This window comes from Melopsittacus undulatus, chromosome 1 (assembly GCF_012275295.1).
Source record: "Melopsittacus undulatus isolate bMelUnd1 chromosome 1, bMelUnd1.mat.Z, whole genome shotgun sequence".
NCBI classification, from domain to species: Eukaryota; Metazoa; Chordata; class Aves; order Psittaciformes; family Psittaculidae; genus Melopsittacus; species Melopsittacus undulatus.
Window position 1 is genome coordinate 89139184 of NC_047527.1, and position 70660 is coordinate 89209843.

The 70660-nt window shown below is 40.9% G+C and overlaps 4 protein-coding genes across 5 annotated transcripts in view; 2 read left to right on the forward strand and 2 right to left on the reverse strand.

The window, feature by feature from the left end:
• The first annotated feature begins 10419 nt into the window (after nt 1–10419).
• GCNT2 (glucosaminyl (N-acetyl) transferase 2 (I blood group)) lies at nt 10420–16883 on the forward strand. Its single transcript, XM_034060339.1, has 3 exons — nt 10420–11374; nt 14895–14987; nt 16174–16883. The coding sequence occupies exons 1-3, from the start codon at nt 10420–10422 to the stop codon at nt 16362–16364; spliced, it is 1239 nt and encodes a 412-aa protein (XP_033916230.1). The 3' UTR covers nt 16365–16883.
• Nucleotides 16884–23631: 6748 nt separating this feature from the next.
• LOC117436322 (transmembrane protein 14C-like) lies at nt 23632–27086 on the forward strand. Its single transcript, XM_034064412.1, has 4 exons — nt 23632–23764; nt 24107–24208; nt 25792–25876; nt 26094–27086. Exons 1-4 carry the CDS (start codon nt 23689–23691, stop codon nt 26149–26151), a joined length of 321 nt encoding a protein of 106 aa, XP_033920303.1. The 5' UTR covers nt 23632–23688; the 3' UTR covers nt 26152–27086.
• Nucleotides 27087–29156: 2070 nt separating this feature from the next.
• MAK (male germ cell associated kinase) lies at nt 29157–58089 on the reverse strand. Of its 2 annotated transcripts, XM_031049728.2 has the most exons (14): nt 58003–58089; nt 52646–52984; nt 50943–50997; nt 49897–50018; nt 48770–48849; nt 46959–47091; nt 46699–46870; nt 43415–43582; nt 41360–41680; nt 40184–40374; nt 39517–39647; nt 37699–37830; nt 33274–33402; nt 29157–30630 (listed from the first exon to the last, which is right to left on the reverse strand). In XM_031049728.2, the coding sequence occupies exons 2-14, from the start codon at nt 52744–52746 to the stop codon at nt 30479–30481; spliced, it is 1887 nt and encodes a 628-aa protein (XP_030905588.2). In that variant the 5' UTR covers nt 52747–52984; nt 58003–58089; the 3' UTR covers nt 29157–30478. The 2 variants fall into 2 exon arrangements, with proteins under 2 accessions (XP_030905588.2, XP_030905589.2); XM_031049729.2 differs by lacking the exons at nt 48770–48849; nt 50943–50997; nt 52646–52984; nt 58003–58089 and having other exon boundaries at nt 49897–49980.
• Nucleotides 58090–66873: 8784 nt separating this feature from the next.
• GCM2 (glial cells missing transcription factor 2) overlaps nt 66874–70660 on the reverse strand; it is a 4793-nt gene continuing 1006 nt past the window's right edge. The window contains exons 2-5 of the mRNA XM_005149900.2: nt 70055–70307; nt 69524–69636; nt 67929–68054; nt 66874–67755 (exon numbers count right to left, since the gene is read on the reverse strand). Of these exons, the coding sequence (XP_005149957.2) occupies nt 66874–67755; nt 67929–68054; nt 69524–69636; nt 70055–70307 (1374 nt within the window). The remainder of the gene's footprint in view (nt 67756–67928; nt 68055–69523; nt 69637–70054; nt 70308–70660) is intronic.

Here is a 70660-nt window from a genome sequence, read left to right on the forward strand (position 1 = left end):
GTTTTCCGTAGATATACAGGTGTGCACAGGTATGCACATGCACACACACACACAAAGACATATATCCAAAGCTGATTTTCACGAAGACTAGATGAAAAATTTAATCAGATCATAACTGGTAAAAAAAGGCTGGTCTATCAAATAAGCTTACTTGCCCTTTTTGACCATTGAGGGAGAGGTGACTGAGCAGTGCAAGATGTGCTTTTCTGCTCTGTGCCCAAGCAGGAAGTAACTCAGAGGATCTAAGTTCAAATTGAACTCCTTAGACATTTCAGCTGTCAAACATTTTACCTGTAAAAATAGAGATGAAGAAAAGAGAAGGAATAAAGATTAAAATATGTAAGCATTGTAGGGAAAGTATTTTTTACAAATGTCCTGGGTTCAGCGGTAGTAGTCATTTTTCTCCTTCATAGTAGCTGGTGCAGTGCTGTGTTTTTGACTTTCCGCCTGAGAACAGTGCTGGTAACACACTGATGCTTTTAGTTGTTGCTAAGTAATGTTTACTCCTACCAAGGACTTTTTGAGTCTCATGCTCTGTCTGCCAGGGAGGAGGGGCATGGGAAACCGGGAGGAAACAGAGAAAGGACACCTTACCCAAACTAGCCAAAGAGATATTCCATACCACAGCATGTCATGCCCAGTATATAAACTGGGAGCAGTTACCCAGAAGGGCTAGATCATTGCTCAGGTTGGGCTGGGTATCGGTCAGTGGGTGGTAAGTGGTTGTACTCTCTTCCCTTGTTATTTCCCTTATCATCATTATTATTGGTGGCAGCAGTAATGGTTTGTGTACCTCAGCTAGTGGACTGTTCTTATCAACCTGTGGGAATTCCATTCTTTTGATTCTCCTTCACATCCCTCAGGAGCAAGGGGGGAAGAAGTGGGAGGGAGTGAGCAGCTGCATGGTTCTCAGTTACCATCTGGGCTTAAACCACGACAAGATGTTCTTTTTTCTAGGAGGAATTTTATTTTTCACAAATAGAATTCAATTGCTCCCTATCTATTATTCCACAGCCAGAAAACAATGTGAGTTCAGGCTAGAATCTGCTTCTAGTCTTCATATGCTTTTCTGTGGGCACACACATGCCATCTCTCACATAACACCTGCAAAAAAACCCCCATGTACTCATAACTACTGCCTAAACCCCACTGTGCAAGGTCAAGGATTTGTTTAGTGAAACAGAGCCAGTATTTTCATTCTCACCTTAGGTATTTACAATTAGTTTTGCTTTGTTCAAATGACTAGGAAAGGGTTAGAAGATGCATAGGACTTCTCCCCCATGCACACTGATGCTTTTAGAAGCATCTGGTAGGACTTTACTGCGCCCAGCTCCCTAGAGCTTCACAGCAGCCCAAAGCAGGGCTGTTAGGAATGGAAACAGGATAGATTTCTTCTCCTATCATTTTTAATTCTTTCTTTTCACCCCTCCCCTACTGAACTTCTGGGAAACAAAAGCAGGGAGCATTAACAGTGGGACAGAGCATGTGTACTTTAACCTAAGGAGTAGACTGTGGGTCCATTTTGCAAGGCCAAATTATCACTTAACTCTGTGAGAATAGTGTTTGCTCTTGTCATAACTATTTTACAACTAGCATACATGAGATGCACAAATGATTACTGTTTGAGATATTTATGGTATAATCATCATCATCAGATACTATTTGTAGTTAGATGACTTTTCCAAGAAGCTGGTTGTTGTGATCTTATTATAGTTTATTGCCTCAGAAGCAATAAACCTGGGACCAGATATGTTCTCCACAAACGGAAAGCTTTAGGTGGTTGCCAGTTGTACTGCACTGTGTAGCTTGCATAGGCTGCATATTTCATTGTATATTTCTATAATTATCACTGTATGCTTTTCAGTGTTGCACACTGGCATGACAATTTTTGTGCTTTTTCTCTTTACATTCAAAAGATGTAACATTTCTACAGCAGATATGTTTCCTTCTTCTTCCTTGTTTTCTCTGCCATTACATTAGTGTGTCTGGCCAAAAGTGGCCATGCAGCTCTCACAGATGTACTCAGGGGCTGCTATTGTCCACGATTTTGAATCCAAACTTGTAAACATAGCACAGGCTGTCACTCACCTGAATGTATCCAAGATAGATCCAGACTCTGGGATGAGAAGTCATCCCTCTCAATGCACAGGGTGTTAGACTGGGACTCAGGTGTTAGCTGGGACTCAGTTCCTGAATCTAACAAAACCTCTTATCCAAGTTTGACCAGGTCACTTCCTTTCAGTTTTTCAGGCACATCAAAGGCAGATAATGGGGTGAGGCAGTTGTCCAGCTGTTAGAACAAATAGTTGGAGGCCTCCAGGCAAGCAAAGAGATAATTTAAGGACCAGTTTGAATGGACAGTGTATCATGAAAAAACTAAACTAAACAGATTTGCTATTTTGGACTGTCACAATATTCTCAGTTCAGATAAAAGATTAAAAAAGACTGTTTGATTCCCAAATCTTAAAATAGCATGCTTATTACCCAGAGACATGCAATGAAGACCAAGATATACTTTTTTTTTTTAGCCCCCTAAAGCTAAAGTCTTTCAATTCCCATTCAGTTGGTTTTCAAATAAGTCTTAACTTTGGTATTTCTCTCAGACCACTTATCTCCCACATAAATTCTGTGTGACAGAAAATTCTTGAAAGTCGCTTTTCAGATAAGGAAGAGAAGCATGGGGAAAATAAGGGAAAGTATTTGCAAAGTATGTAGGCTTGAAGTGACTGGCCTTAGAATACTTTCCTCAGGTCTCACAAGAAGAAAGCAGCACCATCACAGTGCAGGTTAGTTGCCGCTCGCCAGGCCAGCAGCATAGCCACTGGGCCACCTTTCCCCTCCCTGTTTACATAGAAACATAGAAAGTAGGCTCTGGTTGCTGTGGGAGAGATGTGTATCCAAAGTTAATGATATTTAGTCCTTCAGGGTAGTTTTTACTGGATCCTCTTCCAAGCCAAACTCCTGTCCCCACTTTCATGTGGCAAAGTCACAGCATATGCTTGACTTGGGATGTAGGCAGTCCTAAATGATAATCCCTCAGAGTACACACCAATATGTACACTGACATACACATATGCTGGTCCATTAGTAACTTACACATTGTTCAGTGGCAAAATAAAGGTCAGAGGAAGTAAGGTTTCCCTGCTCTTGCAGGGCGGTTGGACTAGATGATCTTTTGAGGTCCCTTCCAACTCTTGGGATTCTGTGATTCTGTAATTCTTATCCAGAAACACCAACAGGTTCTCAGAAGGGAGATCGGTCCTATTATTTCCCTTTCACAGAAGCAGGCAGAAAATGATGAAATTATATTCCTAGTGTCTTAAACTAGATCATGGGCAAAGCCAGTACTGGAGCACTGATACTTAACTCACACTCTAACACATTGGATTAAACTATTTTATCTTCAGAATTGGCTCACTTGCAGAATAACAGGGCATGGTTGCACTGTCACCTTTGCATCAGTCCCATTTCTTTACTAAGGGTGTGGGTGCACAAGCCAGCTGAGCGCTAAAAGCTCTTTGTTCCCAAAATAAGAAATTTTCTCCTTATCACTTCCTACCTCCTCCTGCCTACCAGACATGTGCTAGGAGCTTTGCCAGTTTAAGTCACCTGATCCTCAGAAAAACAATGTACTTTCCTCAGTCTGTGAATGTAATTGGCTTGGTGAAGAATCTGGTCAGCGCTGAAGTAAAGCATGAATTAAAGCTGGGGGTGAACATGCAGATGTGAGAAATGGGAGAGGAAAATGAGAAGGAGAGGAGGAACAGGAGCCAGACCTTCCCGTTTCAGTGCTGGTGAGCCATGAGCCTGGCTTACACCACTTTCTACAATGCTGCCTGCATACAGGCATTTTTTAACACCTGAGCTTGGAAAGGTAGAGCAGAAATATTTAAAGGCATTGTGTATACTTAGTTGCTATCAACAGTTTCTGTACAATTTCCATCCTAGTGCAGATGAGATGTATTTGGGAAATACAACACTGCTAGTTGAACATATTTTTGTTATTGCATTTAAGACAAACTTCTAGGAAATGATGATATCAAGATACAAACTTTACAGTTCTATGGGTTATATCACCTTTACAAACTTTGTTTAAAACTCACATGCTCAAGTCTTTGCTCTAAAGCTGTTACCTATAGGAAGTTCTCTCACATTGATTCCAATGAAACAAATCATAGGTTTGCTCTAATCTGCAAGCTTATACTATGCACACCCTCCAACTGACAAGTAATCTATAAGGAAATATTCAAGAGTGCATCCTCAAAGCCAAAACAAATATGTTAAGATGGCCAGCCCATAGTCTGGAGAACAAATGTCATTTGTGTGCCACAGGTAGCTTACTGCAACACCCTGTAAAAATGGCAGCAGTTTCCACTTCAGCCTTTCTGTTAGGTGCTGCTGGCACCAGGTTCTGGATTAATATCAGCCTGGAAAGCATAAAAGAGATTATTTGTAAGCAGTCCTGCCCTGAATCACTTCACAGTGCTGTAAGTGACTGCTGGCAGGGCTGAAGGGGCTTGGTGGTTATGGGAATGACAAGCCAGGGTGTTCAGGGACAGGGAATAAATCACCAGAGATCAGCAGTATGTGTTTAGGTAAGAAGCTAATCTCCCAGAGTACTTCAACCACCATCCTCATCCCTTCTCTCAAACCTATGGTTGAATGAACTTGTGCATATGCAAAATAAGTTTCTTTCCTAGTCTCCTGCACTTGTTTTCCAAGTTTCTTGTTCAGGTTTCATATTTAGGAATTTCTCCCAAATTCAGGTGTGCGAGAATGTTGTTTTATCCAGACCCTTTACAGAGTCCCTCTTGACAGCTTCTTAGCAAGTTGGCCTCTGTCTGGTCTGCCCTGTTACAAAGAGACAAGAATTGTTACCGCAGCCTGAGAAACATACCCAAGGTGTTGTCTCTTACCTGCTTTACCAGGGTATGTGCAACAACTGCTACTGTTCTGGTTGGGACAGACGTGTTTTAACAATTATCATCTTTAGCTTCAAAAGTTAACTAGCATTCATGGAGATGCCATACCACTGAAGAAGCAAGTGAAGTGTTAGCTATTTAGTCATGAAAAGGCGCTGGCAGCGCATCCTCTTCTCCACAGGGCTTCTGCCCAGAGCCAGCCCTGAAGCGCATTTCACTAGCAAATGTGAAGGTTTTCTCCACTCACAGTGAGTTGCTACATTTGCGGCTACAGCTGGATTTAGAAGTGAACAGCAGGCAAGACTCAAGAAACTCAGTGAGGAAGCAGAGAAATTTGGAAACAACTCTTCTGAAAGCACACTGAATGGGCACAGTGGAATGTTGTATTGTAATATCCAAACTGGTCAAATGCTAACAAGTAGTCTAGGCATAACAAGAAACCCAGCCATAACCAGGAGAAATAGGGTTTTGCACCTCCATTCTAAACCTTTTGGGGAAGGATTATTCCCAGTAGGGTGCTGCTCTCCCAGGGTTCATTGTATGGCTCCATAGAAATCACATCAGCACAACTTAGGGTCCTGTGCAGAGCCATGAACAAGAGAAGCAAGAACTTCAGGAATATGCTTCATGTGGCATTGTCACTGAGGGAAATGCTAAGGAATCACCACCACACAAGTAGCTGGTGTGTCTCCAGAAAGCACTATGTTGCTGCACAGACAGAGCATGGCATTCTGGAGGCAGGCTTTGCACAGGCAAGGTTGCTTTGCTGATTGTGGTTACACAATTAATGTTGTAGTTGGGAGCAGAGATTTGCTTCTGCAGTCCTTTCCATCCAACTGTTCTTTCCTATGGCACACTAATTTTATTCAGATAATGATCTTAGTGTGTGAGGGCTGGATTCCTTCTCTGGTGGAAGCAAATCAGAAGATGTACATTAGCGCACATGTAGTGCACTACAGCAGCTAAGGGTAACACAGGAATCCCAACTGAGGAACAGCCCCACCACTGCCAAGCATGGTACTGGTCCTAGAGTGCACACCAGCAAGTAGGTGCCAGTAGAAGGCTTCAAATTATAAAGAGCTTATGTTGCATAAGTAGCTAGGTGATGTCTGCTTCAACATTCTTTCCTTGTTCTCTGTTTCTTACCAGTTCCTCCATGCTGAACTTCACCTCTTTTTCAGTGCTCTGCTTTTCTATTGCCTTCCTTCCCTGGTGGTAAGTGAAAAAGATTGCAGGTCCTGGCACTCATCCAGGATCCTTGTTCCTGGATACCCCCAAAAATCCCTGCATGAGAACATTCACATCCATGCACACTGCTTTTTCTGTCATCCCAAGTCCAGCACCGAAAACTCCACCCAACTACCCATGTCTCCAACCATGGCATACAGCAGGGAAGTGTGGTGATACATTTGGCTCCTGGGACAACAGCCTTGGTTTTGCGGAGATGCAATGAGTATTGCCAGTCCTAATATAGGAGCTGTTAAATCATTAGCAATCCCCTCAGGATTCCAGCTGCAAGAGAAAGTCTGCATGTAACAACTCGCTGTTACAAAAATCCCTCACTCATTGCCTGCCCTGTAAGAGTGCTCACTTATGTTCTGGCAACTGAGCAAGGCTGCAGACACATCCTGGCATGCTAGAGCAACCTTTCTAAGCTTCCATAGAAAGACCCTAGCATGAGATTTCTTTCTCTCCCTCAAAATGCTGTGATGTAGCAATGGTGCCATGGTCAGCAATTCGTTGCTCCCTGTCACTGCAGAGTGCAACAGCAAGTTTGTGGTGGTTTTACCTTACACAAAGTGCAAGGTGATTATCAGCTATGCAGCCATTAGCCACAGTAACACACCTCTCTTCCCTGCTCTGATTCTGGTTGGCACAAAATTCATCCAGTTACTCATGGACAGGACGGTCCCACCTCTGGGATGTGCCTTAATCATGCACATCCCTCTCATATACAGAGATCATGAGTGGTGCTTGGCAATCATTTGGTGTAAGGGAAGCTGTGGATTTGCAGAGAAAGTGCCAGGACATAAGCACTTTTATTCCTGGTTTCTGGAAGAAGCCTGCAGAATGCTGATCAGCTATGGGTCATCTGTCCCAGAGGAAGGGAAGGGGAAAGGAGCATAAGCTGTACAAGCCTGCAAACCCAGACAATTCTCTGGTCTGAATGGGCAGATCACAGGGCCTCCAGCAGCTTCCTGTCAAGTATGGGGGACTGGGAACATCAGCAAACTCAACCTGGTATATTTGAGTGAATTTTTTTGCTCTTGTTACAGCTAACATGACAGAAATTGGGACTCCATGGAAGATGATGTTGCATTCTGGCTTGTTCTTACTTTTCCAAGGATTCACCTAGCTGTATGCTAACCACAGTTTTAAGTGATTTTGATATAGTTACATATTGTGTCTAAGTGCAAAGGGTCAGACTCACCTCAGCTCTCTCCAAGCAGCATGAAGGTTGTGAATGTATTCACTTATTTTGTCAGTGATGGGTAATTTGTTTGTGAGTGTTAAACCACCCCCAAACTTTGAAAGTCTATCTGCACCATCCTGATGGCAATTCCTCATTTGGGAACTGAGTGATAGACAGAAAAATAAGGAAGACAGTTGCAGTATGTCTCAGGTATAGCAGGCATGTGGTGGACAATACTGTGAGTCAACCTAGTATTCTCTTAAGAGAGATGGGAGCTGTCTTTGTTAAAATTTCACTGCAGTTTATCTGAAGAAGTAGCTTTACATCCAAACAAGAGCTGGTGGCTCTCAAGGAACATCTTTCTCATCCCTTGGATGTAGGTGTGAGATAAAAGAGTACTACTAGCAAATTCTGAGCAGCACTGCTAGAATGCTAATCAATCACATTAGCCAATTCCTTATTTTTACATTTTTATAAAGCCATTTGCTTGTACAAACAGACCTGTGTGTTTTCCAGACAATTTAGTTTGCACTGAGCTTCTCACTACAGCAACTTCACAATTCAGAACTGCTTCGATACCTCTCCATCCCACTGTTGTTTGTAGGCAGCCTCTTGGACAGCCTTCTCTGCAATGCAAGCATCATACTAATAAGCACTACAGTAATTCTATCCTGCCTATTAAAATTGTTCCTTTTCCTTAGCTTAGTGCCCACCTTTCAAAAGACAGACAGTGACGCAGAAGCTTTTTGATGATTCCAGACAATGATGCAGGTTGAATAAGCCATCTTCTAGAAAAGATGTATTTTGTACCTATGTCTGCAGTGTTACTCATATTACTAATCCTTATTGTCTTGATCATATTTTCCATTATTTTAATGAGTCTTCCTTATTGAGCAAGAACTTCTCATAGGAATAAGGCATTAAAAAAAAAAGGATTTTCCTGTGACTGAGTCTCATGCCCACAAAGGTGGTGTAATCTCACAATCAAAACCTGCTTAAGGGAAGGTGTTGTAACACCATCCCATCAATCACAAAGCCACTATCTTCATGGCAGAATTTCCTGAAAAATAACTTTTGTCCTCTATCTACCATTCAGACAGTTCATAGTTCATCCGGAAAAAAAACACCTTAAAGTTGGGCTTGGTCTCTGTGCAATCTGCAGTCATTGGAATTCAAGTACTGCTTTCATTAGGAAAAATACTTTGCTTCACAACCAGTTGTTTGCTTCCCAGTAATACACTACTTAGTGATGATGGGATAAGGAAGAGTATGTCTTCAGGAAGTCTTTTTGAAAAGCCTGTAATAGCTAATAAATGGGCTTGTGCTCTTTTGCTTGATTCTCCTTTATCTTTAAAACTACCAGATACTGGAGTAATAGGCTACAAGCAGCACAACTCCTACAAGAAGAGAATCAGATGACAGCAATTTAAGGAAGAATTTTTCTTTCTAACTTCTGGCATCAGGTGATGTCTGTCACTGCTCATGCATGTAACCAACTAAATGTCAGTCCAGTTGCAATAACAGAGACTTTTCTTGATGTTCCCAGATACTGAGTTGACAACAGCCCTTGTATTTGTTTAGGGGGGGAACTCCCGTCAGGCCACCCGAACCTGTCCCCTCCTTTCACCTACAAGCAAGTTCATCTGACCACACCTAAAGATACATTGTACTTGCTGAGATACAAACCCTCCTGCCAGCACCCTGCCTGAGCAGCCGGGGTGGAAGTTGCCAGAATCATGCCTGAATGGGTGCTGGGGTGGGCACTGGTGTTTCCTGCACAGCAACTCTTCTGTCTCTGTCCTTGGTGCCCAGCATGTCCCCACAGGCCCAGCTCACTCCTGCTCTGGAAGTAGATGTTTCCTGATCAGCCCTGTAGATTTCAGCTGCTTTGATGCAGGACTACCCTGCCAAAGACACTAGTTTATGGATCACTAACAATTTAGGAAAACCTCCTTTAAAACACATCATCAAATGAAGGTACTAGAACTGAGACTCTTTCATTACTATCCATCAGACAATTCAAGACATGAGGTGAAGTTTAGCCTTCTTATGACTGTCAACAGCCTGATGGCATTGCCTTAATTCAGATGGCTGCCTTGAAAGAAGTAGTTTTAAATAACTTCCCCTCTCTCCCCCCCAAGTTTTGTTTCCTTCTCTCCAGGTTCTTAGGTTTGCTTTAAAGTCTGATAATCTTGAGTTTATATTAGTTAACCCTTTATCCCTCCATGGACATACTTTTGCGTTCACATACCCCACTGAAACAAAAATGTATGGCATCAAAATACAGCATTAAGCCTCTGTACATTTTTAAGGAGGAGTGATGGGTTTTTTTTTCTCCACTGATTCAATCTTATCTTGAAAGAAAATCTCTTCTTTTGAGGACTCCCCCATATCTTTACCAGCCACCTCCCTCCCATGAACAGGTGGGAGAACTTGTCTCACAGGACAAGCAAGAAGACAGATAAACCATGATTTCGGAGCAAATCGTTCTTGCATGCTGCCTTATAAGCCCAGTCAGAGAAATTCTTGTTGCCGTACAGGTTTAAGAGGTGATTGTTTCTGTCCTATCTGCATTTGCTCATCAGCTTCTCTCTATCCTCCTAACACTGACAGCTTAATTCCTTGACTGCAGTTCTGCAAGACGACAACTGAAAACAAAACAAATCAAAGCAAACCTAATTTACTGTTGGAGAACCTGGAAGGGACTAAAATAGGTTGGACGTAGCTGGGAGGGAAGCCCTGTTCCATGAGTGGGACTTCATACACACCGAGGAGTGTTGCAAGCATGGTGGCCACCACCAGAAGGTAGGGACGACCCATGGGGCGCATGTCCTCTTGCCCCCAGCAGTGGCCTGAGGGCTGTGTTTGGAAATGCCATGAAGGCAGCAGGTGTTGGGAGCACCCTTGGGTGCTGGGACAGCTGCAGGCAGCGGCAAGACTGCCCTTCCCAGGGGAGGGAGGTGTCTTGTGGCAGTGCTTTTGACAGGTCAGCCTTGCGCTTGTGTCCCCTCACTGTGGGATTGCTGGGAGCTGTGGCCAGGCTAAGGGTGGCCTGAGGCCACCCCTATGGGCTCCCCTGAGGCCATGGCTCCGAAGCAGGTGTGCAGCACACTGCTGGCCAGGCAGGGCTCTCACCTGAGCGGCAGGCAGCTGCAGCCAGTGCCACAGGCAGCCTGCTGTGGTACATTACATATGTCCTGCAGCCAAAAATCCCTTTGGAGGCTGAACTGCTCAGTGAATTCAACTTTAGCAGAAGCCTGCAAAGCACTGGTTGAAGACAAAGTGCCCTTTATGAAGGAAAATGCTTTAGAAACTTCATCCAGAGAATCCAGTTGCATGGAGTACATCACCCAGAACCACTACATCACCCGCACCCTCTCAGCTGAAGAGGCTGCCTTCCCCATTGCCTATGTTATGACCCTGCACAAGGAGTTTGAGACCTTTGAGCAGCTCTTCAGGGCAGTGTACATGCCCCAGAACATCTACTGCATCCACGTGGATGCCAAGGCACCGGCCCACTTCCATCAGGCAGTGAGGTACCTGTTGGACTGCTTCCCCAACGCCTTCCTCGCCTCCCGGGCAGAGCGGGTGGTCTATGGTGGCATCTCCCGCCTGCGGGCTGACCTCCACTGCATGAGAGACCTGCTGGCCTCAGCCGTGCCCTGGCGCTACCTGCTCAACACCTGTGGCCAGGACTTCCCCTTGAAGACCAACCGGGAGATTGTCCGGCTGCTGAAGGGCCTTGGGGGCAAGAATGTCACCCCTGGGGTGCTGCCTCCCCCCCACATCACCTCCTGCACCAGATACGTGCACAGAGAGGGGGCCAGACACAATGCCTTGGGGCAGGTCTTTCCCCTGCTGCACAAGGCACCCCCTCCCCACAACCTGACCATCTACTTTGGCTCTGTGTATGTGGCCGTCACCCGTCCCTTCGTGGAGTTCGTGCTGCAGGACCAGCATGTCATCGATCTGCTGGCATGGTCTGAGGACACCTACAGCCCTGATGAGCACTTCTGGGTGACGCTCAACAGGATCCTAGGTAGGACATCAGGCCTGGGAGTGTGCTACCATGACGCCTACCACACAGTACTTGCTGCCACTTGTCCATCACATAGTGCCAGCTCTCCTGTGGTGGCCACCATGGCTCATCTCTCCATGAAGGTGTTTCCAGCTCTTGGTGGCTCTTGGTGGTGCCCACCAGCAGATTTTTCACCAGCCCTATTGTTTCACACAGAAAAACTGCCCAGCAGGTGAGATCCCTTGTTTGCAGTGCTAGTGGCAAGTGAGGAAGGCATGCTGTGCCTCCTTGAGTTTGATGGCATGGACATTCATCCACCTGGCTGAGCTGTCTCCTGGAAGACTAGCACCCATGAGTGGGTAAGGGGCATCCTAGGAGTGATGGGCATTACAGTGTGACGGATTCGAAGATGCTGCTGAATGCCTTCCTACTTAGCAGCAGCTGCTGTGCCTCATGAAGTCCCAGGAGTGCAGCATGGCATCCCCTTGGCTTACACACTCTTTGGCCATACTGTCTCACTTGTCCCACCTGCATTTCCTTATATCATCTTGCTTTTCCAAAAGCCACCAAAGGGGGTTGTGAATTTCCAGGTGCATGCATACACTTGATGGACTGCACAACTTCACTTATAGAGCTGAGGGTATGCACTTGCCCACTTTTACGTGGCCCACTACATATGGCCCTGCATAATTCCCAAACATAAACACATGGCCCCAAAGGCCAGCAAAAGTTATGGTTGATTTCAATCAGATCTTGCAGAATAATACTCCAGCATTTCAGGCAGATATCTGAAGTACAAACTCCTGTGCACCAGCCTATAAAATGCAGGAGAAAAGCTTGAATCACTTTGTTGCACAGAAGTGTAAAGAAATTGTCCCCTTCAATAGAGAGAGATGCCAAGGAGGAAGCATAGGGTGCTTCAGGGGACTGCTGGAGACTAGCCTGTTGGCAGCTAGGTTTTAACTGACGTGTTGATTTGATTCTGTAATCACAAGGTGAGGACTTTGAAGGTCAAGGCAAATCAGGCAGCCTTTTATGCTGTAAGATTCCCAGCCCAATGTCAGTTTATGTTCAGTGTGTGTTACAGAAATTCCGACGCAGTGGCTCGTTTTGTGTGAGCTGCTTATGCTTGTCTTCATAATATCTGGTAGCAGTGCAAGGAGGAAAGGGAGTGGGCTGCCTCTTGGAGCCAACACACGCAAATCAGCTCTCACTGGAATTGCAATGGCAAAAAAAACCCAGGAAGAACTTAGAGGAGAAACAGGTTGTGTTGCTTTTGTTCTATGAAGAGCTCCGGTGTTTTTTCTGCTTCCAAGCTTCTGCTAACAAGGGAAGACATGAAACTAAAGGCTCTGGAGGAGCTGTCCTGTCTTTCCAGTGACTTATGGCTGTCTTCATATCCAAGCAGTGCAGTTCTGCTGGTGGCTATTTCTAAGACTTGGTGGTGGCAAACTCGTTTCTAGGACAGTGCTCAGTATGGCTGCCTATGGCTTTTCCTCACTCCCTGTTTTCAAGGACAAGAACAAAACTCTATTAACCAAGACAGAGTGGGAAATGAGAGCTGAATAAAAGGAGGGTGAGCAACTCATGCTAAAGGTTATATTATCTTTCACATCACCATCACTTCTGAGACAAACTATACAAACAGGACCCCAGAACAGCTTTTGAATCTGAAGTCAGTTGCTCAAACAAATGTTTAAAAAAATGTGGAAAATCCATTTTTTTTTTCTCCAGTGCTGAGCTGTACCTTCCCCCACTCTTGAATTAACTTACAAAAATGCCTAGATTGCTCTATCTGGGAGATGATGAATAATGTGAAGTCAGTAATTTTGTATTGCTGGAAGGCAGTGCCTTCCAGTGTTTCTGTGGATGTCCTGGGGTCATTCCTGTTTTGTCAGTCATCTTGCTGCTTCTCCACTGTGTCAGCATGTTTCAAGTCTTTCTGCACACCACATTTACTGCCATCTGTTATGAACAGGTTTTTAATTGAGGATGGTAATGCACATCCCAGGCCATTCAAAGTGTCTCTCCCCTACCATCACTTCCTCTTTTTGTCTTTTATGAAGTGTTATCTTTAGCTTAATGCTTTCTACAGAAAAATAACATTTTCTGAATTTTCCCCATGACAAACCCACACTTTTTTGGCATGTTATTTTACTTGATAACAGACTGATATACAGAGAGGGAGAAATAAAATAGTAAGTTCTGGTTACAGCTGCCACATATCTCTGTGTATGGCAAAGTGCTATGGTGGTTCTGCTGTTAGATCACATGGTCTTTTTGCATCTGTTATAGAAGTTGTGACTTGGTGATTGCAACCAACCATCCTTATTTACCAAGAACAAGCTGTTTCTGAAAACACAGAGCAAAGCAAGCAAACAGAAAAAATCTCTGATGCTCAACCTTTCTCCTATCCAATTTCTCAAAAAAACCCCAATCTCTCCTGACATTACACAGTGCCTTCATTACACATGCCTTCGTTTGTCCTTCAGTGTGTTTCTCTTCAAGCTCACAAGCAAAATAGTTGTTGGGTTACGGTAACTGTGGAGGTACTGTACTTGTTGCCATCTAGGAAAGGAATAGAAATAGCACTAAATATCTACAAAACCTTGCTTTGCTTTTACCTTTATTTTTTAGAAAACCTCAGGTTAGGATGATGACACTCAGCTACCATTTCAGCTCTGAGGGCTTTTTGCATGTCACCAGCTGAAAATGTGCTTTATAGAACTGCTGCAAATCACCCCATTTAAGATTGTGGTTAACCAGCAAAATAAATAGCCTATATTAATCCATGCTTTATATGAAGTTATAAAATCAGGAAGATTGGATAATTAGCCTTAAAGAGATAGGTCAGAACTGGAAATTAAAATGTTAAATGTTTATTTTGGCTAAAATCGCATTTGAAGGGCTTAGGATCCCTGTCTTTGCACAGGTACCACAACTCCAATGCAGTGCTATTATGCATTTTGTACAAGCTCTACAAGGTTTTGTTCCCATCTCATTGTGATGGAAATGGTTGTCTTTTCAGTACATAGAGTATGCTGGGTTTGGCTGGAAAAGAGTTATATTTCTTCATAGTAGCTAGGATAGGTCTATGTTTTGGGTCTGTGCTAGAAACAATATTGATAATTCAGGGATGCTTTTCTCGTTGCTGAGCAGTGCTACACAGAGTCTATATTCATGTGAAACTATTACGTGTCGGTAGCCTACTGTTCAAATAGCACCTGGAGAGCACTGCTGATTGGGAAGGTAGAAGGTTAACATGAGTGATTGTACACACGTGCAATATCCTACTGAGGCTGTTGCAAAAGTGGAATCTTATTTCTGAAGTGGAGTATTTAGGTCTCTTGGGCTGACATCTTACTTATATCAGAAAAGCTGCTTTCTGTGAAGAAGCTTGACAAAAAGGTTAGCAGCCAGGCATGTGCTGATGCATATTTTTAAGTATTTCTGTGGAGAAAGGTCGTAGAGAGTGGACATAAGCCTGAATACACAGATGTTAAAAGGACTAATTGTCTGATACTCTGTTATCTAATTGCAGGTGTCCCAGGCTCCATGCCCAACGCATCATGGGAAGGTGACTTGAAAGCAGTGAAGTGGATTGATATGGAAGAGGCACATGGAGGTTGTCATGGTAATGTGTACATATTTCTCCATCACTTCTTCCTGTTCATATAGGGAAAATCACTCAACTTTTGTTCTTGTACTCCTACAGCCTCTAACCATAATGTGAGATAGTCTTTAGACATTACTTCATTGGAGAGAAGAAATTAAAAAGAAGTCACCTCCTTCATAGCCCATATGTGAATGATAGCAGCTACGTAAACAGTGAGAAAGCTGGAATATTTTCTCCATCAGGAATTTTATAGAAAATATCAGCCTTGGAAATGGAGATATTTGGCAGTGCTTAAGGCTCACGAGTTAGATGACTATTTTCTTGAAGACCTTGGGGGAATTTTCTCATAAGTGGATGGGAATAGTCCGGATGTACATTCCCCACTGGGACCCAGATATGTTAGATCCAGCAGCAGTGTGCAGAGCAGATGTCCGATGTGAACCTGGACAAATCCCAGCTCTTAGCTGGGTACTGATGCTTGCTAGAGCCACAGCTGACAAGGAACCTAAGGAGCTGCTGGCTTATGATTACAGTTGTTTTGAGTTTTCCTATGTCATGTTACTTTATGACATGACATTGACAATAGATAATCTGTGGTATAGCACAATTAAATTTTCACTCTCTGGTTTGTACACTGCACACTGCTACTACGACTTCTGACATATCCAAGTGGAACAAAAAAGGGAATACCAAAATGCTAACAATACTAAAATTTGCTAACAATGCAAATTTTATTTCAAGAATTCTTAATCTATAACATACTTATTGAGGAGAAAAGTTTTTACAACTTTAGTCAGATTCAGTTACAGCAGTTTCACATGGGCATAACTCCATTGAACTCAGTGAAATTACACCAATATCACTCAGAATTATGTACTGGAAAATCTAGTATGAGTAAAAGTATCAGTTTCTCTTCACTGACAGAAGTAAATTCCCCTTTGCTGTGTCTTAGTCTTGTCTGAAAGAGAGTCTGAATTAGTAATGACTCTCTTCTGATCTGTTTCCTTATTTTTCTCATTATTTATTCTGAAGTAATTTCCTTCATTTCATCCCATTGTTCATACTTACTCCCATTGCACATCCAAGAGACCTTTCAGCATATTTGTTGCATAGGAGATCATTTATAGTGGCTTTGCAGATAAAACTCTTCAAAATTATTTGGATTTTGATTCTGACATTGTTTTTTTCCTTTTTCTTTTGTCAGGCCATTATGTCAGAGGCATTTGTGTATATGGAACAGGTGACCTCAAGTGGCTTTTTAACTCCACCTGTATGTTCGCAAATAAGTTTGAGCTTAAAACATACCCCCTGACTGTGGAGTGCCTGGAGCTGAGACATCGGCAGAGAACCTTGTCGCAGAGTGAGGTTCAGGTGGAACCCAGTTGGTATTTTTAGCTAGCCACACCCCGAGCTACAACATCAATAAAAGTGGTCAAGGGAATAGCTGCAGCAGTCTTTATTTTTGCTGTGCCAGAAGCATAAAGTCAAGAGACAGGTTTCATTAGTATATTCTGTAGGTATAGCCCAGGTCAGCTTATCTCACACTGTCTGCAAGGCTCACCTTCCACTTAATGTCCAGAAGCTGAAGTGCAAGAGATACAAAAAGAGACACCAGAGCAAAGGTCCTCTTGCAGCCATAGGAGCTTTGACCTTTTGCCATTTTTAATGGGCTGTTTTCAGCCCAGATTTTTGTCTTGCTACACTGTCATTGCTATCTTTTTCTATAAAAATATAAACAGAGTCATGCATCCCCAGCATTTTTCCCATCTAAAAGACAAGTGTGCACATTTGGTATGCAAAACGGTAATCAGTCACAGACAACAAGGTCTTAAAAGCAGGAGCACAACTGCTGGCTATACATATAGATACCATTTTGTCAAATACACTGATATTTATTGCAGAGAACTGTCAGAAAAGTACTGGAAATGAAATAAAGATGCTGCACTTCCCATATCTTACCTGTTCTTCAAATATCTGTGGGGATGAGGTTTTTAAGAGAAAACAGCACCTTTTATTAGATCAGTGGGTGTGGTTAGAGAAATCAGATGGGCTTTCAGACACAGGAGCCATTCTCTGTCTGAAACATGGGGGGCTTGCACATTTGTCTTACTTGGCCAACTACCAGAACTGGGGAAGAAACCCAAACTCTCTACATGCAGATTTTGGCTCACCAGTGTCCTTAAATCGTCATGTGTAAGGACACAGAGGGAGAGATGGAAGGCAGGAAAGGAAGTAGCAGGATATTTTCAGGACTGAAAAGCAGTAACTGAACTTTGGCAATACGTCAGCAATTCTGTGTCATATTTGGACACGGCGTAAGCCTTCTTCTCAAGCTGTCTTCCTTTCATCTTCATACAATGGTTAATGCACATAACTTAACCTTGGGGTTCACTTCCTCACAGCCTTACTTTTATTCCCCAGCAACAGCCACTAGAGGGAGGCCACCAAATATCTGAGCAGAGTTTCCCTTCGAAGTCTACATAACCCTTTAAAGCACACAAAATCTCAGCAGACCAGCCATGCCACAAATACAAAAAATCAGTGCTTGGGAATGTTTTAACATGACAAACAGAAGATAAAAGTTATTGGTATTGGTTATGGTGTCCTAAAAAACAAAGCAAAGAAGTAAAACTATGAATGCTTCTTCCTGTAAGTGACGGTTGTATTTACATGGCATGTCAGCAGTCCTGTTGAGTGACAAAGCCAGCAGCATGAAGGCAGGATAAACTGGGATGCCTGAATGTAAGGAGAGAGTGTGCTGCCCTCCTGTCTTTCTTCTGAACAAGCAATCATGGCTCACAGCATACCTCTTGGATAACAGCAACTTTATGCTGTGTATATGGTGTACCATTGCTGATTTCAGGGTCTTTTAATAAACTGGATTGCAAACTGTAGCAGTTCGGAAATGGCAACGCATCATATTTAGATGTCCTGAAGCATGGCTGGTAACCTGCAGGGAAGGTTCTCAGCAAGCAGAATCTGCATCAGTCAGCTTCTTCTGCAACTATAGCCGCCAACACCTAATAATGCAGATCTCTGCAGAAAAGCATGAAGAATTTACTGCAGGAGTAGAACTTTAGTGAAAATCCTGTTCATTTTTTTGGGGGGGAGAAGGAAGAAGGAAAGGGCTTTGCTAACTTGCTGCTATGGTGGCAGCTGAAGAGGAATTAATTCTCCTAAAGAGTGAGTTTTAGGGTGTCCAACTCAAGAGAGGTCTGGAAGTAGCTCCTATTTGCTTTAACAAGATGAATTTCCCCCATATTGAAATATCCAAATAAGATAAAGGCATTCTCACAATTTTATGTGAATATTTAAAATAGCCAAGAGTGCAAACAAGATGATACTTCATTGTTCAGACTTCAAAGGTAAATGACAAAATATCACCCAACAACAGAAACAATATTCTTGGCAGTTTGAAGCTCTGGATATAAAAGGGTGTTGTACTCTGAGCCTGACCAGAGATACTTTAATTCTGGGTTATATTATCTGTTTAAGTAAGAATCCAGAAAAACATCACAGATTTCTGTCCAGCTGTGATTTAGGAGATCTGTTTTTTCAGGAATGCTACTCTAGATTATGTTTTTCTGTAAGTAAATGAATATGTTTTCATGGTGTGACTGATTTTTGGGTGCAATACCTGCCTCACTAGCCTACTCTTTTTTTTAAATAAAGACTATTACAGTTAATCACTGTAGAAGAGAGAAAATAACAATTTCTGGCAGCTGAGCTTCAGAAATGCATCTATACCAATGAGATCTATTGGTACTTTGGCCTAGCAATAAAAGATAGGGAAAGATGAAAAACTGGAGGAGGTGGCTGGTAGGGAGAACATTAAGGAGGATTAGACTCCTGCGTACAACGGTAACAACAGTGACTCCATTCAGCAACTGTGGTGCACCTCCACAGAGGGAGCTTGCGCTCTGAGTAACCCCTATCTGCCCCACCTTGTTTTCTACAATTATGGCAAGGCATTAAAACAGTAAACTCTTTCCCAGTGCTATTTGTAGCAAGTTCCTCCTTCCAAATCAGTTGGAACAGGGAAGCAAAGTTTTCAGTTCTGTTCAGACTCCCACTGACCAGGATAGGGCACACAAAGGACATGCTCTCTCTAACGGGATTTCCAAGCAAGTCAGACTTTCCACTGCAGACCCTGTGGCCACGTGTGCCCCAGAGCCGGCCGACATCAGCAGGAGCTGCAGTTTCAGTCTTATACAGTATTGGTGGCCACAGGTCTGCTGTTTGCTGTTGTAACTGGCAGGTTTCACACTGTTTCCCTTTCAGCTGAACACACCCAAATACTTCCAAAGATCCCCCACGCCTAGGAAGATGTGTAATCTGTGTGTGCCAGCAACACTGGAGGTGTGTGTAGCAGCCAAAAACGTCTGCCACAGGGTGCCCCATTGCAGCAACTGTACAAGTGTCTCTGGGAGCACAGTTGTGAGAGCAGCTTGAAGAAAAGTGAGATACAGCTCTGGGCCCCCTTGCGTTCACCTGCATTAACAACAACGCGAATGCTGCTCTAAGGCTCTGGTTTATATGCCTGAAATAAATTCCCTGGATGTTTTGAAGAGAAGGGAAGGCAAGTTCCAGGCCTACCTAGCCTATGGCTCGATGTTTGGCAGCAGGTATCCTTTTACCTTCATTTAAGCAATGGAAGTAATGTGGATGTATTTATGTTTTCAGTTTTACCTCTGCTATTACGCAACACCTTAGAAGCCATATAGTAGCCAGATAATATGGGTCCAATGCTTGATGCCCCTCACTCCAAATGAATAACAGAAATGGCATAGAAGAAAGGAAAGGTGACACTGACATTGCTGAAGGGAGCAAAAGCCAAACATGCCTTAATGGGTTTGTGGTCTGGTTTGGTTTTCCCTCTTGCAATATCCCACTCTTCTGTTAAAGTACACAGCCTTGTTCTGCAAACTGTGTGTCATGTAATTTGTGGGCACCACAGCTACTGAAAACCCACCATTTGGCACCCACAACTGCAGGATGGAAGCTTTGACTCACAGGAATAAATAACTGCATAGCCACAGGAGGGATAAAACTAAAGTAGCCAGTAGGACTGTCTTCTCACTGGTTTCTGAGCCAGTTGAAGGGCCAAGGACGCTGGTGGACCTAACTTCTGTGAGCTGTGAAGTCAGCAGTGACATCAGTTAACACCAAACAAGGAATGGAGTAGAAGCTGTGGGTACTGCAAACATGGGGGGTGGTGTCAAGATCTGCCCAATAGCACACACTGATTCCAAGGTCAAGACGCTGTTACGCCATAACAGTGCAGGAATACAGTAATGTCCTCAGCTTCCACTGGGAACCAGCCTGACAACATGCAAACATCTAATGAACAAAATGCCTTGACATGAGGCTTAAATAAAGAGTTCTTTACATTACTTCACAGCAGAGAGGCACTTTTGCTGGTCCTCTGCAAATAAATCCATTCTTAATAGATCTGCATGAAGACAGATTTTCATTGCTCCAGATTCACAGTGCAACACTACAGCTGCAGTTTTGTTTGCCATCTCCTTCCTCTCCCCATGCCAGAGAAGCCAGGGAAGAGTCAGAACTCTGCTAACAGGAGGGGGCCATTTAAGAAAGGTCTTCGCCTAGCAAATCTTCCAGGCTTATGGCTCATGACTACCAGCAGAAATTTTGCCATGGTGGTTGTTTGCTATGTGAGGAATGATAAAAAATTGGCTGGTGTGTGAATGTCATTTCTGGGAGGAGCACACAAAGAGGCTGGAAATTGGCCCAAGAAATAGGCAATCAAAGCAAAACAATGGCATTAAGTAGGTAACAGGTAAACCTTACTATCTAATCTGATCAAATATGTCAGACCAAAAGCAAAGGCCCTGCTTTAAACAAAGGAGGCTTTCTGGTTTTGATCAGCAAGTCATACAGACAGCCATTAGCGCTATACTGTCTAGATGCTTCAGGCCCCACCGCAAACCCTATGTGCTTAAACCAAACATTTGCATCCCATGTAATGGCACAAAAACGTAAATTGCCTCAACAGAAGGCAGGAAGCTTCATCAAATGTGGTCTTAGTGCTAGTCTTTTTCATGCACCCACTATTAAGGGCAGTCAAGGAGGTCTTCAGAGGAAATAGGAGCTCAGAGCAAGGGAGACCCAAGAACACAGAAGAGTACAACAGAAGAGCAAGAAAGCCTGAGGACAAAGGGTGGAGGTAGAAGGAAAACAAAGATGGGAAAAGGAAAACACAGCACATGAGAAAATGAACTGAGAATGTGAAAAGCTGATAAGTTGAATTGAATAAAAATACTGTTTTGGTAAATGTCATTTGTTCATTGTAATCCTTCTTTTCCAGATAACCTGGGGCAAACTCTAGTTTGCCAGAGAGCTCATAAAACTGCAATAAGCAGCCCCTTCTGGTTCTGTCTTGCTTGTTTAGTGAAAACCTGACAACCATATTAGATTTCTTTTGGACAGAATATGTTTGTCCTAGTCTCTTAAGTGTTCATTTACAACAGAACAAAGTTCTAGCCTGAACACTTCTTCTTTAGAGTCTTTTATGGAGGCAAGAGTGGAAGACAGTTCATTGCTTTTGATCGACAAGTCATTTGTGTTGTTTTGTGGGCAGGCCTTGAAACTCACCAAGTTTGATAAAACTTTGGGTACATATTAATGAACAAGCTCTGCCAGGGATCAGAAGGCAATTTGATTCTTGTGTCAGGCAGGCCTCCTGGAAAACACATAAGAGATCTTTTCACAAGCACAAACCCCAGTGCACAGTTCTTAAAGAACAGCTGGGAAAGAAGGAGTGAGAGATGAGCTGAGAAATGTGCACCAATTTCACAGAGCTTGTGTCACACAGTTATTGACCAGCTGAGGTTGGAAGGGACACCTCTGGAGACCAGCAAGTCCAACTGCCCTTTCTCAAAGCACAGTCAACTTGCTCAGGGCTGTGTCCAGTTGGGTGCTGAATATCTCTACGGATGGAGGTGTCACAGCCTGCCTGAGTGCTTCTTCCACTGGTTGGTCATCTTCACAACACAAAGTATTCTACTTATGTTTAAAAGAAATTTCCTGTATTTCAGCTTGTGCCCATTCATTGCCCTTCGTCCTGTCACTGGGTACCACTGAGAAGATTCTGGCTCCATCTGCTTTACTGTGCTCCATCAGATACTCCTACACATTGCTAAGGTGCCTGCCTCTGAGCCTCCACTCCTCCAGGCTAAAACAGTCCCAGCTCTCTCAGCCACTTCTTGTATAAAAGATCCTCTAAACCCCTAATCATCTTCATAGCCCTTTGCTGGACCTGCTTCGGTATATCCCTGTCTGCCTTGCTCTTGAGAGCCTAGAACTGGACCCAGCACTTCAGCTGTGTCTCACCACTGAGAAGATTGGAGGGATCACCTCTCTCAACCTGCCTATTGCAACCTAGGGTGCCATCTACCTTCTTTGCTACAAGGACATGTTGCTGCCTCATGGGCAACTTCCTGAGACACCTTGGGATGCCCAAGGCCTTTCCTGCAAAGCTGCTCTGCAATGATCAGTCCCAAGCACCTCTGCAGCCCTAGCCCCAGCCAGGGAGAGCTGCACCCTCTCTCAGGAGCTGGGACTGTATCCCATACAGTGCTGGGGCAGCTGCTCTACTTCGTGCTGGGGATTGTGCCCTGTAGCACATCACAACTGTCACCCAGCATGTGCACTGTGTCCTCAGCAGAGTTTCTGGGGAAGCCAGATGCCTTATTTTGACATCTGTATTGGGCTTACGTGGCAAAGTTGTGGTGATGGGAGGGTTGCAGGGATGCCATCTGTGAGATGACACCAGGAGCTGCCCTCATGTTGGGCAGAGCCAGCTCCAGCTGGCTCCAAGGCGGATGCACTGTTGGCTGAGCCCATCAATGATGGTGGCAGTGCCTCTGGGATAACATTTTTAAGGAGGGAAAAAAGAAAACTGCACAAGAGCGACTGCGGCTAGAGAAAGCAGTGAGGCTATGTGAGAGAAACAGCTCTGCAAGCACCAAGGTCAGTGAAGGAGGAGAGGAGATGCTCCAGCACCAGAGCAGAGATTTCCCTGCAGCCCATGGTGAGGCAGGCTGTGCCCCTGCAGCCCATGGGGGTCCATATTGGAGCAGATCCACCTGCAGATCCATGGAGGACCCCACGCTGGAACAGGGGGATGCCTGAGGGAGGCTATGACCTATGGGAAGCCCGTGCTGGAGCAGGCTCCTGGCAGGACCATGGAGGGAGAAGCCCTCGAGGTGCAGGTTTGCGGCAGGACTGGTGACCCCGCGGGAGACCCACGCTGGAGCAGTTCGTGAAGAACTGCAGCCCATGGGAAGGACTCATGCTGGGGCAGGGGAAGAGTGTGAGGAGGCAGGAGTAGCGGAGAAGACGCTTTATGGGCTGACGGCCACCCCATTGCCACCCATCGGGAGCCCGGCGCGATGTAGAACCCCGGGAGAAGTGGAGGAGGCGGTTTTATTTTGCTCTATTGCAGGCTCTGCCCGTGTAACCGGTACCCGGTGATGGCAGAGTTTTGCTCCCGGGGAACTGCAGCACTGGGACTCTCCGCAGCTCCCGCACCCAGCACCGTTACCGGCTGCAGCCCGGTCCAGGCCTCTCCCCGTGTGCCCGTCACGACCGGCGGGCGGGATCTCCGGGGGAGGCGGCGCCGGGGCGGCGGGGAGGGCGGCCCAAGGTCGGAGCGAGGGGCGGCGGGGGGAGGCCGGGCGCTGCCGGCTGCCCGCAGATGGAGTACGACTGGCTGGGCTTCGGATACGCGGCGCTGGTGGCGGCGGGCGGCGTCGTCGGATACGCCAAGGCAGGTAGGTGCCGGTGCCTGTGGGGCGGGGGGAGTCCGGGTCCTGCCCGCAGGCAGGCTCCGCTCCGGCCGGCCCCCGGGCGGCGGGTGTTCGAGCGCTGCTGGCTGGAGGAAGGGCTGTGTCATTGCTGGGCGGACCGCAGGCCCCTGCGTGCCGCCCGGCGAGCTGTCGGGGTGTCGGCCCTGCCCTGGGGGCCCCGCGGGAGGCTCCGGCAGAGAGCCGGGGGTGACCCCGTTAAGCAGGGCTGAGGCCTTGTTGCATAGACACGGTGCTCGGCCGAGGCCTGCCAAGACCAGCTGTATGCATGTTCTTTTACTAACTGCTTTATCTGTCATTTTATTAAAGGCAGCGTCCCTTCTCTAGCTGCTGGTCTTCTCTTCGGTGGCTTAGCAGGGCTAGGAGCTTACCAGCAGTCCAAAGATCCAAAGAATGTGTGGCTTTCCCTTGGTAAGTGTGCTCGGCACCTGAGTGCTAAGCATGGTTGGTAGCAATGGGGATAGTAACCTGCTTTCTACCACGTTTCAGCTGATCTGTGCCCTTTTATTTGTACAAATGTTTGAAGTGGTGGCAGGGCCTCCTGCCCACAGCCAGGAGATATTTGTGTAAGAGCATGGTATCTGGGTCTAAAACCTAGGTTGTCCTTGAAGCCAGAGTTGGTGAGAAATACGTGTCTCCTCTGCCAGATCAGGTACTGTTTAAACTAATGTAGGCACAGGAAACATGTGGAAAATGGTTGTGAAACAGTATTTGTAGCCTGTGGTCATGGAATCAGTGTTTTTTCAGTAGTGACAGCACTGTGACAAGCTGAGTGTGGCTTCATGTGGGTGGTTTGCAGAAGTATCTCAGAAGAGCAGAGCATGTTTAAGGCATCATATACTGTGGAAGAAGCAGTCTGGAGTATGTAAAAGGAAGGAGGGAAGGATCTATTCTGCTAGAAGTGGTGTGTTGGCTTGCAGTTAACCCTTCAGGTGAAGGATAAAATGACAGTGGAAAGCATTACGAAGTACTGGAAGAGGTCAGGTGGACCTCGGGGACTTCCATCACTGCAGGACTTTAATACCTGGTTAAACCAGTATCTGTCAGGAACTCTCTCCCACTCTGGCAATCTGTAGGAATGGCTGTGCATCTCCAGTACAAGTGTCAGCAGTGTCACAGCAGAAAGATGAGCAGCTTCTGTGTATCCTGATGCAGTGCATGTAGTGCTTTCAAGCAGACCTCTTGAAATCAGTGTTATGTCCCATTCTAGCACAACTCTTTATTCATCCATCCCATCTCAGCCCTGCTGTGATGTGCACTGTGGCTTCCACTGAGCTTTAGGTAGAACTATGGAAAAAGAACGTTGCCAGGATGTCTTTAGAATGTTTTTTGCCCTGATGCAAACAAATGCAAAGCTTTGGAAAGGATATATGACACCTCTACCTGCCTTTCTTCCTCGAAGAAACAAGGACCCTGTAACTTTATGTGAATATTTATGGTGGTTTTTTTTTCCAGATTTGGAGATTAAATAATTCGGGGTAATGTTTAAAATGTTAGTTGCTCTTTCAGTTTGATCCCTGGATGGCTTTTTGTTTGCTAATTTCTAGTTGTAGTGCTATGTTCCAGACCAGAATGTCACAGAGAAATGGGAACTGTAGTAATGTTTGCCTCCCACAGAGTGAACTTAGTCACCATCCCAGTTTTCTGGCAGTTCTGAGCCTCTCTGTATTCAAGGAAATAACCATTCTTCTGCAATTAAGGAGAAAGTGGGGGAGAGTTAGTGATCTGCCCAGAGGATTGGAGGGTAGACAGTAGCTTCAGCCCTGATGAGGTCTGGAGGCTTCTGCTGAGCAGCGGAGCATACTGATGCTGCTGAGAAGCTTGCAACAGCTCTGCTGTTCAACACCAACAAGTAAAATGTTTGCATACGCTTCCCTAGGGAGAGGGGACATTCCTATCTGTGGACATAAGCCTGTTGGGCTGGTGCTGCTGAATGTCCAAGTGTTGCAGCACTGCACTGGTATTTCTGTTCTGACTGGGCTTCTTTTCAACAGTGGCATCTGGGACCTTGTCTGCCGTTATGGGAATGAGATTTTACAACTCCAGAAAACCAATGCCTGGGATAGTTGCTGGTGCCAGGTAGTCACCTCTCTTGTTCTTGCCTGTATCTTTGAATAAACATTTTGTTTGACTCATTTGTGGATTATATCGCTTTAAAAATTCTATGTGGTGAAAATGAAATCTTCTGTGGGAGTTCTGCTAAATGACATCATGTCAATGTTTTCTTGTTTTTTACGGGATTTTTTGCCTCCACCACCTTTACTTTTTCTATTTACTTAATTATTCTATTCAACAGTTTACTGATGGTTGGACGGCTTGGACTGCAGCTCATGGAAAAGCCTCTTAAGCCATAAGTCTACATCAAGTCACTTGAAGATATGTGATTAAGAAGCCTGAAAATGCAACTGCCTAAACGTGCTACACGAAAGGCACTGCTACCTGTACACTGTACTTTTTATATCCTAACATGTGGGTTGTGTTTTTAAAGGGCAAGCATTCAGAACCCTTGTTGTTTTCCAAACTAGTATTTGTCTTAACATTTTTCTGCACTTTGAAGCAAGAAAATATGATTATAGCATTAGTTAGCCTCTGGTCCTGCAGCTTACTGTAGGCAAAGATCTCTCAGCACTTGCACAAAGACAGTTGCAGGATTGAAACTTAAATGTACTTATCTGGATGTACCATTCTAAAATAATCTGTACCTCTAAATCAATGGGTGCAGAGGTGCCAGTTTATCACTAGTAACTAACATAACAAATGTGTTCATTGAGTTACTTCTCCCTTTCTGTGCCGGTTCATCCAGTCATGATGTTTGTCAGCCAGGGACTTTGTTCTTCCAGCACTGTGTGTTAGAACTAGGTCCCACAAAACACAATCATGGAGCAAGCTGTCAATGCAACAAATGCAAACCTGTTACTTGCGATTACTTGTAAACAAAAGTGCTCTGCTAAATGTGATTTGTTTCATTTTTACAATTACTATTCATAAACCAGAAAATATGCTTTATTAGATAATGCTGAATTGCTAGCACAGCTCTTGCATTTAATGAGCATTAGAATGTTATTCTAAATAAACCAACAAATTATTATTACAAGCTTTTGTATTCTACACAATTATTTATGTGCATTGGTACACTTCGGTACCTTTTCTGCAGGGTGTCTGTGTTTGCAAACATGAATTATATAAATAATCTCTATTCCATTCCCTGAATTTGGTGACTTGTAAATATAAAAATCCCATGAACTGGAGGGCAGATGTAGAGAATAAAAATGTGCAGACCACATGCTCAGACAAGTGTTCTATTAAAGTTGTTTTGGTTCCTACGTTGTTTTCTTTCTGGGAGGAATCCTCTAGTTTAGATTTGAAAACTTCTCTATGAAAGTTTATTTAAAGACTGAAGTTGATCAGTCTTTGCCTTCAGTGGATTCCCCTGATGCCTGAAATCATTCTAAATATAAACCTGCCATACAGAAATAAGCCTGGACGCTGCATGTGGATGGTAATGTATCCCTTTTCTGATTTCATTTAACTTGCGTCCTTTTCTGCACAGGTTCTGAGCTTTGCTTTCTTCAGTCATTCTTTGTTGGTGGGAGAAATGGAAGCAGTGGGGTTGATGCATTAGATTGGTGAGCCTCTGGAGTTGCTCAGAGTTCTCTAGGTATCAGGCCAGTACCTTAGCAGGAGGGTAACATCTTGTGGGTTTCCTTCTTTCCTTCCCTGACACAGCAAAACAGGCTGGGCAGTGATCTGGTGCTACCAGGGCAGGAGGCACAGAGTTAGGCCTGTGGTGGTCATCAGGCTCTCCAAGCCAAGCAGTGGTTTGCCAAACAAGTGGCAGTGGTGAGGGAGGGCTGAGGTCAAGCTGTGGGTCTCAGCAGCCTGGTCCCAGGCCACACAACTTGGGTAAGCGCTGGCTTGAGCACAGGCAGTGAGATTTCTTGAGGAGAAACTACTTGCACACCTTTCTAGGGCATTCATCATCCTGAAGAGTTCAGCTTTGGGTGCTCACTTTAACCTCTTTCCTCTCTGCACAGAAACAAAGGGTGTGCAGGACTGCACATGATTTTGTTTGTAAATCAACCTTTCAAGTGCCTAATTCCAGGCCATGGACCCAGCATTGGTGGGCAGATGTCTGAAAATCTTTGCTGTATCTCAGAAAGCTTCATAAGCCAGACATTAACATTTAAGCCACTTCCCTAAACTACTGTATGGGTTACTTACCTTTTCATATTGCTTTTGAAAGAGTTTTTTTCTGTGGAAGTAAGGTGCAAACAAATACATCCGGAATAAATTGAGATTCAGCAGTTTTCTAATTCTATAATGCTGGTCTCTTATCAGGTAACTTCACATTTTGGCTGCAACTGTCCTTCAATGGAATAAAGACAACAGAAAGCAGGGAATTGGACTGATAAGCTTTTAAACTCTTAGACCAAACTCTTAAGACTTGCTGCTCTTTCATGAGTTTTGGAAATGGTAGCTTGAATTCAGAACAGCTGGTAGAACTCTTGTTACTGCTTTCCATGTTCAGGAGAAACAGTAGTAAACCAGGGAGGAGAAAAAAGCTTTACATATTTTTTACCCCCTTGGAAGTTTATCAGGATATATTTTAAATGTCTTAAGCATTCTATGGTGTTTCTGCACTAACAGTTTAACGTGTATCAATGAATCAGAGTTAAAACAACTATATAAAGCATATTTATTCTTACTACTGATTGTTCTTGCTGTTTGTGAGAATTTCTGAACACTTGTTATGCTTTGATTATAGACAAGTAAAGGCTGTTATGGTTTATGTCAAAGCTGTTCCATATGGTAAGGACAGCATGTTTCTTTTAGCTATGTTCAGTGCCATAATTAGTAGCTGTTTATTTTTTTGCTCTATGTAACTTACGGACGTGTGACCTATGGACATGGTATTAGTCAATTCCTTGACCAGACTGTGCTTTTAACTAAATCACAGCATCTTGTACTAGAGATAAGTGATTAATTTTTTGTGTTTGTTGTTTTTTTTAATTACAAAACCAGTGCATTTATGCCTGTGAATTTAAAGGTTGAGGCTGTCCTTCACTGCCACAGCCAGTTACAGGTATACTTTAGAGATAGCTTAAAATGCATTTAAACAGCATAGAGGCATCTGTTAATATTAAGGAAATGACAGATAGTTATGCCTAGACCAATAGCAATTGAATTAAACCGTCTAGTGCATTACTAAGCAGATATCCTTATCTAGTTCTTCCAGTACTGAAAGTGGCATTTTCTTTAGGTGCAATTTTCATAACAAAATAGTTGACTTTTTAATACAACTGGTTTAGATTAAATTGATGTCCAGGAAGTTAATGTAACCCATATATTATAACACATGTCAACAACAGGAATTTAAATTTTTATATGCAGTTACAAAAGCCATACAAATACATTTTTTACAACGCTTAAAACAGCTTTACATCTTTAAAGAATATACTCATTTTGTACTTTAAAATGGCAGGTTTAATGTAACTACTAGGCCTAAAGCATCTACTCTAAATGCAATTGCTAACAGAAGTAGCCTAGCCCTACGCCCTAAAAACAATTTATTGTACATTGCAAAGTCCTTTGCAGGATGTTATAAAGCTTTGCATGGAAGCCAGAGAAAGTACTGAATAAGCATACAGTGACGTATTGCATTATTAAAGTTTTGGTGTGCTTTCAGGTACCTGTTAGCTTCTAAGAGCTAAACCAGAAATCAGTGTTTTTGAACAGCCCAATATCCTCCCTCATGTAGCTTATTCGTATTGTTTGGTTGGATCACCCAATAAAGACATGTAGAAACAGGAGGTTACTGAGAATTCATGCCCTTTTGACTAAGTCACTTTTAAAATAACTGACAGACTGCAGTGGTTCAGGCTCCTTAAAATGTCACTGCAACACCCCCTTGACAGGACAGGCACCAATCTCCACAGATCTTTGACCAAAAATGGTAATAAGCTAATTATAACAGTAGAATCCAATTTTCAGGCTTCACTACTGCTTGGCGATGTAAGTCTAGCATCCAGTACTTGTTTAGCCGTTTTGCAGTATTGCTATATCATTCTATGGCCACATAAGGGCTAAGTTTTCAGATCTTCGTTGTGTAGTATTTATCAGTGGATTGTGTATATCCTACCACCAAGAGTTAAGTTCTCATTGTTATTATGAATATTTGCACATTACAGACCCTAAGTAACTCTTAAATACAGGTGAGCTCTGAAATCCTCGTGTGGTGCCCTTCACAAAGCCCAATCTGTGCTTTCACTCTGATCTTTCTGGTAAGGAACCAGCTGAATACCTGAAAGCACGGTGCTGCTCTGCTTTAGCCTGCTTCTTGCTGCTTGTTTATTTCAGACACATGCCAATAGTGGATGTTGAATTGGGTGAACGACCATAACAGTTGTTTTAAGAGTATGACGAGATCCATCTTTAGAAAGGTGTCAAGTAAAATCTACTTCTCTGTAGTTTTGGCAATATGTGTCATACAATACCTCAATAAATCCTACTTCACTGACACTAGTTTATGTGGTATTACGTGTATTATACAGGTAATAGAACTCAAGGTCTTTTTTTCCTTCTTTACTATTGTATAGTCTTAGGACAAGTTAGAGCAAATAGGCATTTCATGTTTCCAGTGCAGAACTGAACATAGTTGACATCTATACAGGATGGCATTTTCTATCTGTTTCCTCCATATTTGGCCATCCAGTCTGTTCTTCCATGTACTGGCTGAATTGGTGGGCGAGTTAAGATACTCAAATTTTTGGCTGCTGAATTGAAAGTAGGACCTGGTAACTGAGCACGAGCGGCTTTGGTTTTCCATGAATAATCTGAAAGGAACAAGAACTCAGAATTAATTATGACTCAAGAGCTATTTTACTCTTTTACAATTAAAGAGCTTGAAGACAATTTGTGCTCAAGGATGCTAACACAGCAGGATGCTTTGTTCTCTGACGTGCTGCCTATGCTTGTTTATAGATGACGTTAATGTTTTTTTATAATTTGTGTATCTTCTTAGTAATTCTCATCCAGTGGATACTTTTTTTGCACCAATCCCTTGAGAAAACATCGAGACTGAAATTCAGTGGAAAAACTGATGTGTATGTCTACAAGTCTGTATCTCCTGTTACAAAACCGCTACAGAATGGAAGCGTTCTTTCCTCTATCTCAAATATTTTAAAAAGCATGCAATTTGAATTTTGGTAAAATTATTAAGACCCAAACAGCCTAGACTGAAGGACAGCTTCTGGAGATCCTCTTGCTCCTTTTGAGATTTTATGCCTTTTACTTCCTTCTTCCTTAGCTAAGAACTCCTGGTGTACGTGGTGGTGAGTCCTATTCAGCTCCATTTCCTGTTTCTCTATTGATTTTGTCAGATCTGTCCAAGTCTATAGTTTGGTTTTTGTTTTGTTTGTTTTTTTTTTAAATCCCTTAATATCCTTTTAATATTGCCATCCACCTACTGTCAGGCACTGAGATGTGAAATACTGTATTCCCACCCTTCCTACTCAGATTTCCTGTTTCTGCATTTCAGATACATACCTGTACCCCAAGCTTCATGTGATTTAAGTAACTGTCCTGCTGCAGGGGTGGACAGCTCATAGTTTTCCTCATGTTCGTCACCAATTCTGCCCATTTTCCCAATCCCTTAAAGTCAGTCATTTGGGATCTCTCTTATCCAGACTCCTACTATATGTTACTATTGTTTCCTTAGCATTCCCAAAGTATATCCTGCCTTTTCCATTTCTACTTTTGTATTTTAGTCTTCTATTAGATACTACTATTTTTATTTTTAAATTTACCATGTTACAGATTTTCTTTTTCCTGCCTATGTATCGTTCTGTTTCTTATGGAAAAACACCTATTTTTTTGTGGTATTTTTCAACAGTGTCTTGAACCCATTAAGAAGCCAGGCAAGGATCAACATATGTAAAAGGAGGAATCTCAGGGAACTGAAATAGGGCGTCAGGTCTCTACCTCTTTGAAAATGAATACTGTTCCTTTTATTGTAGGCTGGCATTCCCTATCTTTCATCAACAAGTATGATTCCAGCCTACCCTCTCTTGGCAATAAAGGTCATTTTTCTTGGGTGTTAGCATTTTCCTCAAAGAAACTGATCTTCTGTGCTACATTAAATTATTTAAATTATGGCATTAAAAATTTAACAAATGAAGACAGAATAAAAACAATTGAGAGCATAACTTATTTCACTTTGGATAATACAAAGCAAAGGGTCACCAAAAATGTTAATGTTCAAATATTGACAGATAGGAGATAAAACCTGCCATTTGCTTCATCCTTATCTCTCTTCCCATGCAAGTATGCAGAGTTTAGGATAAATACGAGGGGGTTAAGCAATAGGATTCTTGCTCTTCTCCAGGACATGGAAGAGTCTCTTAATTGACCTACATCTGCCAGCCTTTCTGACCTTTACTACACATTTTCAATTTCTAATTACAGATTAACAGTGAATTTCTTTCCCTTTGGATCACTACATGTAATTCCTTTTCGTTCTTGCTATTCACAGCAGTCTAGAGATAGTTGCAGATTTTGTCCTCCTGTGAACTTACTGATCCACACACTGTGACAAATCAAAACTCTTGCTGTTGTGTTTCAGCTGTGAGTTGATAAGATAATGAAGTGCAGCTCTAGCCTTCCCTGACGGGCTTCTGATTGACTCAGAATATGAATACATCTACGCATATTTGATATATGCATGCCATCTCTTCCCCCACTCTCCTTTTCAGAGGTTACTTGCAAGTGTCTAAGGGGAACAGGTAACTAAAAAGAGCACATCAGCAAAAAGACAACATCAGGCAGGACCATATCAGATTGGTCTGCCATAGGCCCTTTAGTTAAACAATTCTGATTAGTTTAGGTGCTTGCTATTTCCTTGGAAGTAACTAGTGAAGTGTACTGTTGGGTTTGGAGAACGGGTCTAATTCTTCATTCACAACCCAGTTTCTCTTGCATCCTTGAGCACTTCTGCCCATCTCCTCTGGAAACATGCCAGGAAGGAAGGTGCTCAGAATGTCATCCATACCATAGAGGATCCAAGGTAACAGTTATGTTCAGAATGGATTTCACATTGTTTTTAACTAATTAATGAAACAGTCTTTTAATGTACAGTAACATACAGTTATGTCATAATGTATCATAACCATTAAGAACTGGTCATTTGCATTCTTGTTTGGCTTTTCCCTTGTATAATGTAGCAATATTGAAAGTTTGACTTCACAAAGCACTCTTGTGGTATTTCATGGGTACAAGAGAAGTGTCATCCCAGTATCCACAGACTTACATAGCCAGCAGAGTGTTAAGAGCGATTTATGGCCAAGAATTTTATTTACAAAACTTGAGGAAAATTTTACTAAGGGCTAATAAATCTAAATTTATAGGAATAACTTTAAGGAGCATGGGAAATGAACACTTCTCTTTGTCTTGGATACATGTGGAAAAAGTGTGTTTCTTACCTGATACAGGTGCACCAAGAGGAGCTAGCTGTATCCGTTGTCCTGCTGATCCAACTTCTTTTTTATGAAAGGAAGAGCTATATACTCCTGATGGGTTGTAAGCAGCACCACTTACAAAGCCAGGATTTCCTGTTGACATTACAGAGGTTTAATATTTTCACTTGTGTTCAGAAAACCTTGCCTACTTTTTAAAGTCACTTCAAAATATATTTGCAATACCACAAGATTTCCAAGCATGAATGTTCTTTAAAAGTTCCCTAGTACTTGTCTGTTGGAAAAACTGGAAAAAAAGTGTATGTAATTCTTTGCTTTGTGTATTAGTTAGACCTTTTACAGCATTTAAGAGGCTTGCTAAGCTGCAGATCCAGTACATCTGATCTGCAGTTCAGCGGGAATAAAGACAACAGAGCATGACAAACATCTCATTAAGCTTAGACCATGTAAAACATTTACACTGAGTTTTAGAGAAAGGTAGGATCTTACCTTTTGCTTATAGCTACTTGCTTTACTGAAAGCTGCTTTGAGCACTTTTATCTAGTGGTGTGGTTCTGTACTTAGTATTAAATCTGTGAACTACAAGGCCATGCACTGTAGTTTTAATTTGACCTTTATCAAGTATGAGCATTTTTATCATACTAGTACTCAGCATGGTTTCATTGGTAATTGCAGTAAAACACACAGTATCTGATCTAACAGCCTTTTTGTCTCGTCAGTCTCTGGCCTCAGTGCAATTCCAAAATGCTTCTCATCACACAAACACTCCCAGTCTTCTGTGATAATTTCAGAGCTTAGAGCAGTTGATCTATAAGCTGCAAAACTGGTCAACTACAACCCCAAAAAGGTATCCTCAGCGAATTATAGCTATGTAATATTGCAAATCTCCCCGTTCAAGAGCACTAACAAAAAACCATTCAGCTAACTCAGTTTCGTCAGCCTCTCCCAACTGTCACTTTTATCAGTTCCACATATAGTTGGGTTTCCATGTGGGCTCCCTGTGTCCAGTTGATTCCAGTCTCTAGTTGATGCCAGTCTCCAGCATAATGAAGAATGACACAAAAGCCTTGGTGAAAAATACAACTTTAATAAAAGTATTCTAAGAAAAATGAACTTCCTTGTAGTCTTTAAGTTGTTCTTCCTTTTCAGGAATTTGCCTGAAAAACAAAACAACCCAGCTTTAGTGGTTTGTTCGCCTGCCTGTGCACATACACACACACATAAGGGAATGTTATTCCCTCAGTTCCTAATTATTTCACTGAGAGGGGTTCATAGGTCTGACAGCTTAGTAACATTCTTTAAAATTCTGAGACCTGAAAATATGAATATGACAGGCCTTAATTTGTATAACCTCAGAAAGACTACTTCTGCCTGCTTCTTATCTACAGCTCAGCAAAGCTGCCTATCCTGTCAAAAATTGCTCAACTATTATTTGGTTCTCCTTACCTTTTAATGTCCAGTGTCCTTTATGAACCCTTCTGCAGGAAATGGAAATGTGCAGCCAGGGGAAACAGTGTGGGTGAATCAGAGAGGTCTGCAGGGATGATCATTTGTTGGATAAGAACAAGCGAATTAAAAAAACCCCAACAATATAAAATAACAGACTAATGATAAATAAATAAAATATCTTATTGAAAAGCACAGTTCTTACCTCTGACCATTCCTGTACAAAAGAAAGGATTCTTGCTACAGAAGTATTCATCCATCAGGCATCCAGGAGGTTAGGCAAACATTCCTAGCCAAGATGTCAGCAAGTGTGTGTCCCAGGCTGTATGCCCTACCTTAAACAACACATACTTGATTCTTCATAACAAAGAATTGATGAAGAATTCATCAAGAATTGAAGAGTTTATGATAATTCATAATGATGAAGTCATTGAATCATTTGAGCTGGGTAGTGAGTGTAAAAACTCTATGAATAGCTGCAATGAAACACATCACACAAGCAGTACACACCAGAAGGGCCAGGACCTAGGGGAGGTGTGAAACGTTCCAGCAGTCTTACAATGCTTGCAGCAGTGTGTTTAGACAATAACTAGGCTCCCCAGAAACTTGAGTTTCCACCTTCCTACGCTAATGTAACCACCAAAATCTATGCTCTGTAAAATCAGTGTTGACGGAATCAGAATGCTGCCAGTGGTGTTCCAAGTGCTGTTACAGACAAGCAGTCGTTCAAGAGAGATGCATATGCTGCTTCTTTAGGATCACTTCACCCTTATCCATCAACAGTGCAATGATCAGGGTGATAAAACATTCTGTCTTTTAAAGCACAGTCAGTGCCAAGAGTCCAGAAGTCACAGTGAGGAGAACAAGATTTGACAAAACAGATTACAACTGAAAATAAAGTATATGATCATCAGGAATCTCTATTATATGTGCAATTTTTACAAGGAAATGTAAAACATAAGTAGGAAACGTGCAAAAAACCAGGCTATAATTGCTATAAATTACCTTTCAGATCCTCTAATTTTTCATTCAAACTTTCTTTGCATGATAGCTTTTCAATAGGTATAATTAAGTTCTCATCTGTAGACAGGGAAAATGAAAGGAAGAGAAAGAAGGAAATACAGAACTTTAGAAAAAGTGTATGAAGAACCTGGTTAGGTGATACAAAAGAAATGAGGGAAAATCAAGAAAGAAGAAATATCTGGCATCTTTGTAACTATATCTTATTCATTTTTTTTTTTCCAAGCAGGAAATGTTAAGTAACTTGTTAGAGTAACAAGGTTCTTTTGTAATAAGAAAATAAAAACGTTTTTACCAACAATGCAATCACATTCCAGTCGCACAAATACATAAATCACAAGTGCAAGCACTCGGGTGTATCTCCGAAGTTGACTGATCATAACCTTACAATTCTTCATAAAAAAATTATAACTATTTGCTTTTATCTTATTTCACCTTAGGGCAATGTGGATGAGGAAAAAAAAAAATGACTTAAATAACCTAAACATAGTTATTTAAACAGTAACCAGCACAGTGTCAACTTTTAGTTCTGTCAATACGAAAAAAGAACACATACATAATTTACGTGTATTGTATTTCCATGATTGGTGCTCCAGCTATCCTGATTTCATGTGTGTCTTAAATATTGCTGCCTCCCAGCAAATGAAACATCACATGCACATTAAAATACTGCTGGAAATAATACCAGGTACTTTCAAACATACTAAATAATCAGTTTCACTATTTTTTTTTTCATCAGACTTTTGACAGAAACACAAAGTAAGCCAGTAAGACAAATGCAGAATTTTTACCATAGCATGTACCTTCATTCTATTTTCAGTGCAATTGAGTAGGGAGATATCTAGCTTATTGATGCATACTTTTGGAAACAGGTCTTGGCCTTTTTATGCCTTATTCCCTTGCATGACTATGTTATGAATATATTAATTAATTTTGAGGCAATCCAGATACTATATTTTGGAAAACAAAAAGGCACATTTGATGATTGCTTAAAAAAAAAGGCTGTTGTATTCTATCAAAATTCTCATAGGTGCTGTCATTTTTCCACTTCCTAAAATCTTTCACATAATTTCAGATTAACAACTTACAGCTCACCTGACTTTCAGAGGGAAAATCAGGTTTGCTGACACTGCAGAATGGCTACTAAACTTCTATTAAAACAGGGTGCAGCTCCTGTGTGTAAATAAACCTGAAGTTCTTTATGTACAAGCATGTAAGAGTAGGTGATTTATTGGCATTAAAGTATTTGGGAGTGACTCATGCTAGATGGACAATACTGTGAAGTTGTTAATAAGGTAACCTCCCGTAACATGGTCATGTGACTGTGTACTTAAAGTACAGGGCTTAGTGGCCAGAAGATAGATTTTAGTCTTGAGTCTGATGCTTTCCTCAGTCAAGTCCTAGATAAACCTTTTAACTAGTCCCACTCTATAAAATATTGATAATAGCATTCTTTACAAAATGCAGTACCAAAAGGCACTTTACTGCAAGTTCCTTGCTGAAAATAAAGGGACTTTTCATGCAGCAAAGTATTTAGGACAAGGCTAGTAGATTATTAAAATACATGTTTAGAATATGAGGCTGTACTTTTATTACATGAGCACACTACTCACCATCTTGTTTTCATATGTGAGACTACTGTTTTGATAGGGTTCATGGCAACGGCCCAGGCAGTAATGATGTCAAACTATTTGCTTAAAGTAACAAAGTAAAATAATGGTCTACAAGGGTTATGAACAAAATTTATCTTGGCACAAATTTATAACAGGGGCTGGTCTATAGTTCCTGTATGATCTGAAAGTAAAATACTTATTTTACACTTGAAGTTGTTATTTTAAGAGACTGTTAAAACAAGACAACAAGCTTCAACCTAGAAGCTAAGCCTGACAACAGAAGCTAAACCATATGGTCTTAATTAATTAAAGTATGATGAGATATAATGCGACCACTTTTAATTACTTTTACCTGTAGTATTTCTGTTGAAAGTTGTTCCTCCTCCAGCATGTGCCAATGGTTTAGAGTACAACTGGTTGTTCCAGGTTCCATGTAATCCTTCTTTACTGACTGCTGCTAAGGAGACACTCTTAGGGTTTACACCTTAGGGGAAAAAAAAAAAAGGAAATTTTATAAATATCAATTCTCAAACATAATTCAACCAATGAAAAATGGACATTTCTAGAACAGGAAAACAACACTGAATTATTTGTAATACAATGTAAACACCATTAATTTAAAAAACAACACCCATCGATTAGGTTACGTTTTTTAGCCAAACCATGAAAACTAGAGACACAGTTAAGAACACTGCTAATTTTTAAGAACAATTCCCTTTGTGCTCTCAAGATAACTTTTAAAAGCCTTTTAAGTACAGTTACTTTATTTCTATAAATCTATAGTCTCGTTATTGATATTTTTGACTCCCAAACAAATAACACAGATTAAAAATACCTATCAAAAATTGGGGTTTTCAAGGCTGAAAACAAGCTATTTCTTCAAGATATAAGTTAGAGTAGAACACAGAGGCTCTTGTCACCTCAGTGTGTTATAAACATTACAAGAGTTTCACAGCATGAAAGCAGCTCCCAGATCTAGTGGTAACAGAACTAAAGTAATATGGGTAAATAACAAATACACTCCTTGGAGCTATCATTTTCTTAAGTGCTGAAATTATTTTTTACATCTATGCTTTTCTCATTGAAAGTTCTACTAAAACCAGAGAGACATTAGAAGCACACTAAGAAATAAAGATGAACTTTCTGTTCCATTTATGTTTCCTTTATACAGGTAAGCTCCACCCACCCTCCATTTTTTTTTTCTTTTGGACTTAAGCTGTTTATTCTCTGAGCATCCTATTTAACATTCAAGAAGTGGTTTCATATTCAGAAGTCATCAATGGCCTAATGAATTCCTGAGAAATTAGTGATACATTGTCACAAAACAACTTGTCTGACAATCAAGAAATCCTTTGTGAGCCACCTAAATTCTCATACGTGGGTTACAGTAGATGTCATGATGCACTTACTGTAACTGTGCAAACTGTCGTTACAATAAAGAAAACACCAAGAGAATACCAAGGAAATAATTTGATTATAGAACACATTCAGAATACTAACTGAAGGACACATTCTCTTTTTTTAATTCCTCCTTCCGATTCTTTTTCCTAGCATTTTCATCATTTCATGTTATTTTCCTGATAAAATCACCCAGATTTAGACTAGCTATCTATTAATTTTTAAAGAAGATGACTGCCTTGGGAAGGCAAATGAGTACGTGAGTGGCTGGTATTTCTATCACAAGGGTAACTGTGCTTACCAGAACTTTAAATTAAAAAAACCGCCAACCTCCTGACATTTCAAAACTGAGAACTATGCTCTCTCTCCATATATATATATATATATACATATATATATACATATATATATATATATGTAGTTTCTTTAGTCCTCAGATACATTTGCTTATGGGTCAAATCAGGATATATCCCTAGGAATCCAAGAGACACTGGATTCATATTACTGAGGGGTTTATATGTTAGTAGTCATAAAAAGGCCTGTGAGCTTTTGTGGTGTACAAGCAGCATTGAACTCCCACATTTACATGGCCAGGAACTTCTGCATTAATTATGATGAGAGACATTATGGGAAAAGCATTTAGGCCAAAACTTGAAAATTTAGCCTGGTTATGAACAACAAAATCATCCAGCGTGAAATCGAAAGTTTGAGTGGAGCATACCTAGAGTGTTCATAACTTGTATTTTCTGTATGTATTGACTTTTACCCTTACCAGGTAGATATCTTGATTGTCTTAAGTAGTACTGCTTTGCTGATGTATTTAATCTTCCAGAATCATTTGTCATTGGAACCTTATTTTCCCCTCCTGGCTGGGTAGAGAACGAAGTTTTTGGTTCTGGCACACTGAAACAAATCAAGATGTTCAAACAAAAATCAAGATGTGATCAACTGCTCCAGCATAGAATACCACAAGCTGACCCTAGCCTGAAGAGGACTCTTACCCTACTTTCATCAGTAAAATTGATTCCCACAAAGTAACGGCCAAATCTCATACCTCATGGGAGTTTGACCTAGGACAAAGGAAAAAGCGTATCCAACACTATGGAATTCAGGTAAATGTGGATAACTGTGGCAGAGCTGAGAGCCACACTTAACAGAAAAAAGAAATTAAGTTAGGATATCTGGTTTTAGTAGAACACACTGTTTCTTAATAACATGACAAACATCTAAACCATATGGTCCCTGAAAACAAATCTGATTCACTTTGAATACTACTGGTGCTGTATCAACACCACACACAAAGTTACTCTGCTTATACAGCTCTCTGCATTCTTGCAGAAGTTTGGTGACTTATATTTTAGCAGAGTTGTCTTAATCAATCTATAAATCTACTGGATATTGCTTACTAAAAAATGTGATTTTACAATTATGGGACTTACCTAAAAAGACTTTCCTTGTTTTTCTTTTCTTTTAACAGCGCAATGCTAGGTTTCTTTGAACATGACATTCCAAATTCTGTGTCATCCAAGTCATCCCAGCTATCCACAGCCTTTACCAAAGTCTGACCCCATCGTCTTCTGCAGCTTTTAGGACCTACTGCACCACTCTGAGGGCCATTAGCTGTTTGTTTCTATTTTAAATATGAAAAAAGCTTCAATTCAATTCTATATTTTGTATCTAGTTCACTTCCTGACTACACTTACGAACTTTAAGGGCATGATTTTAAGCAGAAAACATAATAATGCTGGCAAGTATTTTGAGTGTAACTCATTTAGACTGTCATCCTTCTCAAATCTACCTGAAATACTGAAGTTAATGTTCAACCTGCAGACCCAGTTCAGTGCTCAGTCTCTACTCCTTGTGTCTTGCTGAACTCATGCTCTCAAATAGTGATATAGATGAACTGACACAGGAGTAGAGCACTCTGGTGCAGAACATTCACGGCAATTATACTCTGGGTTTAGGCATGCCAGTTGCAGTGGCCCCAAAGTAAATACAGCAAATAGAGTTACCAGGCTTTTCTTTAACACTATTTTCCAAAGAAATTACTAGATTTTAAAACTGTCCTTTCATAGGAATGCAAACTACAGTCATATATTTTCTGAATACCTATTATTCTTAACATACTTCATATTTTAGTTCAGCAAGTATAAGTGGAAAGCAAAACGAAGGTTATGAAGCTTAATGTTCATCCTGCTAAAAATCTTCCTTGATAAATTCTTACAATCTTAGTAACTGGATGAACTCTCAGATGTTTTACTGCTTGAAGCAAGCAAAGTTCTCCCTTTCCACTTCTCTATTATACACTAACACTGGTTTTGGGAACTGTTTCTCAAAGGTCAGTAAACGCTAGCTATTGTAACTACTTAGCTGTTGTTACTGCATAAGCATGACAGTAAAGGCTATTATAAATGAACATACACTGTTGTTAGAAGCAATCTATTCTTATTTGCTGTGAAATTTCAGTAAGTTGCCAGTTGTATCCTTTATGAGTCCCTAGCAACCTGTCTATATTTCCTCTAATAAAATGTCTGACAATTTTCAAGGGATTGCCTGGCTGAATATAGTAAGACCTTTTAATAAAACCACCTAAATATTTATTGAAGACAACTTACTGGCAATGAGTTTTTATTGATAGCTGGTAAAAATGGTTGTGCCTGTGGCTGCTGCTGTTTTGGTACTTGCTGGTTAGCAGTATTCTGAGGCAACTGAATTTGCTGGAGAGGCTGGTGGTTAACCTTTGACAAGGGCTGTGGCTGTGTTTTGTCAGGTACATCCGGTGAAGACAGAGGTTCTGGCTTGGATATAGCTTCCAGTTTAGGTAAAATTGGCTTTGGCTCTGTTGGCTGAACTGCTTTAATAGGAGTCTGCTTCTCCAGATACTGTGGAGGAGGTCCTAAAACTTGTCCAACTTGAAAGTAAGGGTACTTCAAAGCCTTAAGAAGAAGATACAACATATTAATTTTGCTTCAAAAAGCTTACTTTAAGCAGGTTCCTGAAGCATTTGAGCAAGCCATAAGGCAGAGATGCAAGACAAATGCATAGTGAGATCATGTGTAAACAGCATGAATTGATAATTCTGTATTTTAAACTCTTCCCATCATATAATTTAGTAAGATGGGTCCAGTTGTAACATGTTAACAGCAGTCACGTCCTTTCTTTCCCTCCTTTACTTCTAGGTTTTGCAGAATCTGTGTTTTGCCATGCATTTTACATTCAACATCATTCTATATTCATGCAGCAACAAATTTCTGTCTTAGATGAGGGAGTCTCTACTACCTTTACCACATGCTTTATTACATGTTTCCACTGCTATGTATGTTTTGGCAACTTGATGAACAGATTAAACCAAACAAAACAAAAGACCAAAACCCCAGAATTATCATGATTGCCATTTAACATTAATGAATGGGTTTTACAATTAAAGTTTCTCCTTTATTTTCTTATCACCAGCTTTCCTTGGTTTTGTTTTGCTTTGAAGTACAGTCACTATGTTTGCTGTAATTTCATGGTATTTATTAGGAACACAGTGTCTGTCTTCAGGCAGATGTGTATTTCATTCTTTTTCTCTGATCTTTTAATGTCCACCTCTAGACAAACAGCATAGACATACCTTAGAAACACAGCTCCTCCTATGTCAAAACAACACACTCTGCTACTCCTTCTGCGTACGATCCTACTCTTTGTTAGTTCTCAAAGAGATGTTTTGCTTCTGCTGCACTTGAGAACTGCTGCCTTTGTACACAATTCAATGTATATGCATTAAGCTCTGCTTTTGGCTGTGGATTACACAAATGCTGCAGCTGCTTCCTTGATAACTCACTTTGGCAAAAGCTGGTTGTTTACTTTCATAAAGCACCATGCAGTATTCGGTACAGGGATATATAGCAGTGGACTAGATTTAGATCTCAGTGACTGTAACAATAGATATGCTTTCTAAAGTGGAGAGAAAGGGTTGCTTTACTTGGTACCATCTGCTTAACCACTTCTGAAACACATTACATCCACCTAGGATAACTTGCAATATGTCTTTTTCCTTTCCCTATTGTATTCTCCTTTTGTACCTTCTAAACAGGATTGCACTAGGTATGAATACCAGATTAAAAAAAAAATCAGGAAAATATAACCATGTTGGTACTTGAAATTGTTCTTTAAAAGTAACTTGGAGAAAAACAGTAATCTTTGTGACCTACTGGTATGTTCTTCATAAAGTTCTTAGCACTTAGTACGGTTTACATGCCCTTTTCAACTAAAAATAGCTCTTATATTCTTAGCTCTTCCATACTGCAATTCCATCTGCAACTTCACAAAAGTAAAGTTTAATTTTAAATATTCCTCTTTGTACAGATGGGGGAGGAAAAAGCAAAAAGCAGGCAGCAGAAGTGACATACAGTTACAATTGAGGAAACTTGCAGCTCAGATTTTTCTCTGTCCTGTACAGAGAACATTTTAGAATACACCAATACAGAAGACAACATTGCAGAAATAGCTGAAGAGTTTATGCTGTCTCCTGAGTAAGGTTTAGAACTTTCTCACTGCTAGGTTCATTCTCACCAAAGTGTTCAAAATGAGACATTTCTCTGGCCATCAGTATTACAGCAATGAAACCATTTCTATATTTACAACTTTTTAACAAGCAAATTCCATCTTAATCATTCAGGTGCTCAGACCTGACTTGCTGTAGGCCTCTTCTTTGGATTCCAGTTCAGCATATCACTCATAAGTTGTATTGCTTCATTGCTTGCATTTGGGATGAGAGTTTTTAGGCTTATGGGGACACACTGTGGGAAGCGGAAATTCATGGCAGAAGCAAGGTGGTATCCTTCTGGCCAGTCACTCTGTTTCAAAGAAAATTAAAATCAGTACCAAAAAAGAACAAAGACTATGTATATTTAAGTTACTAGATCAAATTTAATTTTATGCAGCTTGAGTCATCTTGGTTTGCACAGCTCCTTCCTCTATAGTGGAAAGCAGGCATTTCTATTTTCCATTACAATTACTACACCAGTGATCTCAACATCAGTCTCCAGGGGTGGTTTTTCTCAAGCTTTCTTGTAGGTAAAGATGGAACCATCATTGTGGGTACCGCACCTGGACATTTTCTACCTGAAGGAGAAGAGAGTGTGGCAGTACCAGAAGCAGTACTGAACCTCCCATCTACTACAGAAATGAGCTCAAACACCTGACTTCAACATACCTTTATGGGAACAGTGGAAGTGAGGCCCTTCCACCCAGCATATGTGGTCCTGTAATGGTAGTGTAGCCTACACTATACCACTGATTCCACCATTCAGATAGTCAGTGGTTAAAGTACAACTAGACACTATTACAGCATGAAAAAAAACCCCAACCCAGCAAAACAAAAACATGACAATGAGAATTTTTTTTCGAGTGTTTTAACTTTCCGAAAGTAAACGCTGAAGTCCTTCTTTGCCTGATAACTGTTTGAACGTAGAACTATTAGATTATAAAAGACCTCAAGAGATATCTAATCCATGCCCTTGTCCCTTCCTGCCAGGTGTTAGTCTCAAAAAGCTTCCAGTGGTATTCCACAACCTCTCTGAACAGTTTCTTCCAGAGCTTAATTCTCCTCAAGATATAAAAATTTAGGTTTCTCTTATGACAATAAAAGACCATTGCTGCGTGTGCTATCATCCATGGATACCAAGGAGGAATATTTATTTCTTCTCTCTAAACCAGCCTTTTTATACATTAAAAGGTATTTTTCTTCCTCCCTTACTGGATTTGATGGCATTCTGTCTGCCAGAGATAGTGATAAAGGAACAATCAGAATTAAGTTGCAAGGGTTGCACATTGAACTAGTGAAGTGCAGGGATAGGATGAAGACACTACAAGTGCAAAAATGAAAAATACATTTCAATTTATTAAAAAAAACATCATTTGGAATTATTGAAAGTGGCATTGCCAACCTTCAGCTAATGAAAAAGCATTTAATTCATCTTTCCTTTTCAGACTGTCATCAGCTTCTTTATTAAACTAGCTTAGTACAAGTGCACCATCACTGCCAGTACTTGAATGGTACAACTTATTTTATTTATAAAATAAATAAACCAAAACTTTATAAATAAAGCAACTTCATTTATTAAATAAAGCAAAACAGTTGCATGTCACTATTTAAAAAAAAAAAAATCAAACTCACAGATGTCATTAGTATGGTAATACAGACAAACAAAGGAAGGCAAACTGGAATTAAGATGGCTTCTGGGCATAATTCTTGTAATTCCTTACTGCAGGAAAATGGAATACATGAAAATACATGTTCGAAAAAAAAACATATTTGGAAAACTATCTGCAAAACCAGACTCTTAAAGTAACAGGTTATGTTTTTCAGAATGCAGAATGTAACAAATTTGTAACAATTGAACAATTTGTGACAAGTGCATCATTTGTTGTGACCATTCCAATAATTTAATATTTAAGTACTCTTCTCCTACAGCAACCTCCCTGAAGAGGGAATGTCTTTGCATTGTTGTAAGGAGATAAAATTCCCAAGTCTGTCCACCAGATGACAGGGGCACAATGGAACTAATTGAAGCTTCATGATCCCATAGCCTGCACTTCCAGAACTTGTTTATGCTATATATTGCAAATGTTCCAGAAGGTCTTATGTTGCTCTCTTTCTCACTCTAAATATCCACCAAAATGTTGTTCTTCCTATCCAAGACTTCTGAGCTGCTTAAGACACTTATCATCCGTGTCTGAAAACTGGAGTCTTAAAATACTGTTCATATTACACATTATTTCTGACACACAATTTTTGTAACAATCACTGGTTTACACATCCTGGCAATCTGCACTTACTCCTCTAGACTCAGTTTTCACTTCCCCAACATATCATTTATAACTCTCTATCTCTGACCTGTCATGAGTTTACACCTTATTCTCAGTATGTTCTCTTGGATGTTTTTCCACCACTTCAAGCTTTGCATGTTCCTAGGTAGCTTAATCCATTTCTGTTCCTAACTTCTCTATTGATAACTGCTCCTTTACTGAACAAGAATTATGCTATATGTTATAATCAGTAGAACACTAATGAAATTGATGTTTTACTCTTCCACTCACACATTTTCCACACCTAGAGACTCTGTGTTCAATCAGTTATCTCACCAAGTTCTGTTTGTACCCATAAAGTAATGATATACATCTGCTATATCTTACCTGATTAAAAAAAAAACACCAAAAAACAGAAAAACAACCCAAACCTTGTAAGCTCTTTTTTCAGTTTATTCAATATTTTGAAATAATTTATTCTTTTCTTGCATGTTTATATAGCCACTTGTCTAAACATTTTAACTGCAGTAAATACAATTGCATATTTTTATATGCATTACCCAAATGTTTCTTGTAATTTTAAATAGCATTTAGCATGCTCAGAAATAACTGACAATATTTGCTTCTTCTCTAAAATACTGCACATTTTTCCTCCATTACTTTTTATTGCTAATAATATTTATGAGAGATCTGTGTCTGAGATCAAATGCTTCCTCTATGGTTTAGTATTAAGAAAAGCATAATTTATCTTATTTATGGTATCTTCCACAAGCTCTAAATTCTAGGTGCCTAGAAGAATTATGCTTTCAGGAAAGGGAAGCAAATTGACTATATGGAATTCTAGGAGACTTCTGATGTTCTTTCCAGTATGTACAGCTTTCAATAACTGAACTAAACAATTTTATCTGTATTTCATTAGAGGAGAGCAAGCCTACACATAATAGTATGACATAGAACAGATACTGATATACAACAAAAGACTAGCATTACATGCCTTAAGAGAAGTTTAAGATACATACAGTCGATAAAACCTTATGTCTACAGGAAACTTACTAAAGCAATAAGTTATATGGATGTTCCAAAAGAAAGATAACATTCAATGTTTTATAATATTTAAAAAAAATTACTTAAATACAATTGTGTGATTTTTTTTGAGTCTTACCTTCTTTGGAGTCCCTAATACTTGGCAAATTTTGAAGATTTCATCTACTTCACTTGTGCCTGGGAAAAGAGGTCTTAGTGTGTATAATTCAGCCATTATGCTGCCAACTGCCCACACATCAATAGGTGAACTATAGATAGATGATCTTAGCAAAACTTCAGGAGCACGATACCTATAAGGATGGAAAGAAATAATAGATAAATTAAAATGGTAAGAGGAAGCTCATTAGTTAGAATAATGTATTAACTTAATATACTTACCACCTGGTAGAAACATAATCTGTATAAGGTGGTTGAGATCTTAGTTCTCTAGCCAAACCAAAATCTGCTATTTTCACAAGTTCTGGTCCAATACAGAGAAGGTTTTCAGGCTTCATATCTCTATGAAAAAATCCTATAAAAGACCAGATGGAAAAGAACAGTGAATTATTATATCATCACCTCTTAGCAACCTCTAATATAGTAATCTAAATGGGATATTTTGGAAGAATATAGTTTTGGTGTGGTTTTTTTTTGGTGTCTTTTTGTTGTTTTTTTTTTTTAATTCAACAGAAAAGAATGGCAACACACCCCCCCCCAACAAGCACACGCATTTTTCCCCCCAGTGATTATTATACCAAGTATTCTTTAACTAACAAATGTAAACTTCCATTAACATATTGAAGAAAATTAATTCGCTATTGCAGCATTATCAAATAAATCAATTTCAGAATGTCGGAATGAAATCTTTTGCAAAAACTACAACTGCTTTGTCAGTTTTGGGTATTGGAAAATTGAGCATCTGACACACTTACTTGATTACTAAATTCCCTGAACAATTTTAACTAGTTTATTTATTATTGTGACAACAACTTGCAGATACAGACATATAAAAGATATCAAAATAAAGGTTCTTGATTACTTGCTGTTGGCTTGAGCACCTATATACCTGGACAGCGGTTATATCATTAAGCAAATCAATTCTGCTGTTTAACTGGAACACACAATTTGTTATACTATAAATCTATTTGATAGAATTGCACTTGCTACAATAAAGCATTCAATTTCTGCATGCAGAAGCTGACAACCACTGCAAGAAATTGGCTGAAATTATTCCAGTGAAGTGTAAATGTTCAAATTTATTATACCTGTTATTCCCAAACACTTCTGGTCAAACCAAAATATTAATATTCTAACTTATAAGTTGCAGTTTTTCTTAAATTCTAATTTTCTTATTCATTTCAAGTAGAAATGAGGAAGAAGAGAATGCTACTGATTAGAGAACTGTTTATGATCTTGAACAGAAAGACATGGAATTACAATTGTTGGCTATCTGAATTCATCAACAAGCCTCATCATGGTGCATGAAAAGAGATTACTGGGAACACTGTTCCTTGTTTCATTTTCAACTAACATTTTATTGTATTTGGAAATGTGATATGAAGGACAAGTACAAAATAAGAGTTGAGCATGCGAGTTTTTAAATGCAAATGAGCTTATAACCAGTATTTCAGAACGCAGTCTGTGGACAGATATTAAACATAAGCATTAAAAGTTTTGTAAATGCTGTGAAATTTCTGTTGTTGTTGTGAGCACACAGAACCTCTTACTCAGACTGTATTTATAATTCCTATGAAAACCACACCTTAAGATATTTAAATCCAGGTTGTAACTGTTGAGATAATTTATATTTTTTAGTGAATAAATTATTTTAAGAATTTTTTTAGATATAGGGTATCATTAGCTATAGTAAAGTGTCAATGATTCATAAACAGATCTTTTTGAGGAAACAGAAATGCATAGTATGGCATAGTACAAGACTCTAATTTGTTTATTCACCTGGTAACTACGGTGGGGAAAAATTACTCAATAGTGCATGAACAATATCCAGTGCTTACAAATAGAAAAGAAAATCTGATTATAGGAAAAAAAGAGTCACTTCAGATATAGTTTAAAAATGTACCATACTTGAAATAGATAATAATTTGAGATAATTAATAACCTTTGCTAGATACTTTTATTCATGTTATTACTGTGCGTTATCTTATTTTCTAAAAGAATGCCACACAGCTAAACTCTAGTACAAAACCTACCGTGTTTATGGATAAAAGCTAGCCCTTGTAATATCTGATACATCATGTTTCTGATAACTGACTCAGGGAACAACTTGGTTCTGTGAAGAAACAGATTAACAACATCATGTAATTAAAAATAACGTCTTCAGAACATACATGTTTCTGATTTTGCATAACGCATTGTGAACAGATGAAAATGGGCCCATCAAGTCTTGCACACAATGACAGGCATATGCAAATAGCCCTCATCTCAAAACTCACTTGCTGCCAGGCCTTCATTTCACTCACTTCGAGTACTGCAGAAGGACTTCTCTGCAGAGAGGCTCATGATCTTACCTTTCTGTAGAAGCTGGCTGGCCAGTGGTGTGCTTGACCAGATGAACATGGAATGCACAATAATGAAGCAAAGAAGAGACTGCACAGTGTGGAACTGTGACAGGTGTGTCACCCAGTGGTGGTAGCCTTAAAGGAACCCTGATTGAGAGCAATGCTACCCAGTTGTAGGGTAACATGGTACTAATATTGCTATTGGCTATCTCAGGATGTGAACCTAAGAGCTCTGCACATAAGGAGATAAAAAGTCTTGACAATGTCTGAAGGAAACATTACGCTAAAGGCAAAAGAATTCAACAAAGAAAAATGTTACAGAAAATGCTGGTCCTATTCCAAAGTCCACCTTTCAGGACTTGCTATGTATGGTTTGTCCAAGACTGCAACACAACACAGTCCATAGGTAGGTCTTTCTTATGAGTGTGCATGCAGGTACATGCAGATGACCATCCCCACCTTAAGCCAAATTCATGAGCAAAAGGAGAAAGAACAGTGTTTATCCAATCCTTCATACATTAAAGTGACAGTTAAGGAAGAAAAAAGAAAAAGAAAAAAAAAAAAGTACTTGGAATTTCTCTCATGGCTCTACACCCAAAGATACACAAACTATCCTGTAAACAACCTAACAAACTGCTATTTCCAAGAGCATTACAAAATTCTACCCTTAGAATTTTGCAGGTGCAGCAACTGTTCACATCAGTGGGGCTGCAACAAGAGCCAGACCCAGAAATTCCAATGTGTTCTTCAAGGCAGCATAAGAATAATTAAATAAAACATGATGGAATTTGGTATTTGTTTTGTGAAAAAAGACATACCTGTCCTTCATTAGCTGATAAAGATTTTCCTTCATGTATTCAAATACAAAGTAAAGGTGGTCATTTTCTCGTATAACTTCTTTCAATTTTATTACATTGGCATGATTTAGCTTCTTTAGAGACTGTAATAGAGTAAAATACGGCTTTAGGTAACTCAACAGTGACTTTGACTCCTTAGCAGAACTAGATTTTTAACGTGGAAGTTTCTAGAACAGAATTTACAAAACATGTCCATCTGACAGGCCATATTTATATTGTAATCTCTGTTTTAAAGAGCAACCAAATAGCATTTAAAATTAATCTCAAAACAAAACAGTAAAAATACTAATAGTAGTTTAAACCTTCTATTTCTAAGGATTTCATCATAGCTGGAGTCATTAACACAAAAGCCTAATTCTCTACAATGAAAGACAGTTCTGAATCTCTAACAGCTCTTGCTCACAGAACTGAATAAGAAAATCCATTTTTTTTTGTTATGAAACTTTAAGGAACAAAGATTCTCTTACAGGTGTTCTTTTTGGAGATACTGATTATGTGCAGTCTCCGATAAATTAAACCTAAACTATGCAGGCCCAGCTGCTTTATTAGGGAGTTTAGTACATACAGAAAATCAGATGCCTGAAACATGGGATGAGTTGGAATTTAAGCACTGAATTTCAAGTGTTATTCTATCACTCAGCCAAAACTCGAAGTGCTTTCTACAGATACCCCAAATACATGGCATAAGGACTGGATATATAGCCTGAAAATCTGCTAGTAAAATGAAAGAGCTGGATGGTAAAACTCAAAACCACACACAGAATCCATTACTTTATCTTTTCTCAAAGACAAGAGTTTGGCTATGAGACATGGCCACTGCTTGAGAACAGTGGGATATTCCACAAAGCAGCAGGAGCTCTAGGAGTTTTTGTGGTCTGTGTACTCTGTCACCCCATTTAAAGAGTTCACAAAGTTTGGCCTTATGCTTGGACATTTTAGATGCCCTTTTCCTTCACACAAACCCAACCAGACACTTATTTTTAAATGTGCTGTGTTCATCATTTTACCTTGACTTCTCTCAAGTTCATACATTCATCCCATGAATAGAACTTTCTTTTCATTCTGAAATACAAGTCCAAGATAAAGTATTTTAAGTGAGCAGCACAGATTAGCTGTATTTTGAACTTCATTTAAAACATTCTAGAATACCCATCAGCAACATAATTAAAACCAGACTCAACTCTGAGAGTTGCTTTAGAAATGTGTTTGATGATTGCAAACATTATAATACAGGAGTAGAGCCAGGGAAACCATGATAGTCCAAAGTATCAGGGACACAAAATCCCTTTGTTATCGCTTGAATTGTGCTCTTAATAATGAGAGCAACAGTGAGAATGCACATGAAAGACAGATATTTCAAACCAGAAAAATCACTTCGTTGTGCTTAAGATGTAGACTCTATGAAAACAGGAGAATTACATTTTTGAAATCTGCAAAGTATCTTGACTGTTTAACATTATAATTAAGCATCTGACTCAATCAGTCATTTTTACAAACCTGTTCCAAGGTATTAAATACCAAATAAAAATGGTTTCAAGCATCAAGCAATACTCATACAGACAACAGTCTAATATAAAACAGTGTAATACATTTATTTGTAAGTCTTGTATAGGTGCAAACATAGATATTTAGTGTTGCTGAGATCTTGGGATGGGGTTGTGAATCTCATTGCTGTATTTCTGTAAAGTTCTAGTGGCTAGAGCGAAGAGATTTAAACCCATGATTTTAATTTAAAATAAGCATATCTTCAATCAAAACTGCCCTCCCCCCAAACTCCAAACTTAAAAATCACAAAAAAGAACTCCAAATTCTGAAATCACGAGAATGAAACACACTTCTCAATGTATTGCTCCTTATGCCTAAAAATAATGAAAAAAATAAATTTCAAGGTTTTTTTTAGCTTAGATTAATATTAACTAATAGTACTAGCAGTATATGGGGAAACCTGAAACTCTCAGAAATTCTTAAAACCAAAGTCAATTATATTACAACTGTTTTTCTGCAGTAAATCCATAAATTGAGAAGAAAAAAAAAATCTCAGCAACATATAATTTCTGATATTTCAACTTGCAGCTCTGTAGGAATATGAGGGGAACGTCCCCATTCCTGTAGTACAATTACTGTTGTTTTGTAAAAATCTTAAACAAGTATGACAATGCTGAGGGCTATGCATAACACAACTTTATTGGATCCAAGGAGACAGCCTTTGTTTACCTGACCAGATTGTCACCTGGCATTTATCATTGTAACAGTATCTCAAATTTAATGCAGCACCTAAAAAGACCTCTAGGGGTGGGAAGGCCTTTCAAATCCACTCATTAAGATAGTTATTCTTACAAGTCATGTAAATAAACAAAACCCCTAATTAATCAACTGCACATTCAATTTCACTTTTCCTCTGGTGTTAGCAACCAATATTACTTTTAGAAGGAAGCACGTCTGAACTGAACAAAAGGAGCATGCAATTTTATAAGCCAAAACAAATTGGCAACTTATACAAACTAATGAGTCTCTCTCTTGATCTGTCAGCTGAAGGCAGACCCACAATCACCTCATTAAGTATCTTAATTAAAAAAATTAATTCTGTTATGTTAGTTTCCTTAAAAAGAACATTTCTTTCTATTCTACATACATGGAGTCAACAATAAAGTTAAAATTGAAAATATTTAAGCATTGGCAAGTACCTTTACTGAATTGAGATGCCACATACCTTTTGATAGCCACAAGTTCTCCTGACTCATTGCTCTTGCCCATCAACACACTGCCATAGGTGCCATCACCTAGTTGTTTCATGACTGTGTAACGGTTCATTTTTTCTAAGACCTAGATAACCCAAACCTTGTAAATTCTAAATGTCTTCTGTCTTATCAATGAATTCTGTGATCTTTGATTTTCTTAGAGAAATTTTTTTTTCCAGACTGTTTTAGGTTGGTGAAAATCTTCTCATAATGGTACAGGATATTCACTAGTCTCCTCCAAATTACAGTTACTTTGAGATCCAGGTATAAAATTCAAGAGACAGAAGAACATGGTAATTCTTATATAGATCCTAAAACAAACAAACAAAAAGGGGTGGTAAGTAATTTTACAGTATTTTAGGAGAGTTTGCTATTTGTCAACAATAACAACCCCCATTTCTTTAAATAACTCTTCAATGTAAGTAGTTCCTTTAAAATTTTCAAACCACAGAAGGTGCTTAGTCTAAGATTAGGGTTACAATAAACAGAGACTGAAAAATCAAGATTCCTGTTATAATTCCCAAGAACCAGAGAAGTGTGATTAAGCCTGGTGCCTTCTAACAGAACTTCTTATTCTTGATTTGCAGACAGCAACAGGTTCCTAATCTGTAATGAAGGCAGGTCTGAAGTTTGGGAAAACAGACAGAAGAACCCAAAGTTTGCACAGGGTGCTGTGTAAACCTAGAGCTGAATGTTGTGTTTTGGATTGGTAGTGCAAGCAGGCTTGCTGTTTGTGAAGTTAGTGAAGAAGCAAAATAAACACTGCATTCTTCACCAACATAAACTGAGTTGTTGTAAATGTACTTGGATATCTTGCTCTGAAGTTCACAAAATCTATAGCTTTAGTTAGGATTAGGCACAGCAGTGGCTGAAGAGTTTAATTTATTGTTTAGTTTTACAAGGCCTGCAGAAGGAAGTATAGAGCTCACATACTTTGGTATGCAAGGCTAGATGTGAACTGTCATTTGGAAAAGAATTCGTATTAATCAATATTGAATCTTTGTCTTCCAATACGTATGTGTAAACCTTAATTTGAATCCTGATCCAAACTTGAATCTGATCCCTAGCTTTCATTATACACAATACTATCTGTCACCAGTTCTGATGAAGGCCAGTTCCCATTGGTCCTATGCACAAATCCCAATTCTAACCTTAGCACCACCTGCCCACTAGATGTAATCCTAAAAACTGATGTTATGGTACTCAAGCAAACTCATAATAGTCATCCACTTATTTACACAGGCCTAGGAAACAATAGCAACTAATCACTGTACCATTTATTCACAATAACCCAAACGGCTTAAGCACAAACCATGGCCCGCTAAACAAATTCCAGCGCTATTGCTACCTCTTGTCTCTGCTCTCTCAAAATGCAAAATAAAGCTCAAATCAGTTGGCATCTACTGTTAGCCTACTTTTATAGAAGATGCAGGATTCAGCATGCAACTCTGTTGTCCTTATCCTTACACCAGAATTAGCTACAGGCTAGTAAGGCTGTCCAAACAGATTAAGGAATTCAAATTCATCTGGTAAAAAGCCTCAGGCCTGAGATTTACAGGCCTGGCAAAATTCAGCAATAAAATTGGCCTCTTACACGAGTGAATGCAGCATTCTCAGGCAGACTAGCCTGCTGTATAAAGGGAACATCTGCCTGGACAACACACTGATGTTTCTAAGCTCTTACTACTTGAAATGCTGCTTCCTTGGAAAAGCTGTAACACATAACTTGATACTCCCTGTTGCTTTTGTTACCAGGGAAGAATCTTAATCAGCTGTCAAGATGCCAGTAACAGGTGACCTAGAAGACATTTCAATTTATATTCTTTGCACCAGACAACCACCAGTTTGGCAGTGAAAAATATAAAGAAGTTTTTATCCATGCCTATCCCAAAGCTATCACTACAGTAAAATTAGATTGCTGGTTAACAGCATGTTCTACAACAAAGCTAAAAAACAAATTTAACACGTAACAATCATAGACAAGTCAAATTATGACTGAGTTCTAAACCGTACTTTTATACAACATAAAGTTAAATGTAACAGGATTTGGGTGCCTGTGTTTCTCTCTTTCAACAAATATCATTGTACATTGTTTAAGACACAGTTTTCAGAGGGGATTCAGCAATATCAGCCAAAGAGACCCCAAGACTGAATTCCTAGAGTTACATATACTAAAAATTTGGAGAACATACATGCATTTCATGCCTAATCTTTTGCTCTCTAAAGAACCAAAATACCAAGATGCAAACTTCTGTATTTGCAATAAATACATCCAGATCTAGACACAAACCTCAAGTTTTGTCCTTTAAGTCATCTAATTTGGTGCCTAAATCCTATCAGCTTTCCTAGTTACTCTTTACAGTATAAATTAATCACATGCTTTTACAGTTATTCCTTTTGTCCAATTCTATTATTTCAGCATGGGCATCTGAAACAACAACACATACAGCATTTCTTCTCTCCAGTAGTCCTACATAATGTAACACATCACACACGCGATTATGCATTTTGTCTGTTCTGTGATACATTTTATTACCTTATTCCTTTTCTGCTGTACGTTGTAATTCTTATGCTACAAAAAAACTTGGTCAAGTAAAGTACAGAAATGTCAGCATGTTCCTTTGATAGTCAAATAGAAGTGTCAAATTCACTCTACGGAAATGCACAAAACCAGGTGTGAAAACTATGTACTCCAACAACAACATCTATGTACCACCATACACATCACATACACTCACCACCACACAGATCCATGCTAGGCCATTCCACTGATGACTCTCATGAAAGTTGTCTAGGTCACTTACATTTAATCACAAACAAGGGAATTCTTATAATGAGACATCATAAACTGAAAACTAACCAAATGCAGTGGAAAAAAAAAAGGACTGCAGGTATCACATGTGACTCTTTTTGAGAATTTATCCTTCATACAGAAATATCTACAAGCATTGACAGAGTTCTGTGGACAAGTAAATGATCAATTTTATGGCAATGCTATGGCAGGCAGTAGCCCAAAATAAACGCTGTAGGGTGACAGAGGTTTGCCGACTAAGAAGCACACCACTGGATCCTGCAAGACTCTACCACTCACCGATATTAGAATAAATGATGCTGCCAAGTACTTGCATTTATCAGCCTCTTGTGACATCAGGGTCAGGGCTTACTCCACTCTTACTGGAATTACAGTGCATGAGGAGTTAGAATGTAAATGCTCTAGGGATTCACATTTTGCTACAACTTCTGCACACTTCATACTTTGTACCACACGTACTCAGCTCAGATGTGCAATTTTTTTCTCTGTGGTCTCTATTTGCTTTCAAATTTGCAGTTCAGTTTTCTCTTTTGTACCAACCTGGGGAAAAGGAATGGCTCAATCTGCCTTTTCTGGTTAACACAATCCCTGAAGTGGCCTTTCCCATCCTAAAGCTTATATGATATTTCTTCAGTGCTATGAAGCTCTAAAACGTAAAACTGTCATAATAGTCAGCTAGCAAACTGAAACGAGAAATCCTACTGTAAACAACAGCTTGTCTGATACTCTTAGTGACATACTGCCCATAATCTCTTTACACAGAATTAAAGAAGAATTAAAGCAGGGGACAAATAGAGGACAAAATACAACAGCTTGAAAGAACCTAGTAATTTGAGTAAATTTAGAGAATATGAACAAGTACTAAATAATGTAAGCAAGTTTTCACTTTTACTGTACTACTGCTGTTTTATTCTAAGCACTAGCAGCAACTTCAAATTATTTCAATGTCTGAATTACATTTCAAAATGTAATGAATAACGGCAAATCATCTGCATTTCTGCTACACACGTATTAGGCATTACCAAAAGTTTTACATTTGCATGCTAAACAGGCTACCCTCAAACTGAAATAGACTGGGGTACATGACTCAATAAAGACCTCCCACACAGATAAGCAAAGCATTTTCAACCCAATGTCACCAACCTGCTTACAGTAAGCACTGAAATCACCAAAACCATTCACACAGCATGGTACTACTCTCAAGGGTCAAACCTGGCAGCATCACACAGCACAGCATGTACTGTACAGATTTTAAAAGTTAAACCAAACAACCAATAACATACCAACAATTGCTGCCACAAGAACCTTCTTTGTAGTGACTGTGTATCACTAAAGCTTATGTTAATCAGCTCCCATGAGAGGCAGATCTAGTTCTTGAGATAAACTCCAAATCCATTACTCTAATCAAAAGACGAGCAGTTATTTAAAAGCATGACAGCTCAGCTGCAAGCAAGAATTAATAACACTGACAGAAAATTGTACTTTCAAATATACTGTGTTACATGTTAAAAAAAAAAACAAACCAAACCCCAAGTACTTTTGAAAATCTAATAAATCGTTTCATTTCTTTGTGAAACACTTGTATTTTGGTATGCCCCATTGCAGATGGGACATACTGAAAAGCAGGGAGCTCCAGTTTCCCTTGTTTTGCTCAGAAGCAACTGAGGTTTCAAACCAAAATGATACACACGAACTCTTTCAGGATGTTTCAGCAGTGATACGCCTGAATGCTGCCACTCTGTGCCAGGAAGGTTACCTCTTCCCACCCTGTGGAACTTCCTTCTGCACTGCAATGTGCAGCACAGTGAGTTTCAGGATAGTCATGGTTTCCGTGAGATCTGCTGCTGGACTACCCAGCATCCAGCCTTGGAGAAGGAACAGGGACTACTCTCGTGTTTCAACGTCCCTGCACCACTATAAATTTCCACAAATGCCCGTTTCCATACCAATTTTAGTTTCACTTGATGACATTCAGTTGTCTCCCAAAAGTGTGCTGGTAACTAATTTTATACCAACTCACGGCAGAAAGGGGTGCACAACCCTCCTCTTGCTTATTCAGGCCACAAAACTCAAGACTGCCTGCCCTGGAAGTTCCACCCTGGTTCTCATGAATGAAGATTCACCTCCTTTCAATAAACCTGCACATTTCGGGCTGCCAAGGCCTGGACCAGCCTTACTGAAACCAAAGCAGGCAGGACCTCACCTCCACACACTGCATACCCAAACCTCCCACACCCAAGCCCAGCCCTAGAGAGCTGAGTAGCTCCTACAGCACCCGAGGCCAGAGCTCTGGTGACCCAGCCCATCCATCCCTGGAAGCAGGAGATGCCGCTCTGTTAACGGACGGATGTCGGGTCACGGACTACTCCCGCTCCAGCCTACACCGGCAGCTCCTTCACTCCAGTGCACCCCCCATCCCAAGCGGCGCGGCCCCGAGGAACACCCACTCACGACGCCCACCAAAGACCAACCCAGCTCCCCCACCCCGCCTACCCCCGAGCGCGGCTGCCCACTCACAGTGGCGCTGCGGGCGGGACCGCCAACCACCTCCGCCCGCCACCAACCGGCACCAGCTCGCTCCGCCGCGTCGCCGGGACAACAGTGCAGGGCTGCCGGGCAGAGAGGGGCCTGCCGGTGGCCCCGCCCCTCCGTCGCGGTCACGTGGCTCATGGGGGGGGGGCGGGCCGGCTGGCCCTGCGGGGAGCGTGGTTAGGGTAGAATGCGTAGGTGCAGAAGCGTGCGGGCGGGCGGGTACGTACTGTGCTGCCCAGGAGGGTGTTAAGAGCCGGGCAGTGAGGGGACGGGAGGCGGTGACCGGCCACAAGTCGGTATGAAAGCGAGTGGTGTGAAGCAGGTGTAAGAGCCAGCTCGCACGCTGCCTGGAGGTGGCACCGTGATACACCAGATCATCGTGAGGGTGTATTTATTGCCGTTATTGTTAATGAGCATTAGAATCACAGACTGGTCTGAGTTGGAAGGGACCTTAAAGATCATCCAGTTCCAATCCCGCTGCGATGGGTAGGCGCACTTTCTGCTAGAAAGGTTGCTCAAAGCCCTGTCCAACCTGGCCTTGATATATTAAATGCAGCCACTAGCTAAGGCACCGCATACTTAGGACTTGCACAGGAACTCCTATCTGTAATGCTGACAGTTGCAGTGAAGCCTGGGGTTGTTTTTCCTCTAGCAGCATTTTAAAATTATTATCATTGTAAAGAATATTCTAAGCATTTTCTTTTTACCGTAAGCAATTTATTAAAATGCACATTGCTAATATGGATATGGGAGTGGAAAACGCCTTTGAAATTCTGTTATAAAAGTAAACGTTAATCCCCTGTAACCTGCTTGCCTCCAGTGTATTCAAAAGGCATGATTAATAAAAGTGTCAATATTCAGTGTCAAAGTCAGTGAAGTCTCATTTTAGGTTTTAATTCTCAACATTAGTTTGACCTTCCTACTTTTTGATGTGTTTGAGAGCGAGGGGCAAGAAAAGGGGGAGATCTTCTCAACACAAGTAACAACTACTTGGCACCATGGAGGAAAAAGCAGAAAGTTGTTTTAGAAATTCAGATTCATATCTGTGTCACCAAGCTGAGGGTCAGGCTTGCAGAGCAAAAACTGGAAGCTGTCTTAATTATACCTTTTTTCCTCCCTCCCTCCCTGTTCCACATTGACTGGTGTGGTAACTTTGTGACTTTGTGATGCCTTAAGCACCGATGACAGATTAATTGGTTCTACCTCAAGTCAAGTGGGTGGAACGTGGGGCTATGGGAATCAGTTTTCTGGAATTCAAAAGATTTGACCATAGTTTGCTGAAATGAAAGTACAAGAAAACAACACTGTATTTTCTGAAACAGAATATGCCCATTTCCTTTAATGAAATAAAACATGAGAGATGTTTCCCAGGTAAAATGAAGTTCAAAGGTAAGGCTTGGATGTGAAAAGGCAGAAGGTATCATCACCCACACAGGCAGAATTCAGGCAGAGATTCAAGAGGAGTTGGTCATACATAGCAAAGCACTGAACCATAGATTCACCAGTTTGGATGTGTTTGAATACTATTACGTGTATACATTACATGTGTAGAAGTACCTCTCCACCATCAGTGGAAAGGTGCAGCAGTTGTCCTGTGATGTCCCTTTCCTGCTCTTGTGTTCTTTCCTCTATAGCTTATTCCTGTCTCACAGCTGCCCTTCTTTCCCAGTGATGGGCACTCCCCTTGGCCTCTGGTGCTGTCACCCAGCTTCACAGAATTGTAGAATGGTTTCGGTTGGAAGGGACCTTAAAGCTTGTCCAGTTCCAACACCCTGCCATAGACAGGGACACCTCCCACTAGACCAGGTTGCTCAAAGCCCTGTCCAACCTGGCCTTGAACACTGCCAGGGATGGGGCTTCTGCAACTTTTCTGGGCAACCTGTTCCTGTGCCTCACCACTCTCATAGTGAAGCACTTCTTCCTAATATCTAACCTAAATCTCCCCTCTTCCAGTTTAAAGCCATTACCCCTTGTCCTGTCACTACTTGTCTTGTAAAAAGCCCCTCTCCAGATTTCTTGTAGGCTCACTTTAAGTAGTGGAAGGCTGCTATAAGAGCCTTCTCAAAGCCTTCTCTTCTCCAGGCCAAACCACCCCAACTCTCAGACTGTCTTATTAGGAGAGGTGCTCCAGCCCTCTGATTGTCTTCATGATCCTCCTCTGCACTTGCTTCAATAGGCCCACGTTCTTCTTACATTGGGGGCCCCAGAGCTGGATCCAGTAATCCAAGTGGGGTCTCACAAGAGTGGAAGGGAGAGCCACCTCCATCAACCTGCTGGTTACACTTCTTTTGATGCAGTCCAACATACTGTTGGCTTTCTGGACTGTGAATGTAAACTCATGTTGAGCTTCTCATCAGCCAACACCCCCAAATCCTTTTTGCACAAAGCTATTCTGAATCCATTCTCTGCCCAGCCTGTGTTTGTTTGGGATTGCCCCAACTCATGTGCTTGTGCTTGGCATTGTTGAACTTCAGGAAGCTGGACCCATCTTTCAAGCCTGTCAAAGTTCTGGATGGCATCCCTTCCCTCTAGCACGTCAACTGCACCACACAGCTTGCTGTTGTTGGCAAACTTGCTGAAGGCTCACTCAATCCCATTGTCCTTGTCACCAACAAAGATATTAAATAACGCTGTCCCCAGCACCCTGAAGAACATCACTAGTCACTGGCCTCCACCTAGACATTGAACTGTTGACTGCTACTCTTTGAATGTGACTATCCAGCCAATTCCTTATGCACCAAGTGGTCCATCTGTCAAATCTATGTCTTGCCAGTTTAGAGACAAGGGTGTCATATGGGACAGCATCAAGTGCTTAGCACCAGTCTAAGCAGATGATGTCAGTCACTCTTCCCTTATTCACCAATGCTATAACCCTGTCGTAAAAAGCTACCAAATCTGTCAAGCACGATTTGCCCTTAGTGAAGCCATATTTGCTGTCACCAATCACTTTATTTACCATGTGCCTTAACATAGTTTCCAAGAGAATCTGCTGATGATCTAGCTGGGCACTGATATGAGGCTAACAAGCCTGTAGTTCCCTGGGTCTTCCTTTTTTTCCTTTTCAAAAATGGGGATTATGTTTCCCCTTTTCCAGTCAGTGGGAACTTCACCAGACTGTCTCAGCTTCTCAGATATGATGGATAGTGGCTTAGCCACTTCATCCACCAGTTCCCTCAGGACCTGTGGATGCATCTCATCAGGTCTCATGGATTTGTGCACCTGTGTCTGTCAATTGCTGGTACTTTCTGAAACAGAAAGGTTGCAGACAGAACTTGACAGTGTTTAAGCTAAACTGCAACATGGTGAGAAGCTGCAGGACAAGCACTGCAACCCAGTCACTTAACACTTCATTTTGTCATAAAGACAGGGGAGAGGTGCTGTGCTGTGCTCTTGCTGTGAACCAGGAAACTGAAGGGAAGGCAATAGGCGTGAACAAAGAGACCCAGGAACTGCAGTGATATTTGTGTGCCTTGTGAAAGGACCTCCAAGAACATCCTCATGCACCTGCTTCCCTGCTCGTTTTACACAACAACATGAGCAGACCCACTGCTAATTTTCTGTTGAAAGAACCTTCTTTGGTTGTGGTCCTTAAAGGTGTTGATGCTTTGCTCAAGTGCCAGCCTAAGTACCTGAAACTGTCTTCTCTCAAACACCATCACAAGTGCCAGCATGCACATTGAAGCTAATGGGGATTGTGTAGTCTTTGTCTGATTTCTGTTTGTTTGAATGAGTTTCAGCCAAATGAGCGATGTTTCTGTGTGATACTTCATTGTGCCTGAATTGTCCCACTGATGTTCGTGCTGCTTGTGGACTCCTGTGAGCCTACAGAGGTGTTGTGCTGCAATGTGCTGCAATCTCAACTGTAGCACTACATAAACATGGCTCACCCTCCCTTTGTTTGTGAGTGACAGGCAGATATTTATGCAGCTAGGACACCAAAGGCGGTTATGCCAGACATGGACCACTACCTTACACCGCTCTCATTACTTCTCAGGCAGGGTTTTTAACAGGCCTTGTCTAACTTTCTACTCTGTGTGTTGGGAGGAACTACTCCAACATTAAATGTCCCAGTTCTCCCCTTTTATCTGCATATAACTTCTACTGATAAGGTTGGGAATGACATGAATTTTCCTAGATGCACCTCCAGAACTGTGTTGTGCTAAGTGGTGTCTTTCAGGAAACATGATCTACTTTTGTGAATGGATATAGCTTGGTTGTATTAGATAGCTTCCTCAAAAAAGACACAACAAAAAACACTAGAAAACCAGAAAAAAAATCCCAGGAATTAAAAAACCAGCAAACTAAACACAAACAAAAAAACCAAACTTGCTGAGGGCACACTCAATCCCACTGTCCATGTCACCAACAAAGATGTTGAACAAGACCGGTCCCAACACCGATCCCTGAAGGACACCACTTGTTACTGGTCTCCAGCTGGACATTGAGCCATTGACCACAACTCTGTGTGCAGCCATCCAGCCAGTTCTTTATCCACCGAGTGGTCCATCTATCAAATTGACATCTCTCTAATTCAGAGACAAGGATGTCATGTGGGACTGTGTCGAATGCTTTGCATAAGTCCAGGTAGATGACATCAACTGCTCTGCCCCTGACCATGGATTCCACAGCCCCATTGTGAAGGCCACCAAATTGGATATATCCTGCCATATTTTGCTCTGTTGCAGTATCAGCATCTATAGGGTAGCTCTCGTTTCCACCTGTAGAACTTGGAAGAAAGCTTGCTCTGCCTTTAAAAATGATAAAATTTGTACCCCAAAATGAGGAGATCAACTACTTCAAGCTCAGTAAAGCCAAACCAGCCATGTGTCCGCATGCCTTGTTTGTAGCCTTTGGTGTATTTGAGAAGCCCAGAGGTTACCTGCTTTCAGAAGAGGAGCAAGGGCTAAGTGAACTGCTCAGACTCTCAACAGAGGTCTTTGGCAGGACTGGGTGGACACATGTGGCTGTGGAGAAGGATAGTGTGCCAAGCTGTGCCCTAAAAGCACAAGGAGATGGGAACCACAAGATGACAGCCACATGTAGTTGCATTCATCAGATATGTGACATACCACTGCATTTGATAGGTACACAGTTGAAAATCATTTTCACAAGGCCCCTTGTCTCTTGGAGGCATCCATTCAACGCTCGTGCTTTTAAGCTTTGCCATTGAGAAGCTGCTCTTTGGGTACAAAGGGCAGCCTCAGCATGGGGGCACATGGCACTTTAACTTAGTAGGGCCCTTGTGGTCCTTATGAACCTGGAGCCACAGGTGGCCAAGGTTTGAAAGCACCTTTTTCCCTCTCCCTCTGTGGCTTCACTATAACAACTGGAATTTGTTAGATGATGTCTGCTGTAGTACAGGATGCGGGCTGGCAAGGGGCTCCTCTCATGTGCTTGAGGCAGGACCAGGAACCGTGCTTGAAGGGGACAATTAATGGAAGAGAAGCTGCTTATTTGGGGACCAAAGCGAACACATCTTTCTTCAGAATACAGTTTTGCTTGAGAAACATGCTTTTAAAGTCAATCCTGCAGCTATATAAACCAGGAAGGAGGCTTTCAATTTCAGTTTTTTTATTATACAAGCTCACACTGCCTTTACATATATATTTGTTTGAAGAGAAAACTATACAGAGGACTACACTTTGCCCATCTGATCTTTTATCTGGAAAAAGTAACATCCAGCTGTCTTGCCCCAGACACTTATGAAAGGAGCAAAGTGAAGAAAGACTGCAATAATCTTTAGAGTGGGTTTATTTGCTCTAGTGCTACAGATGGTGCAGTGAGGCAATTGCTACCATAGCTTTTTACAGTGCTTAAGCAGCTGTCATTTTTATTAGGAGCAAGTCCACACCCAGAAAGTAGCATCTTAACACAACTGATTGCATTTTCTTAACTGATGCACAAAGTTCTGCTTAAAAGGCTATGTGTGTTTAAAAGCATGGCATAATGATTTAAGCATACAGCTACAGTGACAAGTTTTATTCCATATGAGCAACATTAACAGCACAAACCCCCCCCAGTTTGTCTAAATGTTTTAATACACTCAAAGCTTGAGTTGTTGTGTAACTCCTCTAAAATCAATATAAAATGGAGCAACTTCCTGCTTTAAAATTTTCTTTGACTTTTGCATCTGCAGTGTATCTTTCCATATTTTTTAATGATTTTGTTCAGTCTTATTCCCCTACAGTCTCTTTCTTTCCCTTTTAAATTTGGAAGGCTGTACCTCTTGATTGTTATTCTACACACCAAATGCCTCAAGATGATTTGGAGTACAGAAGATAAATCTCAATTCCTTAAATGGGCATAGAGTTATATGCTCCTAAACTCTAAATCAGTCTTTCTGGGTATTAACTTTTTATTCCCCCATGTTTTTTTGTTCTTTTTTTTTAAAAGAATAGATTAGTTCTCAAACTGAGGTTGCTCACTTGAGTCTATTCTTGGCCTGGTGAAAGAACTGCCATGAGAGTTTAGCAAAAGTCAAATGAAGTATACAACAAAAGGTATACTCTAAAAGACAAAGTAAGCTTGCTGCACATGAATTTGTTTAGTCTTTTTGTGAATTACAGCTTCACATGGCTTGAATTTTAAAAATTATTAGCTAAATTCCTGTGGGGCTCAATTTCACATGTCAGACTGCTTGCACTGTTTTCATAAAAGTAAAAGAAGATATACTATACCAGAAATACTTATTTTAACAACTCAGGTATTTGTACACCATGCTATGAAAGTAAGGTTTGTTTACCAGTTTGATGATAGCATTACAAGGCTCTGTGTGTGGAAGCCAACTAATCAGCAGCTCATGTTAGTTTACATGGTGCTGAACTGTGATTTCATGTTTATTGAAAGTAGCATGTTGCTCCTCAAAACATGGCAAAAATATACCTAAAATATTTTTAAGTATTTGAGTGTCCAGAAAGTTAAAGGCACCTGGTAACTTGATAAGAAGAAATTTTATAACCCTGACTAATCCACTGTTTCTACATAACTCCCTAGATCAACACACACAGTTTGGGTACAAGTTACCTTCCTCAGTACCAGACAGCTTTCAAAATACCCAAATTTTAAACCAGCAGTACTCCTGTGTTGTTTCTTCTTCCTGACTTAATGGAGAACTAATTCATTTAGCTAAGAATTTGGGGATGCAAGTTGTCATGGTTTAACCCAAGCCGACCAGTTAGTTCACTCACTCCCTCCCTTTTCTCCCCCAACTCCCAGAGATTTGGGGAGCAGAATCCAAAGAATGTAGCTCCCACAGGCTGAGATAAGAACAGTTTAATAACTAAGGTACAACACAAATCACTCCTGCTACTACTACTACTAATGATGATAAAGGAAAAGTGAAGAGAATACAACACCTCACCAGCCACCGACCCATAACTCACCCCACCCTGCCTGACCGAGCACTGACCGATACCTCCTCCAACCCCCAGAGCTCCAGTCCTTCTGCGTAGCTCTCAGTTACATCCTGGGTATGATGTGCTATGGTATGGAATACCTCTTTGGTTAGCTTGGGTCAGGTGTCCTGTCTCTCCTTCCTCCTGGCCTCCCCTCCTCCCTGGCAGAGCATGAGCTCAGAAAAGGCCTTGGACAAACCAAATATTTGAGCAGTAACTCCAAACATACTTGCTATCAGCAACTGTTCTCAAAGTCAAAACACAGCACTGCACCAGCTACCAAGAAGGAGAAAAATGACTGCTACTGATGAACCCAGGACACAAGTCCTTACATACTTTTTGCTTAGCTCAGACTACCTGGAAATGCTGTTTTCTGACCTCCTAGTTTTAGTCGCTTCATTTCTAGGATGATGGTTATAGGGAGTTATGATTGCAGAGAGAATAATTAGAAGTCCCTTAAAGGAAGAGGAAAGATCTAATGGAAATGCAGTGCAGAAAGACAAGCAGGAGGGGTGCATTCAGCACTGACCTGTACTACTAAGCAGCTAGGATGCTGCATTTTTAGACAGGATGGATTTACATTCATGGGCAAAGCTAATTTCTGCAGCAATACTTGTGCAGTATTGGTCTGATTGGCAAAAAACCCTTTAGACAAAAATCAGTTTCACTGCAAATGGTTTTCAGGACCAGAGATATTGACCTGACACCCACGCAATGTTGGGCATGTTTGTGAGGAGGATCACCTGAGCCTTCTTGCCTCCAGATAGTGTGGCAGGGGTCTGGTTCTCAGTGGTGGTGGAGCAAGCCTGTGCTTTCCTTTCTGCCTAGAAATTTTGGCAAGTACTCTTGATGCAGGGGATCAAAAAGCACCATGAATCAGCATATAGGTTTTTCACTTCTCATTTCAGAGAAACCTAGCTGGTCTTCCCATTCATCAAATGGATCACAGCAGGTAAATGGGCTGTTCAGGTGAATTATTCTGCAAGTTATCTTGCTTTCTTAATTTGTTTAATTTTCAGTAGTTTCTTTCAGTTGAGTATAACCTATAGCCACCTTCCTTCATCCTTTTGTCCATTACTCAGTAAGCATTTTCTTTCTTACAGAAAGAGTGTTTTCTCTCAAATCTTGAGGCATCTGGTGGGAGCTGTGGCTGTAGAGTCAATTGCACTTGCCATCAGAAGAGGCTGTTGACTTCCCGAAGCACTGCATCTTCCTACAGGCATGTCTGGGACTCAGCTTCACATGCCATTTTAGGGATTAAGTGGGGCTGGTTTGAAATTGTATGCAAAATACACTTCCCTCAGCACAGCTTCAGAAAAGCACTTTTGGGGAATAAGCAATTGTGATGTACTGCTTCCTCACCTCTCCTCAAATCCCAAACCACTGGGCTTAGCAGGCACATGGTCAGCACAAAGAGTTTATGTTCCCATTTGCATGTGTTTGCCATTTAGGCAACTTTTAGTCAATATTCAGTACTCTCAAACTTTAAGGTCTGGCCTTCATGCTCAGCATAGCTGTTCCCCAGCGGTGGCCCATACCGATAGGTCTCCACGCTCTCAGCTGTTTTGGACTTTGTGGGTACTGGGTCATGCTGGTAAAGCAATGCTGACTTTATCATCCCAAAATCTTCCTGAATTTTCATCCCTGAATAGATAGCGCCAGAGACGTTTTCTGCCACATGGGTATAGCTCTGAAGGTTTTTCATATCACAGAGGTTGTCACTGTATTTCAGTGCAGATGGCTTGTAGGCCTGGTAGGACACCTTGGTGGTGGTTGTGATAACCGTTTGCAATGGTGGGGCTATGGGAGAGGGGCTGGGATCATACCTGCAAGGGTAGTCCCCACTGTAGCAAGGGTAGTTAGTGCTGGTTTGCATCTGTCCATAGTCACTATGGTCTCCGCTGCCAGTTTTCCCCCAAGCTGATTTCAATCCATAGTGTCTGCCAGGGTTATTGAAGCTTTTATCATGGGTGGTCACTGCACTGTAGTGAGAGCCATTCAAACTGAGGGGATCTGTGTCGATGGCAGGACTTGTCAGATCTTTGTAAAACGTTGGATAAGGGCTGGAGCTTATAAAGGTAGGAACTCCAAACTCATAGCTGCATGGCCTGGGCATGTAGATCCTCGGATTGGAGCACTTTGGGTATGGTGACAGCTGGTCCTCTTGGAAGCTGGCTGCATCATAAGATGCTTTGTATAGGTCAGAGTTTTGCAGTGAAGGGTAAGACTGGGCTGGAATTGAAAAACTGGTGTCTGTGATGATACCTAGCCTTTCTGGGCCCTCCATGCAGGGCAGATTTTGTAGGTTATTGGCATAACCACTGCTGTCATGGTATCTTCCTGCCTGACAAGGACAAGAGCATCTTTGAGATTTGTGAATCAATACTGCCCACACACATGTATATATCTCAACACATGTGCTATTGCTCATTTCAGCCCCAAATGAACAGACGTAGCATGATATAAAATGTTGTTTTGCTTGAGGATCGTTATAAACAACTAATGACTTTGACTTACCTCTGAGTTTAGAGGTCTCTTTTTCTGGGAATGGTGGAAAGAGGACATTTGCTTCTTAAATGCACTTCGCCTTGCCTCTGCCTCCAATTTACTCTCTGGCCTGGGGTGGTCATGAACTCCTTTAGCCTAAATTAGTATTAACAAAGAATTAGATGTGAACTGGAAGGAGGTAAAAAAAATGCAATAAGTAGAATGAGACATAGCCACAACACAGGAGAATATGCAGGGTACTGCATATTTAGTACAGGAGGTACTAAATAGCAAGAAGGGATTTACTGTAAAAAAATTAATAGGGATTTGCAGGTATATAGAAGGAAAAAGCAAAGTCAATGGGGACTGCAGAGCAGATGAAAGAGCAAGGGTGTTACCTACATTTGTGGCATTCAGGAGTAACTAATTAGAACCAAGGGTGGTGGGGGGGAAGTTTATAAATTTAGTTTGGTTGGTTTTCCACAGTCTAGCATTGCAGTTCTACTTTGTAGTAACACCCACCACTAAAACAGGGTAAATAAAAAAATAAAGGGGTTTCATCCCACCAGTCTTGAATAGGACTGGAAAGTATATCCTGGAAAGGCATCCAAAGATGCTCTGTGATTGAAACATCTGTGGATATGCAGATCCTTGTATCCAAAGCTATATTGATACATGATGAGACAATATAGTTAATATGTCCTTACCCATTACATTCCCTGGAATGGGCCTTCAAATAGTCCCTAAGACAAAGTAGAAAACTTAAATTGCTTTTAAAATTATGTCCTTTCTCAAGTAAGAATTAACTTCTAAGCAAAGATTTGTCAACTCTTTTGATGGCAAAAACCTTCAGGTTTCGCATGTGTGTAACAGAATATCTGAACAACAAGAGCACACATGAGAATTTGAGAACACGATTCGATTGCTTCCATATACTGACTGGAAAACAGAATTCACTGCTCTGTGGGCCAAGCAAAAGAAAAAGTCATCCAGCAGAGAATGTAATCTTGTAGAACAGAGCTTTTTGTGATTTTTTTTGTACTGCTGTTGCTAAAAAAAGAAGAAAGCAGCACTTCAAATTTAGCTTTTTAAAATTCCTTCTTTTCTGCCAATTTTTTAAACGCTCTTAAAATTCAAATACTATTTTCACATGAAGCAGGAATTTCACATTTCAGCTTGTACTTTTTAAGTGAGGTTTTTCTTTCCATTTATTTTAATAGAAAATAAATATTAGGTCCTGGGTGACATTCAGTTGTCAGCTACACTAGGGTGCAAGACAACCTTTTTGTTAAAAGTCTACTCTTTACAGTACATAAATGAGACATAGTGTTGTTGTAGTTAAAATTGAATATAGTTAACTCAGAAGCAGTGCTTTTAAAAGGACACCCAAGTGTTATTCTTTTATTTGTTCTTGCCGCGTTTGTACTACAGAAGAGTTCAGTCATTGACCAAAACCCCAACATGTTCACCATGCTCAATGCTATGCAAGGAAAAAAGAATAAAGGCAGGAGAGAAGAGAGGGGAAAACGATAAGTCTCCCACAGTATTATTTTTATATAGATATAACTTATATATAGTTATAACTAACATATACATGTGTGCACACATTTATGCATGCTTTTTACCTGGAAAAAAATTGCTTTGCCATCAAGCCTCCAGAAGTTAGTGACTGGATAGCCACTGTGTCCTCGGCAAGGGATGAGCTCAAGGGCTGAGTTACAGTTTGGGCAGGCTTTCTCTGCAAATAGACAAATAAACTACTGAAGACACTGTTTAAAGGCAAGGATATTGTTCTAGAGTAAAGAGAGTTCAAGAGCAACATGATCTGCCTTCACTGAAATTCAGATTAAAATACAAATTTCAAGGAAATGCAACATAGACTACTGAGTGTAACTGAATGGTAGAAACTAGAGCTGCATAATTGAAATAAATGCTAATGAGATAATAGATCTTAGACACATTTTTCTTTCAGTATTTACAGGCAGACATTGATGAAGTTTGGATATATATATATATTAATCACAAAATAAATGTATTCATCACAGTCTTCGCAATGATGCTTCAATCTATGTGCAAACAAGGGTGATCCAAATTTAGGCTTAAGCCCAACTGAAGGAAATGGGGTCCCTTGGGCACCCCAACTCTCCTTCACTCACTTTGTTGCTTCTGCCGAGCCTTGTCACATATGGCCGGGCGAAGCTGCAGCCTGGCTCCGCCAGGCAGGGCACAGCTCCGGGAGCACACGACCACCCCCAGGCAGGACTTCTTGAGGATCTGGCAGTTGTGGTTGTTGGTGTTGCGCATGGCCCAGCCACTGAGGTGTCTCTGTGCATTCTTCTCCTCGCTGGAGTAGATGAACCTCACGTAGCCATCGGGCCACTCCTGGAAGGCATCAAAGTGCTTGGGCTCCTGCAGCAGGACAGAGGTGGAAGGGCAAGGCAGCAAGGAGGATGGCAGGAGAACATTAGCAGAGTAGTGCAACCTGATGTTTTTGGACTGTTACAAAGTGCATAATGGGGAAAAATAGCTTTTTCTGAGATCACCTGAATGGCAGATGAATTGAGAGAATTAGTTACTGAGAGAAAAGCCCTAAAGGCAGTTTGAGCTTCCAGGTCTCAAAAGAAAGTCAGTATCCTTTCCTCTTTTGCATCATGACCCATAATAACATAGTTTGTTGTCACAGGTGCCTCTTTGCAGTGAGGTTACCCAGCTGTAGGAGATCAGCCTTGTTAAAAAATCCTTACTGGTCTGCTATGGATCCA

Bases quoted from the DNA above. Each gene is read 5' to 3' on its own strand.
- MAK (XM_031049728.2), bottom strand. From the start codon at position 52,746: ATGAACCGTTACACAGTCATGAAACAACTAGGTGATGGCACCTATGGC. The intron at 47,092-48,769 runs GTAGGTTTTGTA...GGTCTTTTATAG, and splicing joins AGCTTTTATCCATAAACACG to GATTTTTTCATAGAGATATG. The intron at 46,871-46,958 runs GTAAGTATATTA...CCATCCTTATAG, and splicing joins GATTATGTTTCTACCAGGTG to GTATCGTGCTCCTGAAGTTT.
- GCNT2 (XM_034060339.1), top strand. From the start codon at position 10,420: ATGGCTCCGAAGCAGGTGTGCAGCACACTGCTGGCCAGGCAGGGCTCT. The intron at 11,375-14,894 runs GTAGGACATCAG...ATCTAATTGCAG, and splicing joins GACGCTCAACAGGATCCTAG to GTGTCCCAGGCTCCATGCCC. The intron at 14,988-16,173 runs GTAATGTGTACA...TTCTTTTGTCAG, and splicing joins GGCACATGGAGGTTGTCATG to GCCATTATGTCAGAGGCATT.
- LOC117436322 (XM_034064412.1), top strand. From the start codon at position 23,689: ATGGAGTACGACTGGCTGGGCTTCGGATACGCGGCGCTGGTGGCGGCG. The intron at 23,765-24,106 runs GTAGGTGCCGGT...ATTTTATTAAAG, and splicing joins CGTCGGATACGCCAAGGCAG to GCAGCGTCCCTTCTCTAGCT. The intron at 24,209-25,791 runs GTAAGTGTGCTC...TCTTTTCAACAG, and splicing joins GAATGTGTGGCTTTCCCTTG to TGGCATCTGGGACCTTGTCT.